Source organism: Gambusia affinis, linkage group LG13, assembly GCF_019740435.1.
Source record: "Gambusia affinis linkage group LG13, SWU_Gaff_1.0, whole genome shotgun sequence".
Lineage (NCBI taxonomy): Eukaryota > Metazoa > Chordata > Actinopteri > Cyprinodontiformes > Poeciliidae > Gambusia > Gambusia affinis.
Window position 1 is genome coordinate 22371129 of NC_057880.1, and position 57994 is coordinate 22429122.

General features: G+C 37.1%; 2 protein-coding genes and 1 long non-coding RNA gene across 19 annotated transcripts in view; 2 read left to right on the forward strand and 1 right to left on the reverse strand.

Annotated features, from left to right (window-relative positions):
- LOC122842226 (regulating synaptic membrane exocytosis protein 1-like) overlaps positions 1–26230 on the reverse strand; it is an 81116-nt gene extending 54886 nt beyond the window's left edge. For 15 of the 17 annotated variants that reach the window (XM_044135905.1, XM_044135897.1, XM_044135904.1 and 12 more), the window contains exons 1-2: positions 24941–26230; positions 20463–20537 (exon numbers count right to left, since the gene is read on the reverse strand). In XM_044135905.1, the coding sequence (XP_043991840.1) occupies positions 20463–20537; positions 24941–25101 (236 nt within the window). In that variant the 5' untranslated portion in view covers positions 25102–26230. The remainder of the gene's footprint in view (positions 1–20462; positions 20538–24940) is intronic. The other 2 variants (XM_044135902.1, XM_044135901.1) reach the window with 1 other exon arrangement.
- Positions 26231–29714: 3484 nt separating this feature from the next.
- asrgl1 (asparaginase and isoaspartyl peptidase 1) lies at positions 29715–38061 on the forward strand. Its single transcript, XM_044135906.1, is given in 8 exon segments — positions 29715–31017; positions 31019–31058; positions 32402–32597; positions 33229–33371; positions 33549–33703; positions 34743–34864; positions 35474–35584; positions 36218–38061. Coding segments are annotated over 8 exon segments (1035 nt in total). The 5' UTR covers positions 29715–30964; the 3' UTR covers positions 36433–38061.
- Positions 38062–54738: 16677 nt separating this feature from the next.
- Positions 54739–56580, forward strand: LOC122842427. Its single transcript, XR_006372552.1, has 2 exons — positions 54739–54929; positions 56029–56580. It is a non-coding gene; the product is annotated as an uncharacterized LOC122842427 (long non-coding RNA).
- The last annotated feature ends 1414 nt before the right edge of the window (positions 56581–57994 follow it).

Below are 57994 nucleotides of genomic sequence, written 5' to 3' on the forward strand. Positions count from 1 at the left end.
GTAGTCATAAGAAGCCAAACCCTTCCTGTAAACGCAGCTTTCAGAGACGCCAAGAACCCAACAAGTAAAATACAAGCTACCCGCAGAAGAGTTAACACCTTACATGGACACACACACAAACATTTGTTACACTCTTACACTAATACACACACACACAAAAACAAAATGCAAACCTGTAAAACCCACACAGGGATGCACAGGGATGGGAGAGATAAGGTCATGAAGAGGTGGCCTGCTGCTGCAGCACAGCAGGAATCACTTCCTGATCCCTGACTCTCGCTGAGTATTCCCCAACTACCGGCTCTGCTCTGCTGCTAACAGAGTTAACCCTCAGTAAACTGCAGGCCTGATATTTGGAACCTGTGTGATTGATTATATGTTTACGGCTAAACTGACAAATATTACATGGGTTCTCCTCCTCATGAAAAAGTTTTGACCAGAGCTGAATCTGGTCCGTTGGTTTGTTGCTGTGAAGCCTCGTACCTACTTTGTTGTCTCAGAGGCGCTATGCTGATGCCATGGCTTTAATCCAAAATGGCTTTTTCTAGTATTAGGCCTAATAAATCCACTGCGGCTGGATGTTAAGTAAAGTCAGCCATAGAGGCAGTGAGGCCCTTCCTCAATGTCATTTTCTGCTTGGGTTCATTGAGTACTTTTATTATTTCCAAAACTATTTGTTCCATCTTTGCTGTTACAGTAAAAACTCCTACTGAGCATAGCCATAAAAAATTTCACATTTACCAATAAAAAGTGTGACTGAAAAATGCAAATCGAAGCACATTTGCACCTAAAAGAAGGGAGAACCTCTGCTTTAAGGAGGGAACTTCAAGTATCTTAATGTTTCATTTATAAATGATGGCAGGTTGGAGTGAGAAATGAATAGCTAGCAAACTAGCTAGGAAGCTAGCTAGCTGAATGGATGGATCAATCAATGGATTGATCGATGATTAACAGCTACCTCACAGGTGCCTTTTAACACCTAAATTTTTGATAAAACAACAACTAAACAAATTAAGTTTGGCTTTGGCAAAGTTACGGCTAGAACAAGGATCTAAAACCTGCAGCTCTGGAGCCACAAGTGGCTCTTTGGACCTTTTACAACAGGGTTTAATAGCTCTGGCTTTGGAATCAACTGTTTTAAATGCACACTTATTAACAAATTCTAATTTAAGCTGTTTTTGTTACGTAATAAATTGGTTTTCTACGACATAATGACACTTCAAGATCTATTTTTTGTCATTAAGTTGAAAACAACGCACTTTTTTCATTTCCATTTGCCATAAAATTTCAAAATCCAACAAGAGGGAATGTATCCATTTTCCTTTCTGCAAAAAAATTATGTTTTTCTTAATTTCAAATTCTAAAAACAGAAATAAAATGAGGTTGTTTAAAAATTACACCAAAAAGACGGTAGCGCAGTTAGTGGAACATCAGAACTTGTAAGCATTAACCCTTGGTTTAAATTGATCTAATGATTTTAAAGTAATTAAAATGTTGCGTAAATGATTGTAAATTCATTAAGAATGTTTGGTTGAGAGGCACAAGATGGAATATATGAATGCTGAATGTATTTTATTATTGTGTCTGACCACAGACGGAAGTAGATTTAAGCTAAATCTGGTGTGAAGCACATTAAATAATAAAACAAAAATGATTTGGCGTACCAAAGTTGAAGGAGGGATAGCCTGGTCACCTCAGGCTATCATTAGAACAGCTTTAGAAAGCCTAGGGAGGCTTTACTTTTTAGATTACTTTTATATATTGTTATGCAGAGAGACTTCTGTTTTTGTTACCCAGAAAAGGAATTAGGACGATTGTAGAATCCAGGAAAACTACTTCCAAAACAGGAACATTTGGTTTTTATTACTACTTAGAAACTGTGAAGTACCTTTACAAAATTAGAACATACTTAGAAAGTCCAGACGATACCTACTCACTTGTACTTTAGCAACCCAGAACAGGGATTAGAAGAAACTTAGAATCCAGAAATATTACCCAACCAACTCAGAACAGGAATCAACACTATTATATTCTCTTTCTGTTGCTTTTGCCTTTCGTTTGTTATTTTGTTTGTATTTCCTTATCAATCCATGTACAGCACTTTGAATTGCCTTGTTGCTGAAAATGTTCTATATAAATAAAATTACCTCACGGGTTAGCTGAGGACTCATCTGTAGGCTAATGCTGCCTAGGAGAGTCTATCCTGTCTGCAGCTGGTAAAAGTCAACAAAATAAAACAGACAGAAAAAATTTCCTAATACTGCATCAAGTTCCAGTTAACAATGTTTAGTTGTGTAAAGGCTCTTTCCGATGCTTGCTGTCTAAAGTAACAGAAGCAGGAAGTACGTCAAGTACCTTTCTACAAATTAGTCAACCACAACAAGCCATCAAATCTTCTGCTGCAAGAAGCAGCAGCTTCTAGAAACACATGGTTTGAGGGTGGCTGCAGATTTTAATTAGGATGGAGGGAAGGGAAGGACGCGGAAACGCATGAAGGCCAACATCAGAAAGAAAAATGTACAGAGAAAAAAAAACAGAGCTCATTAAAGAAATTCAGAAATATTATATTCAAATGAAGCCACAAGGTTAAAGCAAAGTGAACATAATTGCTCAGCTTCTTGTACAAGCGCAGAAACAAACCCCATCATTTTTCCCAACAAAATCTTTGATGCTTTCACTTGCTTGGAAAAGCTGTTGTGTGCGTATATCCCAATGCTTTATATACATTTCAGACAAAACCTTCATGATTCAACAACATTTAAAGTGTAAAGAAGCTGGGAAAGTTTGCTCAGTGATGGTGCAAAGTGGCATGTGTTACAATCAGAAGATAAACTTTAACAAGTCTTCTGCATAGAAATTATATTCCATAATTGAGTGTTGTATTCTAGCTGGCATATTTACATTTTTGAATTGCTAAATATGTCTGACAACAGTAATGCTGGATTTCTTTTGGCTTTTTGGAGGAAGTCAATAAATCTCTTATACAAAGAAGAAACAAAATGCGTTTTTTTAGATTGCAGGAATTGGTTTACATTTTGCAACCCCAGCACTACTTAATATCCAACTGAAACCTGAAGTTTACATACACCAAATAAAAAGGCATCCTCACTGATGTCACTTTATATTTACACCCATGGAACAATCTCAACGATTACTAATTAAACACTGATAAATCTAAAGATAAAGGCAACAAAGTGTGTCAGCTGTGATTTTGTTGAAACTATTTCTTAATGCTGGTTGTAAGCAAATATTCTCAAATTGGAGTTTTGCATGTGATTATGCTTCAGCAATAAAACATTAAATAATTGTACCAGGAGTGCAAAAGTGAGGGTGGAGTCTGAGTGTGATGCTTCTATCATTTTCCTTTCAAATAAAAATGCTCAACAAATACTAAACCTGTTGCATAGAGATTTTTCAGAAAGAAATAAAAACCGTTGCATCTATGAGGGACCACCTGAAGTGTGTATTAATACAAGATGCTTTTTCCTGTCACTATTTACAATGGTACAATAGCATGCACAGCGCTGACTCACTATAAACAAGTATATTACCAAGAGAAAAAAAAAGACCATTTACCCACTTTATATCGCTGCGACTCACTAGTGTGTTTTTAATGGTTATTGGATGACAGAGATTATGGCAGAAAAGAAAGAGATATATTGGGTTCTGGATATTAAGTGAGTTTGAGGGAAAAATACTGAAGAAGATGGATGGAGATACTGTGAAGAAGAATGGGAGAGCAGAGGGGAAGACTTTCTGCAGGATGTTTATAGAGCCGTGACAGAAACTGCGAATAGCTGTAACTCAAAGCTGGACAGAACCGAGACCTTTTAGTGGCAAGGAGAGGCCAAGACGACACACAGGGCTTTCACTGTTGTCATTTTATTATTTCAGACTTCCTCTTTCAGTCTTAAGTACTACAAAGAAAAAGATCTGAACTGTTGGACCGTCTACTCTGAACCAATTAGGGAAAAACAGCATTTAGTTTTTAAGGTTCACAAATCTGGAACAAACTTCCGGTAAACTACAAAACTGTTGAAATACTGAATTCATTTAAATCAGGGCTAAAAACTAATTTATTGAGCTTCACCTTTGATTTATAATAAGTGGAACTTAACTTTTCATTACTTCTCATTATTTTCTTTTTGGTTTGTTCTTTGCGTTATGTTTTTATCTTGCAAAGAAAAGCAAACTGTCTCATTCCTAAAATGTATTATACAAATAACACGATTGTTGCCCGTTATGATCGGTCTAAGAGATGGTTTGAACTTCCTCCTTCTCTCCCTGCTCTGCATCCATGGAGCCTCTTTTCCCACTCCTCTGGGATTTAAGGTCATAGTTCAGGTATCATTTGTGCTTCTGAGATGCTGCTGTGAAAACTGTAAAAAAAATGTGTATATATATATATATATATATATATATATATATATATATATATATATATCTTGTTGCCATGGTGATGAATAACAACAACTGTCCGAAAGTGAGAAATTAAGAGCAAAAATTCTTCAAGCTGCAAAGCATCCAAAACCAGAGGGAATAATTGTCCAAACATGAAATTCCTCAATCAAAGATGTTATGAACAAACTTCAGGATGCAAAAGAATTTAAATTTGGGAGGACAATACAATGCAATTTCACACCAGACTAGAGATTTGTATTTGTTAAAAAAATTGGGGGAAATGATCTAATTTGTGTTGACGCGTCAACTGAGTGTAAATATGGTCAGACACAAATATAAATGTTCCTCAGGTGTGAACATTGTGTAAATCACTATTTCTCACATTTGTGAAACTACAACAACAACAAAAAAAATCATTCAAGTAATGATGACTTTACTTCAGCTGGTGATCCCAGTTTGATGGAGATTAAACTTTGCAACGATATGTCAAACAACCAGAAGCAACAGTTCAGTTTGGACAGATTTTCCAACACAAACCAAAATAACCAGCTGTTTATCCTTTACAAGCTATGTGTGAAATATTTCAAAGATTCAAAGAACATAGCTAATCTTTATCAGCCACTGCAGAGTTTTAAAAAAACTTTGCACATTTATTTAACCCAAGAAAGGTGCCAGCAAACCTTTCCTCCTTAGCTGCCAATTTACTTAAGTCTTAAGAACTGGATTTGATGATCACACAAGGACGCTGCTTCGGGCAGAGAAAAGACAATGATCTCACAATGAGAACATATTTTATACAATAGCCAAAAGCCATTTTTCACATTTATAAGACATCATTTAAGCTTCTATATTCCAGAACTAGCACTGGGTAACTCATTTCTAAGCAAGAACAGTATTTGAAACATTAAAGACGGAAGCAGCAAACAATTTATTCACTCAGCCAGAATTTAGCCTAAGTTAGTATGTTTTGTATGAACTAATATGACACAATTTGACACAGTAAGTTGTGTCAAATTATATCATATCTTTAATGGTCATTATGGGATGGATTTGAACCAAAGACCTTCTTGCTGCAAGGCAACAGTGATGCAAACTGTGCCACCATGCAGCCCAGTTTGCAAAAATACTGCTATTCTTGTCAACATAATCATTGTAAAAATCTTTATTACTGGCTTGGAGCAATCAAACTGCTCTTACTGCATGTTTCTACAGGTTGGAAGGACAACCAACCATCACCTTAATCTTTAGAGATCATCTTAATAAATTAATATTACAGGAAAAGTGGTTCACATCAACTCAATTTGTCTATGAATGAGTTAAAATGATCTTCTGGCAATCAGCATTAGTTTTATAGACTTCAGAAAGTAGATTCTGACATTTGCAGATCTGTTTTTGTTCTCTCCTTGTTGGGCTTAGTAGAGCACACCCATTTTCCTAATGTCTGGCTAACACAGCGCATCAAAGATACCGCAGAGAAATGTTTCCCAGAGCAGCAATCAATCAATTTTTTGAGAAAATTTAAGTTCAGCCGATGACTAAAAGTGATCAGCAGTTGATTTGATTTGAGGCATGTGTCTATGTGTTTAGGCCCATGTTTTAATCTTAAGAACACAGAGATCACAAAAAGGATTGGTGATCACTCTGGCATCCCCAGGAGAAGAAAGAACTTCCCTCAAAATGAAAACCCAAATGCAGATTAATTTACAGCTGAAACTAAATCCACAATAACTACATTTCTTCTCACTTCCTCAGTCATTTATGAGGTAAATTAATTTGCAATAAAGCTTTTCTATGCAGCACAGGATGCAGTATTACTTATTGTAAAAGATTTTAAGCAGATTTTCCAGTTTAATGAAGACACTGTTAGTTTGAGCCAATAATTGTTACTGTGTGTCCACTCCATCTCACCACTTTCTAACAGGCTCACAATTAATTTGCTCTCCAATCTCCCAAAATAGTTTTGGACCCTCCTCCGCCACAGCTTGTCTCCTGCATTAAAGTGTGCACTTATGCTTAAAACACCTCCAAAACATTAAAGATCCCCCTTACTTGACATGACAGTTAATGGGCCTAAAAATAAGGCAGATAAAATAGCTGAGTCCTGAAGTCCTTGAGCGTCGTTGTTGTTTTCGGGCCAAATGTTGGCGCTGCCTCTTCCGGTCCCGGCCACTCGTGAAGCAGAGCGGCAGCGGGTTGGGAACGGGAGCCAGCTCCCTCTCTTTCCCTGTGGTGACTCAGGCCTCTTTGGCCGAGTATGAGTCACTCCTCCAGTTCCGGGATCGATATTCAAAAAGGCAGGCAGACATGAATCAAATAGCAATGAGCAGTTTCAGAGAAAATCACCTCACAGCCATTAAGAAATTAGGAGCTCCAACTTTTCAGTCTCATTAGCAAGCAGCAAGTTCACTTTTGTCCCCCTGCCATGAACTTCACCACGTCCAATTTTCAAACTTATAGTGTCAGCATTGTATGTTTCTTCCTACAACCTCATTTTACTCCTTTTTCCAATTTAGCACACGCACACACATACACAAACGCACACATAATGCGGACAGGTCATCTTGGAGATTGATTGCGACTCGTCGAGTGTCCCATAATAGACGAGTATTAAAAAAGTTTCCTCGCTCTCGTGCTGTCTGTGAAATTGAATGGAAAGTAAAATGTGAGCCAGAATTAGAAACAGGGATCTGGTCTGCAGCAGCTGTGTGTGTGTACAGAAAAGGTGTTTGTGGAAATGCAATGCAGAGCCTCCTCAACTCTTTTTAACACCTCATTATTTGCAGAAAACAGTTTGCCGCCTCTGCAGGCTGATAGAAATCTTTGATGACTCGGATTGTTATTAAAACTGGACAGTTATTGATAAATGCATACCACAATCAGAAGAAAAAACTGCTTCTGTCTCTTAGAGGCAGGACAAAATGAGTTTCTGAAGTAAAAAAAAGTACAGTGCATTCGAAATATTATAAGGATAAACCTACTTATGGTCACATAGTTTGGAAAGAAAATAAAAATAGATATTTTTAACATACTTTTGAAAGAATGGACAAAAGGCCCTGGAATGTGTGTGATAAATTAATAGAACTAAAAAATTAATTTCAAAGAAACAAGTTAAATCCCTGAAAAATATACCTAATATACAACAACATAACAAAATAAAATAACGTTTCACCAAAATGTAGCCATGACTCAACAAAGATAAAGCTCCCCAATCCTTCTTGTCAGTGAATGCACCATCTGACTGTGTGGAAAAGCACAGAATCTCTCTGATCTAACCAAGCTAAACAGCTGTTTATGGGAAACAGGGCTCTCCACCCAGGGTGTCTGACGGTCTGAGAGTGGTTACCAAAACAACAGACAGCACAAAGTGTTCTGTGGTGCAAAATGGCCAAAACTACAGAAGCACAAGAGGGAAGAGAAACCAAATGACCATCATGTCAGGACAATTCCAGTTGCCAGAACTGTGCAACATCCAGAACCATGAAAATGATCAACCTTTCATAATGGCAATGAGTTTAACAATGAATTAAGAAGAAGCACAAAAGGAACATGTAGGTTCCTTCGCTTGTGCTATGAGGTAGCACAAGCCAACACTGACTGTTACACTTCCGGGATACAGTCACAGAAGCCAAAGTACGGTGTCCATTAAGGGACATACCACACCAACTGCCAGAACCCAAAGAACAAGTGTCTGCTGACATATTGAAGCCACTGCCCTATACTCTCTGCACACTAATAAATATGTTATAAATATGTTAATAAATATGTTTAAAATGGAAAAGGTGAAATTCAGAGCTTTAAAAACATTGTGGAAATCGATTTGCAGACACCCCCCGAAATAAAATGCTTCTCTTATTACTGACTTTGGACAAATGTTGCTCTTTTCATGTGCATGTTTTTGGTCGCTCCATTCAAATGTGCAAACCTCATTTGACATGAACGGCTCGATGCAATCAACTTCCCACCTCCACCACATGCTTACTCTGCTGCTGAAAAATCAATGACTGTGTGCAGTGGATGTGCTTCCTTTTTACCAGTTGGCAATCTAAACTCAATTTGACACATTTGGATTATAACTAGGATCAAAGTGCTTCTTTAATTGGACTGTACTGATTTGATCCTACATTTCTGGACATGAATTGGATCTGTTTATCTTTTAAACCGTCTTCAGATGATTCTTGCTGTGATTTGGGGCTGGATAAATAAACTGAATTGCATAACATGAATTGGGTGTGGGAATTTATTGTATCGTTTATCATTTATTGTGAAAAAAATTCCTTATCATGATAAGGCATTTGATTTGTCATAACATTGTCATGATACATTTATGTTATTGTTGGTAAGTTAAAACATTATGACTGGAAATGTTATTTTTGCTATTTTCTCCACTGCTTGTTCCATGAGAGTATCAATAAATATCAGCATATTTGAAAGCAGGATTAAATATTGTGATATAAATCAGTTTTTCACAGTTTTTCAAATAAGTGGGTTATTGAAGTAGCTTATTGTAAGAGGAAATATCATATTTATAGTTCTCACAATAATACCACAAAATATTGCGATAAAATTCTAACTCCTTATCGCCCGCTCCTAACATAAATTAATCAATGAATCAAATTTATTTGTACAGAACATCTCAGCACCACTAGCTGAAACCACCAGCAGATGCTACATCTTCTCAAGTGCCATCTTTAAAATCATTAAATATATTTGTCAGTGTTCCAGTTATTATGGACCAAAAGCTTTTTAAAATTACACAGTAAAAAATTAACAATATTTTGGTTTATTTAACATCTCATAGAAAAAAAAGTTTTTAAAAGTGATATTTTCACCATGTCATTAATACATTTATAAATTCAGAGTTCCAAACTAAATATGTAATTAAAAATGTTTAGCTCTTGAATTGAAAATTTATCTGAAAAGATAAATATTTAAGTTTAGGTTTAATATTTAGCTTTCAAACTAAATATTTAGTTAGCAAGCTAACTAAAAATAAATATAAAAGTTTAGCTTGAAAATCAAATGTCTAGTTTGAAAACTAAATATTTAGCTCAGAATTAAACATTTAGTTAGCAAATTAAATATTTAGCTTCCAAATTTGAAAGCGAAACATATAGTTTGTAAACTAAATATTTAGTTAGGAACTCTGACATTTATAAATGTATGAATAACATGAATGCCCACATCTTTTTTCCTATAACAGGCTAAATATTATATGACAAATAAATATGATTGCTGTTAATTTTTGCACTGTGTAACTTTTCAAATTGCACTCTGAACCGGTGGATTTTTAGTCTTCATTTAAATGAAATCATTGTTTCAGGCATCTTGCAGTTTTCTGGAAGTTTATTCCAGATTTCTTGAACATACAGTACAGACCAAAAGTTTGGTCAAAGTAACTATGTTACAGTTACAGTAATTTGAGTATTCAGTATTCTGCTTACGCTTTTTTGCTTATTGATGCACAGCTCCAGTATAATGAAACCCAAATATTTATTTAGACACAGATTTCTGAATTAATATATTTCTTTTTCTTTCCTACAAGCTGTTCTTTGCTGCTTGCATACCTCTCCGTTTGTGCCTGCATGTGCTGCGATGTGGCCTGGCTGCTCACCATATGGGTACGGGGACATGCAGCATCTCTCACTCTCTAGTCGTCTCTCACTGTGCCAGAGCTCTGCTGCGTCTCCCTCATGTCACCACGCTGAACCGCCGGGGTGTGCTCTCACCTCCCCTCTCTCTCTGCCTCCATCCCACCAGTACTACCTCTTCCTCATACATCACGCTCCGTCTGACAGGTGCTACAGGTTACTGGAGAGGGGAGATTTGCAGTGTTGAAAGCACTGAGAGCTTTTCGCCTAGAAATCCAGCGCAGAAGAGCACATGCAGGATTCGGGGGAACCCCATTAGAAAAGAAACGTGATGATTCATCCCCAAACTGACAGCAGTAATTTCATACACAATAGCACAAGTGTACAGTGTGCTTCTTAGCTAACCATCTCTGTCATGTAGACTTTGCTTTTCTCCTCATTTCTCCCTCCCCTCTTCTCACCTCCCCCTTCCTCCCTTTCCTCTTGGTATACTTCTCTGACTGCCTTTCCACCCACTCACTGCTCATCCTTGCTTTTTCTCTTCATTTCTCACTTCTTCCTCTCTCTCTCCGGCTCTCTCTTTCCCTGAACTCTCTCTTTTGTAGCCATTTCAATCCTAACATGTACAAGTAGATGCTATTGTTAATAAATATTGAATTACATTAAATTAAATCAACCTTCTTTGTCACCAGCATTAGGATTAATATCACATAAACAACAATAAAGAAAAGCCCTTCATATGGAGGAAAGTCCAGGTAAAATATATGATTTCATGTGATGAAGTGAAAGGCATTTCAGTCAGTTTCATTTTAGCTTTTTTTCTAGATATCATAATTTTATAATCAATATCTGCTGGGAGATCATCTGTGTTGAAACTTTCTTTTAAGTCAATACCAAAAGTGCCAAAGTAGAGAAGGTTTAAAAACTTCTTTAGATGCATAAATTGAAATATAATTAAAATTGGAGTAGATTTTAACCTCCGCCAACATATTTTTAATAGATTAGAGCTGCAGCTCTAAAACTCTAACTTTGTTGAGTTCACGCTACTTTGTAACCAGAGGTGGACAGAGAACACAAAAATTATAAAATAAAAGCAGTACTACTTCCACATATTTCTACTCAAGTAAAAGTAAAAAAGTATTTGGTAAAAAGTCTATTCGAGTACAGAGTAACTGATCAAATTATCAATCATTTAATATTTTAAAATTACATAATAAGACAGACCAAAATATAAAGGTAAATGGAAATGTTGGATTTTTAAGGATGAAAATTACAGTAATTCATATAAATAGCAAAAAACAAAATCATGCAAAAGAAAAAAAACTTTAACAGAAACCGCAGGTGTGTCTTTTTGTCTGGTGAATTTCTGGTTAAAACATGTTTGTTTTTCATTCAGTGGGTAGAAATGCCCCAAATTTTACTCAAGTAAGAGTAAAAATACGTCATAATAAAATTACTCAAGTAAAAGTCACAAGTAAAAATCCTCCTAAAAGTAAGTTTATTCAAAAAAGTTAAATGTAATTGATAAATGTAACTAGTTGCTATGTTTGTAATTAATTTGGCTAAATGCCTATGATTCGTGTCCATGTGGAAATGAAATTTAAATTCATGTTTTCATTTCTGGACTGCTGTCTTGAGAAGTTTCTTTGTATCCCCACATGATACGACAACAGGCTTAAATCAAAGGTAACCGGACCTTTGCTCAGTTTTACCCCAAAGACATTTTGATGCCTATCCAGGAGTTTAGTCAGTTCTGGAGGATCGCAGTTGAGATACTCACACTTGGTAGCTACATCTGGATTTCCCCCAAAACAATATGTGGAATCCAGAAAACCGCCGGTCATATGATTTAATAGTCACATGAGTATTTTGGTTAACAAATTTTGCTGGATGATAAATTGTCCCAAAAGTAATTGAGATAAATGACAATATTGTTGTTCAGAGACAATTTTCAAGTAATATGATGGTAACAGAATAAAAATGCAAATGCACCCTCCCAAAGATCTATAAAATTTTATTTCTAATGAACATTTAACTCTGGAACTGTTAAATATCCAAATTAATAAACAAAACAACAAATAAAGTCTTTGTCAATAACATAACTGAACCAAACTGAAGACTTCTGTCATCCAGGTTTTGGTAGAAACAAAAAAACAGTCATGCAAATGGAAATTATTGACCTTGTTTTAATTTAATACGTGATTAATTGATTTATTGCTTATTGCAAGAGACTAGTATGGAGGAAGCTCATTTCAGCCGCTTGTATCTGTGATCTATTCTTCCATTTATGATCTATATGCTATGGATTTAGGTGAGAGAAGAACATGTATAAACTTGTAAACTGTAATCATTACTGCTATTCCTTTTAATGAAAGTTGAGCTTCATACATTATGTCTTGCTTGATCAAGGAGAGGGTTAGACCTTCAATGCCAGAGATTTGGAGATCCACAGGCACTGTGCGAAAGTCGCTGAGACAACAATGGATCCCCAACTAGGCTTTTAAGTAATTATTGTCTCCAAACTCCCAATCTGGTCCTCATATAAATAGACCAGCAGCTGTTTAGGGCCAAATTAAATGTGCAGGACCAGATCTGTACCACGGCAGAGCTCAAAATGCACCGGAAACAAGAAATACAAAAAGAACGACAAGGAGATTTCTATGCTAGCATACAAACACAGGCAGTTGTGATCAAACAGAAAACCGAGAGCAGGGTTTTGACGAGTGAGGGTGAGCAAGAGTGAGAAGCAACCAAGCTGCAAGAAATGGAAATAAAAGAAGAGGCGATGGAAGAAGAGATAGGAGAGAGTAGGAACAGACAGATGGAGAGAGCACCAGAGCCAACAGCAGAGCTAAGTGGGTAGTGTGCTCCCCAGACAGCGCTCCATATGGCCTGGCAACGCCACGCAAACACACAGACACAGCATGTATATGCACATACATGGACCCAAATATACCTCCACACAAACAAATGAAATTTTCACAGGTAGTGTGTGTTCACACATTAATTACCATGTACCCACAGCTTAACAGAGTACAGTCTCCCACTCATTACAATTGAGATTGAAACAAATCCTGTTCTGTCTGTGATATCCATCCATTTTCTCACACCCTTGTCCCTAGTGGGGTCGGCAGGGGTGCAGGTACCTATCCCCAGCGAGACCTGTCAGGCGAGAGGCGGGGTTCACCCTGGACAGGTCACCAGTCTGTCACAGGGCAACACAGAGACATACAGGACAAACAACCATTCACACACACACTCACACCTAGGGAGAATTTAGAGACCAATTAACCTGACAGTCATGTTTTTGGACTGTGGGAGGAAGCCGGAGAACCTGGAGAGAACCCACCATGCACAGGGAGAACATAAAACTCCATGCAGAAAGACCCCGGGCCGGGAATCGAACCCAGGACCTTCTTGCTGCATGGCAACAGTGCAGCCCCATCTGTAATAATTATATATAATTTATAATTTTAAATGTATATAAATTTTAAATTTAGAATTTATTATTTGACATTAATATCTGTATTAGTTCCAACATTGAAAAAATTCTAGATCAGTTATCGTGACAATGTCTCCTATTCATAATAATAGATTTATTCGGTTTAATTCTGTGTTATGATATCATGCTTTATTATTTATTCAACATTGTATTTAAAACTCCTAACTGCACTTTCTGAACTGTTTGGAAGAAGGTTTGGTGCAGTTTATTTTTAGATTTGAGCAACATAGTCATTCTTTTGTTTTTGTCAGTTTCAGTTTCTTTATTATTTATTTTACATTGGTTGTTGGATTCATAATTGCACTGACTGAACAAATTAAAGTTGGGTTGTTTTTACATGTTATCAAATATTTGTAATTTGTAATTCAATACATTTATGTCTGTGTTTTAAAAAGAGAAACGCTTTAAGTCAGTTCAGCACTGCTTTTCAGATATTGGATACTAAATCTCAGATAATGGTGTCAGAAGGGAGAAAAGTGGATCTGTGCATTCCTAACTTGAATTAAATAAACTTCACCAAACTACCAAAACTCTCATTTTAGAAATAACAGCAGATTTTAGATTGGAGTGCAGGGGGACTCCTGAAAACCTGTTTGCCCCAGTTCTGCCATCAACCTTTTCTTCATGGGTTAGAAGCAAAAAATGAGAAGAGTTAAACTGATCGAGGAGTCCAGTTGTCTCCTGGGACGCCTCATTGACCCAGAGCAGACAGAAGGCGCAGACACAGGCTGCAAGCCAAGACGTCTTCATCAGCGGTGGACATCTTTCACCCCCATGCTTGACATAATAACCGCACTGGAAAGCTACTCCAGGAACCAACTGCTGCATCTGGAAGGCACTAAGAACGATCATCCAGGGTTCGACCTCCCAGGAGCAAACCGGCTGTACATCTGCAATCCTCTGCCTCCAACAGACAACATGCAAAATGGAAAGTGTGTTCCAATCATTTGAGCAAATACATTTCGTCATACACCATCATAGAAACCTGCTCATGCAATAATCAGTTTTTAGGCACGACATTGATGAAACTATTGCCTCCAAAAAGTGGAGAACTATTTGCAGGTCGCTTCCTTTAAGTCATAATTAAATGTCTCAGATCAACATTTCATCTGGTTTTTCTTGAAGTTCAAGAAAAAGTTGGACATAATCACACATTTTCACCAAAATAATTCAAAAATAAATTACTGAATCATTTTATTAAATAAAAGGGGAGAAAATATGCATAAATGTCCAAAATGTAAATTCTCTTTTTCTATAACGTTTGTGAAATTTATTAAATTAGGATCATTTTTGAACATTTTTATTGAACTACAACTTAAGATGGTAAAAGATCAATTTTAAGAAAATTACACACAGTGAATAAAAAATAAAAAAGGCAATGAGGTGAAAAGTAAAGGAATTTAGCAACAAATAAAAAATACAAATAAAAATAAAATACATGAATAAATAAATTATTGAGTCCTTATTGTATTTTCTGGAATTTTGGTTATTACTATTTTTTACTTTTACAGTTTTGGTAGTTTGTAATTTGTAGCCATCCTGTGTGAAAAAAATAACTTTGTAGGATAATTTTCCGTAATAATATCGATTAGTGGGAGGTTTCTAATATATTTTACTAATTTTACTAGAAGGTTTTGACAACACAGAAACTCGAGCACAGCCTTTCGCTACACTATCTGTTTCAACAATCAATTCATAACGTTTCCTGGAAAAACCATCCAGTATTGGTCAAACACGCCAGGTAATGGTTACAGGCCAAATACGCTTAAAATAACATACGTTTAGATGTTAATAAGATATAATATTCAATCAATGCATCTGTTTTCTACCCAGTGAAACCCAATATCTGTCTCATGTAAAGACTAAATACGAAACTGAACCCTTCAGAAGAATAACTGAGCGTTTGGTCAAGTGTCTTCCAGATACCAGCTGGAGCAGAAACTCGTGGGAAGACCAGGATCGCAGCCAATCCCTGAAGGAAGGCAGGAAGTGACTCCTCGCCAATCCCAAGGCTCATTGAGGTTACTACAGGGCCGCTGGGCTGTCGCCATGGTACCCTGCTAACAGGGGACACCTGGCCAATCACGTTTGTTGATGTGAGGCGTAAACATCCTTCCACCATGCTGCCCTTACATCAGAAGGAAGAAGATCCAAACATATTAACTGACCCATTTAATTATCCGGTTCCAATATGTTTTTAAATGTGATATAAAATAATTGTTTCTGAATGCATTGGCTTACAGCATTTTAGAAAAGCTCCTTTGATTAGTAATTATTAAGGCTGGAATCAGTCAATTAAATTATGTCTTTCAAAGCCTTTGTATGGAGATTAGCTGAAGTAACACTGAAACTTCTGGAAGTTTTGGTCTTATTAAAAGTTGAAACCCCGCTGAGATTAAGTCCTAAAAGTACGCAGGGGTTAAGTTTAAAACAAGCAGTGTTCTCCGGCGGTCCTCTCGGACTGCCAGCAGCTTAGTCAACAGATCAAAAGAGGTCCGCTTCTGTCTGTACTGAGCTGATCAGACGCACAAAAAAACGCTTGGCAGGAAGTGACCGTCGGCATCCAGGTTTCTCTGCCCACATTATTTCTTACACATTACGAAGCTTTTAAGTGAATCATTACCAGACGTTGAGTAATACGCAACATAGAGTGAAGGAAATAACTATTTGATCTCCTCCTGATTCTTTAGGTTCAAAAGAAATATGAGGAAGTTTAGGTAAAACTTTATTTTACAGGGTGTGCATAACAATGGCATGATACTGTTAAACCCCTGGCATGAAGATGAAGAAGTCTTCATGAATATTTACGACTGTTGTCATGAAGTGTCATTCGTTAAACAATGACATTTTAATGAAAAGTTGCATTAAAACTTGTATTAAAAGTCAATTAAAATGGGCAACTTTGCCATAAAAGTGTCATTGTTTAGCTACACTTCCTGACAACAGTTGTAAACATTTATAAAAACTCCTTCATCTTCATGACAGGTGTTATGTCACATTTATGACACTGTCATTAAAGTCTTGTGCACATTAGGTCAAATATAGTGTTACTGAAGTTTACATATCAGCATGTTACAGTGAAATTTGAAGTCCAAATCCAAAAAACTGGGTATGTACCAATGTGCTGCACAGATTTCTGTCATTCAGTTCAAGATATTTCAGAGGTGTGGCAAATTTGATTTTTGAATCAAAATTCAATAATTGGATTCAGGACTATGAGCAAAGTTATACTACTTAAATAACTCCTTATGTTATTCAATTTACATTAAAATCTGGAGAATATTACTATCCAAAATCACACAAACAATAGCTACATTTTCAGATCATTTTTTCATATTGATATTAACTTTGATGATGGTTCTGTAAGCTAAGTGATTTTTAATAGTCACTTTTATTCAGCCAGCGGTCATATTTGTTACTTTAGGATCAATATTTTTGCTGAGCTATTTATAGATGCCCATTAACCAAGCAGTCATGGTTTCGGACTGTGTGAGGAAGCCAGAGTACCCAGAGAGAAGCCATGCATGCACAGGGAGAACATGCAAACTCAGGCTGGGATTTGAACCCAGAACCGTCTTTCTGCACGGCCACAGGGCGACCAGCTACATCCCACCAATAATAACAATAAAAGTTGATCATTATTTATTTTTAAAGTGGAGTTTTAAAGTAAACATTGTAGTGAAATTATGAAAGTTTTTTTTTCATCTGTAGATGAAAAAGAGAGAAAAAATAAAAATGTCAGAGTGCTTCAAAGTTTTATTCAGTCTTTCTGAATAAAAATATCTTAGGATTTGATTTAAAAAGGCTTAGGTCAGCGTTTGAGTGTAAATCCAGAGAAAATTTAGGAATGTAAGATTTTTTTATTAAATGATTAATTAATAAAATAACTTTTAATTTATATTTTAATAAAAATTTCAAGTATCCATTTTCTGAGTAAACTAGACAGATATGGTCTCTTGCCTTTCCCATCATAAACAAGAATTGTTCTGAATTTCTATAAAAAAAGAAAAAGAAAAAGCAGTCAAATAAAAAATTCTAAAATGTCAAATTTGACACTATTCACCTAAAAACGAAAAACTAATTCTAGTTAATGCATGTTAATTAAAACACAATACCCTCATTTTCAGGCTGCAGTTCAGTGAACTGATCTCTTTTTTGTGGAATAATATGGAAAACATTTTTTCTATAAGTAAATAAATACTCTCCATACGACGAGATTCACCACACAAACAGATCATTTACTCTGAAAGACAACTCTTAAAAACAAACTATCAAATAATCTCTTGCATCTCACACAAAAAGAATACAAGAAATATTAATCTTTTATTATTATGGTGTCAAAAAACTAAATTTCCAGCTATAGGAGACACTGAAACAAAAACTAATTCACAGATGAGCCTTCAAACAGACCAACATCAAAGGATAAAAACGATTAGATTCAAGCAACTCTGACAAATCAAGTTTCTATTATTGACCACTGATATAAAAAATGCCTTAATGTAAATATGGTAAAGGACAGAGCATCACTGAGTGGCTCCATAATAAATAATTGCTTCAGAGCACAACATCAAGCTTCTATCTCTGCTAATTGGAGCAAAGATGGAAGCTTTATTCCAGAGAAGGCTAACCTCAAAGCGGCAGAGCATGTTATTAGGAAAGTTCAGCTTAACTCCTAATTGCAAACTTTAAATCAGACATCAGCTTCTAAGAACAGAGTTTACACTGACATGGAGGATTTGACTCCCTGTGACTTCACAGGCAAATAATGAATTTGAAACCTTTTCAGTTCTAGCTGACAACATTTTACTTTTTTGTTTTCTTTGCTGCCCCCTGAATGATGGCGTCCTGGATAGCTGCCTTAGCTGGCTTTGTCAGCTAAAATGGAAAATGTTTCTTTAACTTTCATAATGTTTTATCCAAGTATTGATCAGACTTTTTACAGGTATAGTCTGAGTAAAATGAACATTGTTCTTTTATTTCATGAACTACAGATAACAAGCAAATATTTTGTATTTAATTGCCAAAAAAGAGAAATGGTCAAAATAAAGAAATATGACCAAGTGCTTTCAGACCTCAAATAATGCAAAGAAAACCAGTTCATATTATTTTAGAAACAACAATACTAATGTTTTAACTCAGGAAGAGTTCAGAAATCAATATTTGGTGGAATAAGAAGTTTTCAATGGGGTTCGGTGCATTTTTCCAGAGCTGAATGCAAGATACGTTGAACTATTATTTCATAAAAAAAGGAACAATTTAAACCTCAAACATGAATATTACCATCTAATGCCTTGTAGTAGATCAGTAAAATGCAATATTTACAATCCAGAGAGCCATATTTGCTAAATAAGACTTGTTCAGAGCCACAAACGTTGCATGACTTTAAAAAGAGCAACAGCATAAAATGTTTGATGAATATTTACTTCAGGAAATCTGTTGTCATTTTTAAAGAGTCCTGTTGTATTTCTGTTCTTAGGTTTTCTTTTCTGTTCTGTCTTTTCATTAATTAAAATGTCAAAAAGAACGTAACTTTCAACATAATGACAAAAATATTAAATCTAAGACAATATAACTGATATTTTTAGTGTTATGAATACCAGTAATACATTTACCACAGGAAAAAAACTGCTTGGACCAGCATTTGTTGTTAAATTTATATTTAAAGCATTATATTTAAAGCTTTTTATTAGAGTTAACAATCATTGTTGCAAATCCTAGTACTATATAAATATAGCATTTATATGGATCAAACATGCTATAATCTATGAATTATAACATTTAGCTTATTCACATTTACAGCCCCCAAATTTTAACATTTATTAGAGAGAGAGGAGAGGACAAGTTTAAAAAGTTTCAGCATTATTATTACAACAGCAGCATTATAAAAACTGCTGGAATTCAGTTATTTTGTTGTCCAGGCCGCCCCAGTTTTTGCAACTTTTCTTTTTACAACTTTGTTGAGGCACTGCTGGTGCTGTAGAGAACTGTAAGGAAAACATCTCCATATCAGTTTCTTTCTATATAAAACTTATTAAACTTTAGCAAAAACTGTGGGGTTGTGTGTAATTTTTGGCAAAAAGTTAATCAAAGTGAGTAGAGTAACCAGACATTTTTATCAAGTAAAAGTAACAATAATAAAAATAATTTAATAATAATAAATATTATTAATATGTTATATATTATTAATATGTTATTTATTAATTAATAATTATTATTTAATAAAATCATAGTAGTAAAATTATTCAAGCAAAAGTACGACGTAGCAAAAATACTCCTAAAATTACATGTTTTCCAAAAGATTACTCAAGTAAATGTAACTGAGTAAATGTAACTAGTTCCTGTCCACCTAGCAGTAAAAACTCTAAGTCCTGCTTGCCTGGGAATCTAAAAGGCCCAATCAAAGTCTGCTCACCAGGTACGTAAATGGAAACCCCTCGTTTGAGATAAGAAAGGCTAAATATGGGAGGAAAAGAAGATATTACCAGCATTTAAAAGTTTAAAATTGTTGTTCGAAAGAATACCCCCACATTCACTGGATCTACTGAGAATTTAAAGAAACCCTAAAACTGGATGTGAAACAAGTTTCCAGCCAAAACCAAACTGAGTTCTCAGCCAGCGACTTCACAGCACATGAAGGCATCGGACGTTTTGTTGATGACTCAGCAGTACCAGGACTAGACTAATCTCACTGACCGTGTCCGTCTCCATATGGACTCTGTGGCTGCAGAGTAACAGATGACAGACAGCAACCTGAACAGGGAAGTACTCACAGGGGGAGAAGCCAATCAAATGGCACACCAGAGCAGCTTTCAGTGGATCTTTATCAGTAAGTCTCCTTTTTAAACGCCGGGGGTGAAAATATTCAAACCGAACCGTCACATTACAGGCCTCGTGTTGCGCTCATCGGAGGTGTAAAGTAGATTTCACAGCAAAGCTTCAGGTGGGTGGGGATGAAGAAGTTTTCCACTCACCGGACGTCATTTTGCGGTGGAGGCTTCATCTGTCGGACCAGGTTCACTGTCCTCGCTTGAATCGGCTTCTCCTCTCTGAAACACACAAATTTTGGTAAAATGGTTAGAGAGCTGATGTAAAATATGCAACATTTGGTAAAGAACCTAAGCTTTAAAAGAAAACAAATGTTTTCCTTAAAAAAACCATCCTAAAGACATGCAGGGTTCTTCTGATTGCCCATAAATGTCCAAGTTAAAACTTTTTGACACCTGCAAGCATTATTTTATACCTATATGTGTTCATATTTTTAAAACTAGCCTTTGCTTAGCCCATATGTTTGCTCCAAATTCAGCTCAAACACGGATATGGAAAGTTTGATTTGATTTCCCCATTTAACATCTTTTCTACTGTGCTGAAATATCAACAGATAACTTTGTGTAAATGTACTTTTTATGTAGTGAGCAAACAGTCTTTTCTATGTTGGTAATAAGCCGTTTTATCTTTATTCACCTCAGTTCTCATCCATATTGATCCATTAACAGCCCGACTCTAAACCCTCTCAATGTGGAAGAACAGCAGCTCTGCTTCAACCTTTCCCAAGCTGATGAAGCTCCTCTATGGAGCTAAATTGGGGCCATAAAGTTTGGGCAAAAAATATTTTTCTGAAACTGAAAAAAAAAAAAAAAAAGAGATTTGAATCTGAAAATAATTAACTGAAAAATAATATTGAAACTGAAAAAAAATCCAAACTTAAATACGATTTTCAACATGAAATTAAAAGTTTGAAATTGAAAAAAAATGAACTGAAAAATAATATCGAAACTGGAAAAAATGTCAAACTAAAAAACTAAATTTCAACCTGAAATAAAAAATGTAAAACGGCAAAAAGATAAAGTTTAAACCTGCTTTTCAGATTCAAATTTTTCATTTTCAGTTTCAAATCTATTTGTTTAAAGTTTGAAAAAAACTTTTTTGAACAAATTTTGTGGCCCCAATTTAGCTCCATGAGCAACAAACTTTTTTCTGTGAAGATATTTTTCTGTTTTTTCTGATCAAACCAGAAAAAGCACACGCAATACCATTTGTATCTTGCTAATAAAGCAGCTCTTCACCTTTAACCTTTCATCCATATTTAGATCCATGTAAACATCATACTTTTTCTATGACATCTTTTTACCTTGCACCTGTTTAAGATTGCACAAAATGCAAGCTTGCCTCTTCCAAGTTTTTCAACAAAGTTTATCTTGCCACTTCTTCAATCAGGGTTCAAATCATGCTTCAAACCTTTATATGAAGAAGCAAATAAAACTGACTCTATTTGATCTCATAGCACAGCTCGGATGCTTTCAGGTGTTGATGACAGGCCTCAGACAACAATCACATGATCTCAATATGTCCAGTGACACATTCACAGCGTGTTTCAAAACTCCCTCATCAATAAACATGAGCAGCTCTGATTAGTCTGATCACAGAGGGAACTCAGGAGAGATTTCCCTGCCAACACCTACGCTGTCTAAAACAGAAGACGTGTCTTTTCATTGTCAGCACTGTGGGTATCCCACTCACTTGTTATGAAACAATCTGAGCAACTTTCGACGTAGCAAAGGATCCTGCTCTGGGATTTTATACGGAGCTAATTAACTACTGACTACAGGTCAGTTTCACTGGTTTGTTCATGAAAAACACTCACTGAGCATCCAATAAAACATCTCTGTTCCTCACAGAGATGAGATGGTCAGCGCAGAGGTTGCTTTGAACAAAGCCATGTGCAGCATGTCCATTAAAGTATTTTACATATGCCATACCATGTGCAATGCTAACACACATATTTGATGCTCATTGTGGGACAGAAGCAGCTACACTGCAAAAACACAAATTCTTACCAAGTATTTTTGGTCTAGTGTATTGTGCAAATATTTTAGCACACTTGAAATTAAGCAAACTGACTTACAAGTAATTTATCATAAATAAATATGAGCTTTTTTCATATTTAGGTAAATCATTTCTTAATATTGATGAAAAAATGCAAGTTCCACTTGCAGATTATTTCACTGATAACGAGGGGAAAATTAAATAATCTTACATTAAAACAAGTATTTTTACATCAGTATGAATGATTGACTTCAAATAAGCTCATATATCTTGCTGAAAAGTTACTTGTAAGTTAGTTTTGAATAATTTTAAGTGGACTAAAACAATTGCACTAGAAGCTAAACAACAATACTTGGAAAATTTTGTGTTTTTGCAGTGTAGAGGATGTGAGAAAATGGAGCTTCCAAACTACAGTTATCCAGTCAAACCTTAAAAAGCAGAGTTTGGTTTTAGCCTGAATGCCACCAGAGAGAACGCCTCTTATCTTCTTTCTATGATTTCACAAATAGTATAAAGATTTAATAAATCTTAAAATCAGGATAAAATATCTGTTTAGGTTTGCCAGTGTAGGTATTTCTGATTTTGAACTAGAGCAGGTAAAACTTAATTTCTCTGTCGTACAGTTACCTACAAAAGAAGTAACAGTTTTTATCGTGACTTTTATCGTTATTGCAGTACTACCACAAGATATTGTGATAAAACTTTAGATGATCCCCACCTAAAGTCCACCCTTACTGGCATCTAACCTACACAAACAGGGGAAAGGTGTTTGCCAGATTATGGTTTGATATATGGACAAATGGAAGGCCAAGCGTGTTGTAATAACGGTTCTTTGTCAGATAATGAAAGACATAAAGGTTGTATCTTTCCCTCGTAAAAAACCCCGGTGAGAGACTGGAAGGCTTTAGAAAACCAGAGATCAATTCAGGAAAGACCATCACCATGAACTGAGCCGAAAGTAAGGCCAGCTGTTCTATTTAAGATGATTTCTCCAGTTCCCTCTATCAACATGAAATTACTTTTTTCTCTCTCTAGAAAGCAAAGTGTGCGCATCGTGTCTGAACTCTGCCAGATGTGTCAGATTCAAGAATCTTGCTAAACCGTCCAGTCAAAAGCAGCACTGGCCAGTGTGTGCAAAAAGACAAACTACAGCATCTTCTTCAGGCTTATCTTTATGTAACTTCACTAGTTATCAAACAGCTAGCCACAGAGATATTTTATGTAGAATGCACCAACTTATATCAGAGAGCACACAGCTGTGTGACGTAGCCGAAGCCCTCAATAGTAAGCTAGCCCCACATTTTATGTAATGAAAACTGACCGAGTGTAGTGTAAACTCTGCCTCTCTGCATCACAGCCCACGCTACCATACAGCTAGTGTATTTGGCATGCATGTATTAGCAAACCAGTGCACCCTTTCTGTTGACACATACATCACTTCCTCTCGATGATCCCCATCTAAAGAGTGGTGACAGCAAACAGTGGAGGCACTAATGTGGGTTAGGACGTGACGGCCTGCCTTATTTTCAGCTGCTGCGCTATGACACGACTACATTTAATGTATTAGTTGCAGTGATGCAGAGCTACTTAGAGCGAGAGCTATGTATTGGACATTTCCTTCTTTAGATGCAATGAATCGATCTTCCGTTCCAGTGCTGGGCCATCAGTCTGTACAGTGGGCTTAAAATAGAACAGGGACGTAGAGCTGGAGGAGCGCCTCACTAAGGTGTGTCGTTCTAGCTTTCTATCTGCTCATCTGTGCATGCAGCTTCTATGCAGACTGTGCAGAAACACTGAGCTTCAAGTTGATGGATTTTCTAATCCTGGAGGAGCCGGTGGTTTGGCTGCATCTCTGCAAGTCAACAGTAAACCCTCAGTCTTCCCTACATGCATTTTGTTTGTAGTGTAAAAAGAAAAGCAGATTCCACTGGTACCTTTTGAACCGCTGCTAACAGCCGACTGCTTCTGTAACAGCCTGTGAGATGTCTATTGCAATAGCATTGGCCTACATACGGTGCACAAGGCTGGGAAAGGCTCAGCCGCACCCCAGAGCTGAGAACAGCAGCTGTTGAGATGGATGCTGCACAGATAAAACCCAGCAGAGGGAAGATTTTACTTTTACTGTTCTTCACTTAGCCGCAGCATCTACTGCTGAGAAATATGTCAGGTTCTGCTCAGTTACTCGCTGCCTGACTTAGGCACAAACTGTGCATGTAGAAGTGAAGATTTGCTCCTCATTTGAAATTTGTGGAGTAGTTACAGAGTGTCAGCCTCTGCTCTGTTTCCCAGCAGTCACTGGGAGTACATGAGGACCTGATTTCATCCTTCTGCCCCATGCACGGTTCCTCCTGCGCAGAGCTCCAGCCTATAAGAGCCTGTGAGTCAGTGAGTTCTGTGTGGAGTTTCCAGCAGGACGCACACACACACACACACACACACGCACACACACCACATGCGTGGAAAGATTCAGTGTGGAAGTCCTAATGAAACATTCAGTACAGAGAGGAGAGCTGAGGTTCTGGACTTCTCCAAAAATGACATTAATGCACACACACACACACACACACACGCACACACGCCTTCACACACTGATTTCTTTCCTCTTTTCCTCTTTTCCCTCCCTTACTTTAACATGGCCTCATCCTTGGCTTCCTCCTCCCGCTGCCGAGCCAGCACAGACATGATGATGTCCCTCTCCTCCGCCGTCAGATGGCTGAGGTCCGGCTCCGGGATGGCCGGAGCGGCGGGTGGGCGCGGGCCGCCCCGAGGGCCCACCGAGGCGAACATCTTCCCTGCCACCACCACCACCTTTCTTCACTCCCGGCTCCTCTTCCTTCTCCTCCTTCCTCTCCTCCCTCCTGTCGGATCACGGATGAAAAACCCGCTGGAGGAGCCCACGGATCACGACATGGCCCACTGATGGAGCGGCGGTCGGAGCGGCTGATGCGGAGTTCCCATGGCGGTGGCGGGGGCGCCCGGGGTGGTGTTAGCTGCGGTGGCTGTGGCCTTAGCGCTTCGGTTCCCGTTGCCGTTTTCAGCCTCTCCTCCCTCTTGCTGCTCCGCTGTCTTCTCCCCCCACCCCCTCCCACCGCCCACCCGCCCGCCTCTCCCCTCCACCACCTCCGTTTTACCGTGAGCCCATATCTCCGGCGGTCAGTCGGGACGCTGACGCACGGGAAAGAGGACCTCGTTTCCGTCCTTGTGGCCAGGCAGAAGGGGAGGAGGGCTCCCTGAAGACGGCTCTCTCCGGTCGGCGCACTCGGCTGGCTCCTGTGGCTGAGGGGTGAGGCGGTAACTTCTTGTTTTCCAGCTCCGCCGCCGCTGCTGCCGCTGCTGATGCTGATGCTGCTGTCAGGGAGACGGAACCGTCAATGGGACCGCAGCCCCTTAAGCGCGCTCACTTGCCGTACCGCGGGAGCGAGCAGCCCTCATTTCAGAATGGGGGCTCCACTCGCCGTTAGGATGCGCGCTCTCGGCGGTCCTTAACGCACACACAGGAAATACGTGGTTCCTCAAGGATGCACTGTGGCTTTACGAGACCACATGATGATGATCATATCGTAAATTACATAAATTAGTATTATTGTTTCTATTTTAAGCAATATATGTAACGGATATTAGATATGTGTGAAATTCTTGCTAAAATATATTTTGTAGATATCTTTGTATGTATGTCGTAATTGCCTTGTGATGAGTGGTGTTTGGCGCCCCCTACTGGTTGCGTATATATACGAGGGGAAACCGGAAATTCCACACAGACTGTTTTGCGCCCTGCTGTGGTAAGTCATCAAATCCGGTTCTCCTCTGACTAGTATTTGTGGTTGTGTTCGGGAACTAAATTGAAGTTTCTTGCGGTACACAGAATGACTGGTTGACCAGTAGGGGGGGTTAACTGCGCCGTTTGTGTGAACGATTCATTACAGGTAAAAACAAAAAAATGTCAGTAATTTAATGTGTCACTTATGTTTGTCAGTTTGTGAGTTATGTTTGTCAGTTTGTCAGTTATGTTTGTCAGTTTGTCAGTTATGTTTGTCAGTTTGTCAGTTTTGTTTGCCAGTCTGTCAGTTTGTTTATTATCTGTTTCCATGACGACGACATGGCCAGCTTTGTTTTCTGCGAAGCACCAGAGGGGGCTATTTCGTAATTTAATAATTAATTTTGATTGCTGTCTATATTTATTTTTCTAAATTATTTCATTTATAAAAGACCAAATTGTATTAAATTTATTTTGAAGATGTATTGTTAATCAATGTACAATCACATGTTAGAGGAAAAAAAATATTGTAATAATTATTTGTAAGACACATACTGTTTTGCGCCCTGCTGTGAATGACTGGTGGACCAGTAGGGGGAGTTAACTGCGCCATTTGTGTAAACTATTCATTACAGAGTAAATAACATAAATACCAACCAACTGGCCTCCGTGTGTGCATGACGGGACGGGTAATAGGGAAGCTGTTACATTGGTGTCGTGACTTTGGACTTCAATCAAGCTCATCGAACCTGTGATCGTCCTGTCTGCCTCATCCGTTTTTGAAGACATCAGTTCACATTGTGTATGGGTTCATGTTCACACACCTGTCCAATAGTCCGGCTACATTCATGAGGATGATGATGTCCATATTCGGTGATGAGAACTTCATAAGCCTATTGTGCTACCTCGATGATTTGATGGTTTTTGCACCTGCAGAGTAAACTGCACTCCATCGCCTACACATGGTATTCTCCCACCTCAAAGAACACAATCTTAAACTCGCACCCAAGAAGTGCTTCTTCTTAAGACGGACTGTGAAGTTTCTTGGGTGTGTCATTAGTGACAATGGTGTCCAAACAGACCCTGAGAAAGCGAAGGCCATAAATGACGTCCAAATCACTGACCTCATGGAGTCTGATGATAAAACACCTTGCCCTAGCAAAATCAGATCTTATCTAGGTATGGTGTTATACTATCAAAGCTTCATTGAGGCATGTTCTGCAAAGGCAAAACCATTGTTTAAGCTCACAGCTGGACTACTCAAAACAAGCACAAAAGAGGTTGCAAACCTGTCAAAAAGAAACTGACACCTGCTGATTGGACAGATGTATGCCAGACTGCTTTGGAGACACTGAAACATGACCTCATGACAAATGTTACTCTAGCCCATCCAGATTTCAAGGCCCCATTCATTTTAGTTGTCGATGCATCCTTTGATGGGATTGGAGCTGTTCTGTCACAACTGCCATATGGTGGAACAGTGGCCAGGATAGTTGCCTTTGCAAGTAAAACTCTTTCATGCTCCCAATCCTGCACACCGGCTTGAATTGCTTGCCTTGAAATGGGCAGTATGTGACAAATTCAGCCATTGGTTGAAGGGCAGACACTTCACCATATGGACTGACAAACCCAGACTTGACGCGTGTGAACAGCAGTGGGTGGTAAAGCTTGCTGCATATGATTTTGACCTGAAATACATCCCTGGCCCAAAGAACATTGTTGCAAATGCCTTGAGCCGTGAGCCGTTTGTCCAGTCATGTGTGGGTCATCGCCTCGTAAGTGAGCCATATACCTTGCTGTTGGACCAGGTCAACAGTGTGAATGACAGACCCGTACAGGATGTCTTCAGAGTGTCCAACAACTGTCAAGGTGTTGTAGATGACGGTGGTGAGATGCCAAAGGAGCCAGTCCAAGATACAGTTCCACCAAACACAAAAGGCTCAGTCTCAGTAGAGGAAGTTGCTGCCATCCTCAATGTTCAGTCCAGCGGAGGTGTGAGCCATATGATGGGAACTGGTGTTGACCCCAATTTTCTGCTGGATGAAAACCAGTTGTCTGCATTCCCACAGAGCCAGCTTGTCAATTGGCAGGAGGCTGACGACACAATGAGCAGAGCCATGTACTATGTACGGAGACATAGGAGACCTACCAAATGTGAACGAGGTAATGAATCACGGAGCGTGATTAAGCTGCTGAAACACTAGACCAAACTCACCATACAGAATGGCATGCTGTACAAGGCAAGGAAAGATCCTCACATGAACAAGAAAATCCTCCAGTTCATAGTACCTGACTCAATGAAGCATAAAGTTCTCCATGGTCTCCATGATGCAGCGGGTCACCAAGGTCAGCACCGTACCTTGTCCCTGGCGAGGCAAAGATTTTTCTGGAGTGGCATGGGCTGTGATGTAATGAACTATGTTCGGTCCTGTCAGCGCTGCATTGTAGGGAAGACACCGGAACCGCACAGCCGTGCGCCACTTCAAAACATAGTCACTACTGAGCCTGTGGAATTAGTCTGCATAGACTTTTGGACTGCTGAGCAAGGGAACAAGTCTGTGGATGTTCTAGTTGTGACTGATCACTTCTCCAAGATGGCACATGCCTTCCCCTGCAAGAATCAGACTGCCAAAGAAGTTGCTCGTCATCTCTGGAACAACTTCTTTCTCATTTATGGGTTTCCTCGCCGTATACATTCTGACCAAGGGGCCAACTTTGAAAGCAAGCTAATCAAAGAGCTTAAAGAGATGGCTGGGAAACAGAAATGGCATAATAATTCAAGAACACATTCTCAAAGATCAATAAACTTTAAATTCTATTGAAGATTTGACACTGGAACTGGAAAACTTTTTAAATATCCAAAATAACATGATAAATAAACAAAACACAAAGAATAAATAAAATGATTTATGAAGTCTCTGTCAACAAAATCTTCAAAAAAGGGCTAGCTTTTCAAAATCATCAGACTGAAGACTTTTGTTATCCAGCTTAAAGAGAGAGAAAGAAAGAAACATTATAAATACAAATTAAAATTATTAAGCTCATTTTATTTTACTATGCGATTAATTGATTTATTGCTGAATGTGCAGGTCTATTTATTCTGTTATTTATAATGATTTTTCCTTTTACAGCTAATACAAACAATACCTTTGACATTATAATATGACATCAGACCAGGAACTAACATTTTTTATGTGTAAATATGGGTTTAATGTCAAGGCTGTTATTTTCAAAAGATACTTTTAATCTGACATACAAGCCACATTGGACCACATATTCTACTTTGTTGAACATGACTATACCTCTCAAACATATTTCAAATTTGTTTGTTTATTTTTCTATTTATTTATTTACTTATCATTTTAACACATTACAACCACAAAACTTTGTGTATTTATGTCATAGACCAACACAAAGTGGGGTGTGATTCAATGTTTTCTTCCAGGATTCCTCTATAATTATCCATTTATCTTCTCATCCACTCTCACCAGCTTTCCTGCATTTGCTGAAGAAGCATTTTTCCAAAGCCTGATGCTGCCACTGCATATTTGTTTTACTATGTGCACCAGGTGATTTGTTACACTACCATCACGCACAATGGTTTGCCTCTAAGCTACAAAAATAAAATAACAATAATAATAATAATAATAATAATAATAATAATAATAATAATAATTTTGTTGTATCTGATAAATGATGCATGGCTTAAGCTGCAATGAAAAATTTCCATCTGAATGAATCATAACAGATGAGACTGTCAGAAAGATATTTGTTATTTGATATTTATAAGTTGTGTCCATTTGGAGGAAATAAAAGGAAGTTTGTTAAATAACGTCATTACTGACAAAGGTGATTCAGAGAGCTAACTAAGCAAAGATAGAAAGTTATAAACTCTGACATGGTACTTTAGGAAAATAGAACATTTAAGGGGAAATTTTTATCATATAGAATTGTATAAATCTAGAAATTGTATAATATTTTCTTTCTTGTTTCATAATCCACTGAGAAACTATTCTGGAGAGAGCCTGAGGTTTCCTATATAATCACACCATACAGCTATATGACATTTACAGTATGTCACTGAGCAATATTATAATTATAGCCCATGATGGGACTGCTCAGTGGTTAGCAGTGGTCAAGTGAGTGTAAACTAAAACATGTAGGCATGCAGATACTTCCACAAACGAGGAGCTGGAGGTTGAATTTATCAGCAAGAGATTTTAGAATCACATCTGGGCCCAATAATTTAAATACTGGCCCCATTAGCTATATTATGAATTTGATGAGCTTGCTTTTAAGAGTCTTTGAGCTACTACTAAAATTACTGGTCATATGATTGGGCAATGCTGTAAATTAAAAGTACAATCAGAAATCTGCCCATTTCAGCACCATGGTCAGCTCACTGTGCAGCCGAGAGGATCCTCCAAAATCCAGCTTTTAACTGCATTTGTAAGACAGATTTCATGAACATTAAACAAATAAACAATACTGGGAAATTCCTAACTTTTTGCACAAGAATACCTTTTGATATTTTACAAACAAATATATTTGTGCTGATATTTAATTCGTCAGCTTTAATTAAATTAAGGCTAACATTTAGAGAAAACCACAAAGTGAAACTAGCTTTTGAAAGGCTGACTGAAAATAATACATATTCTAATTTGTTGATTTGTTCTTGGCAAGTTTGGCTCTGAAGCCAACATAGATATCCTTGGAAATCGTATTTTATTCTATTTTACGCTAATCCAAACCACAAAACTTATTTACTCAAGCTTCAGAAATATGTCAGTAAAACGCTCTGTACCTGTTTCAACTCAACTGATGTTCTCTAAATCACGTATATTCTTCACATTGTTAAGCTAATTCTGTCAGTTAACAAAATAAAAGCTGCGTCAGATGCAAAGGGTTTTTATTTTGAACGGCTCGTTGTGGAGTTCCGGATGCAGTCTTGCTAGCTGCTAGCTTTCCTTCTAGTCACGGGAATATTCTGGTAAGAAAAAATGTATATTATTCCATTTGTGTTAGTGATATTTAAAGGTCGTGTTGATGTAGATGTGAACATTTGGTGAGTTGTAGTTATTACATCGCTCTTCCTGGATTCAGAAAGCTAATAAGGAATTAGGTCAGTCTTTAGGTTTTATTGGATACAGCAGTGTAATGTAAACCTTGCACTGCCCGCTGTTTTTTTCCCGTGTCCTTATTCCTCTGTTTTATTTTTATTTATACATTTTTATTTTTTTACATGATAACTGTTTATTGTTCTTGCCTAAATAATGGTTTTAACGTTAGAAAATTCACTTGTTCTTAATTTGCAAATGTGCGTAAGTGTGGTTTACTTACGGTTTATTGAATGCAAAGGCTTGGTTTGGCACAGCTAGTATAACCGGTGTTACCACTGTGACAAAAACAACATTTCTTCATCTTTGAAATTAAACTTTTTAAGGAAAAAAGCATTTCAAAAAGGAAAACTAATATATGGATTTATATGGAGGACCCACCCTGCCAGAATTAGCAACAAAAAAAAGTAAATATTCCATAAAAAAAATACTTGATAATGTAATTAATGCACTTAATAGTGTATAAAAATTAAAAACTTACCCATTTTATGTGATTATACAGTTACATAGGTTGATATTTGCATATAATTTTCAACAGTCTTAGTTTAACATATTACTTTTTTATTTTATTTTTAACCTGTTAATTTTAGTTTTATTAGATTTGCTTTTTTAATTTCATTTTTTTTTTTTTTTGCATGTGACTTTTATGTCATACATTAATTTTCTCCTGTAGATATTTCCTCTAGCCATTTAATTTTTTGCCTCCTGTTTTCTCATTTGTCTGTTTATTTACAGATTTATTTCTACTTTCTTTGTGTTCTCTTTTGTTTATTTTCTTCTGACTCTTTAGATGTAAAATAACAGTAGGGGAAGGAGCCTGCAGTGGGTCCTGGTGGGTGGGAATTCAGAGCTAGCTTCTCTCCTATTGGTCAACATAAAGATCCAATTTCTGTTAGGAGGAATGGGCCAAAATTCCAGCTAACTACTGTGAGGAAGAAACACAAAACGTTTAGCCCAAGCCATTCAGTTCAAAGTCAATGCTACCTAAAGCTAATTGTATGTAAATACCTAATTTTGAAGACATTAATAAATATTCTCTCTCTCATTATTGTGGTATTTACCAATAATAATAATTTTGCTAATTCCGTCTGATCTAAAACAAGGGCAATTTGCACTGACTCAACTTTAGAGAGTGAGGAAAAAAAGATGTACGTGTGTGTTTTTATTTGGTGTAAATCTGAATAACACATTTGAGATTTGGGATGTATTTTTCCAGGGGACTGCCATGTTGCCAGTCGTGGTGGTCCATGGGGGGGCGGGTCACATACCCAAAGAGCGCTCAGACCTGTCCATCTCAGGAGTGTGCTCTGCAGCGAGGTCAGCGTATGCACTCCTGCAGGGAGGAGGCAGCAGTATGGATGCTGTGGTGGAGGCAGTTCTGCTACTGGAGAATAATCCATCTTTCAATGCAGGTATTGTAAAAATGAGATGGCCACCTAAAACTAGCTCCTGCTACGCAAGAGTTCTTTTAATATATCTATGCAGCAAAAAGCTATGCAGTGGACACCTTCAGCTTTGGATATTGTGGTGAGAATTCTCATTGTCTGTAGATTATTAGAGCTAAAATCAAGTTTAAATAATGACTTGTGTTCTCATGTTCTACTGCTAAGAATATTAAACCTTAAAAAAGCAGTTTTGTGCATTATTAAAAATATCAAGGTGAGAGATTCTAGTGATTGTTGGATTATAGAGTCTACTAGTACAGAGCTAGCCTAAGTTTAGCATCAGATTAATTTGAGTGCATCTGTATGCCCAGATTAAATTGAGTTCTTAAATTTTGCTTCTAACAACACTGCATTGAAGTAAAATTGGGATCAAAGCAAAAATAAGGAATTTTTTGCCAGCAACAAATAGTTTCTAATAATGATTGCTGTTTTTCTAGCATGAAGGGATACCATCTGACAAGCTGAAAGTGTCTTCAAGAACAAAAAAACAAACTAAAATCTCAAAATGTGGAAAAACAAGAAAATGTTGTCCTGTCCTAAGTTTGACGTTTTCCACAAGATTCTTCCACAAACTCAGTCATTTCTCATGTTTTTTAAGGATGTGGCTCAGTGCTGAATATGAAGGGGGAGGTGGAGATGGATGCCCTCGTGATGGACGGGAAAACGCTGAGCAGCGGCGCCGTGTCTGCCGTCCGCAACATAGCTAACCCAATCCAGCTGGCCAGACTTGTCATGGTCAAGGTGATACCATCTGGACGCTTTTGTTTATTTTAAATAGACATTATAAAACTGTTCAAAGTGATTCTGTTACTCATTTTGAAAAGAAAAACATTATAGTTGTAGAAATGTCCTAAAAGTGTTCAGGAAACATTGACTGTGAATGTATGTCACCAATGCGACCTTTGACCCCTCCTTCAGACCAGCCATGCCTGTCTGACGGCGGAGGGTGCCAATCAGTTTGCTCGCTCTGTGGGCGTTCCCGAGGTTCCTCAGGAGTCCCTCATCACAGAGTATTCCCGCATGCGCTGGAAGAAAAACCTGGCCCCGGATGCCAACCCTGTGGAGTGCCAAATGTAAAGCTAATTTCTTCTGGATTTCATTAAAGATTCAACGCAAAAACACAAAATCTTACCAAATAGTTTGGGTCTCGTTTCTACTTCAAATATCTTAGTGCACTTGAAATTAGACAAAACTAACTTAAAAGTACATTTTTAGCAAAATACAGAGGATTGTTTTAAGTAAATGATTTCTTAATTTTAATGAAGAAGTACTTGTTATATTGGCAGATTATTTCACTTGTTAAAAGACATTTTTCCCTTGTGTATAAATTTATTTATTAGCTAATGGAACAAGTATTTTTTCATCAATATTAGCGAAGTATTTACTTTAAACAAGTTTCTATGTTTTGCTGGAAAGGTACTTTTGAGTTAAGTGTGTCTTACTTCAAATTTACTAAGATATTTGCATAGAAAGACGACCAAAAATATTTGGTAAGATTTTGTGTTTTTGCAGTGTAGTAGTAATTGAGATAAATGATGTTGTCTTTTTGTTTATCTTTAGTGAAACTCACAAATAGTCACCCAACTAAAATGAGGAACAGGTCTCCATAGATTTTTTTAAATGGTTTTAATAATAGTAGAAATATGAGGCACACTCATATAACCCAAGTTTGTATGGGTTCCAATTACACGTAAATATGATCCAAACATTTAGATCAGAAATAAATAATTTAACAATTCAAGTGATTTTTTTGCCTAAAACATCTTTATGGAAGAGATGGCAAAAAATATCTTGTGTGCTTTTATATAAGAAATGTTGTTTTTCACCACATTTTTTAGCATTTCCTAACCTGTGCTTGTAGCATGTCATGATAAATTAGGATAATCAGAAACATCTGCTGCTCTTAATCTTTGCCATCATGACAATAATGATGATTAATGAATAGTAGCACTAATACAGAAGTTGGAGCAGATTGTACTCCATAAAAAATGTCTCTTTACACTTTATTTTAAGAATCTATACTAAAAAAAGACTAAATGTTTTTTAAATTATATATAGAAAGCTGTTGTTCATATTTGATGTTAATCTCTGCTGACCTGTTTCCTCGTTTAGGGGGAAGATGGGGACGGTTGGAGCGGTGGCAGTCGACACCGACGGCAACGTAGCGTGTGCGACTTCCACCGGAGGACTGCTGAACAAGATGGAAGGCCGAGTGGGCGACACCCCCTGCATTGGTCAGTCCTCACACCTGCAGCTGATGATGAGGTGACCTGGTTTTGGCCAAGCTTCAGCTGTGAGGCAGATGCACAAACATTCGACTCCAGAATACTTTGAGGAGTTCGTTGTTCGCTTCATTACTGCAGAGTTCTCTAGATACAAAACCTCATATCACTGGCCTTGTGTTAACACACCTTTAGAGGTTATGAAGTATGGATGGGTGATAGCTGGCATTTGAAGAGAGAATGTTAAGCAATAACTAAATGCATCTTTTGTTCTTCCTCTTGTAAAACAATAAATGAAGTCAGCTCAGAAGTTTTTATTGCCAAATGTTCCTCTTTCTCAAGACTCTGTTAAACTTTAACCAGCAGATCTGGACTATTGTTTTATAGGATTAGTTGGTAAACAAAGCAGAGTCAGAGTTCAGCATGTTAAAAACATGTCCTGTAACCTCACACTTATAGAAAAAAAGACACCCCATGTTTCATTTCCTGAACAGAATTACATATTACACTTTTCTTTATGTTAGAAGCAAACGGCTCCAACAGTTCAATAGACTTTTGACTAAACAAAGAGTAAATATGAGTCTTAAACATGCGCCCATGTTGTTGTGATGTTTGTTTCAGGCAGTGGCGGCTATGCTGACAATATGTCAGGAGCCGTGTCGACTACGGGCCACGGAGAGGCCATCATGAAGGTCACGCTGGCGAGACACATCCTGTTCCACATGGAGCAAGGTAACGCTCACGACCACGCTGAACAGGGAGCCAGTTCAAATAAATCAGTTCTGAATGGATGAACTGGGATTTGTGCACTGTGAAAAACACAACAATAAATCAAACTATATTAACAGACTTCATGTCTATAGTTAGATTAAAAAACACAAACATGCAAAACAAGAAATATAAAATCATCTTTAAAATACAAAAACAAAATTAAACATGCATCTACAAACATCTGAGTGGCTCTTCCTCCTCTGAGCATACAATGATTCTCATCACATACAACATGCAGCTTCTTCATGCTATGTTACTTGCAAGATGCCCAGAGGGGGGCAGTATGTAGCAGTGTGCAGTAAACTATTAAGCTGCAGAATGTAACTTTTCTACATATTTGATGAAATTGTCACTATGTTTCGACAGTATGAGACAAAATATGAGAAAATTCCCCCAGAAACAACCAATCTGGTACAAGAGGAGGGTCTTAGCGCTGTCAATCACCCTTGTGTATGTGCTGTTAAGAGGAAGCCTTCCTGTTCCACTAAAACAGACCCCAGACTGGAGAAAACTAAGTATGCGTTTAGCGCTGACTGGTGGAAGCGAACCACAGGGTTGTTGTGTTTTATGTAACGCTCTGTTCTCTCTGCCCAGGCCAGTCAGCTGAGGCTGCCAGTGATCTGGGTCTGGCCCACATGAAGTCCAGAGTCGGGGGACTTGGAGGGGTCGTGACCGTGGATCCGCAGGGCAATTGGGCCGCTCGCTTCTCCAGCCGCCAAATGGCGTGGGCCGCGGCGCAGAAAGACACGCTGCACTACGGTCTGTACACGGGAGAACACTTCACCCAAATCATCGAGGATGCTCACTGACACCAGGCCCAGTCTGTGTCAGTGGAGCTATAAACAAAATAATACAGCTGGAGGTGGGCTTCAGGTGACCAAATAATGATTGATTTGGTTTAATGTTGATGTTTAAAATCAAATAGAAGACAAAAAGAGGAACAAAATTAATTAGTTTTGTCATTAAAATAAACAATCAACTGTGCACATATCTGAGCCGATCCAAAGAAAAGTGAGAAATTTCCAGAAACGCTAATGACACTCTGTGATTCTTTGTAATAATCATTTAAAATGTCATTGCAGAGTTTCTGTCGCTAGAGAAACTAGAGCAAAATAATCAAATTCACAATAGATGTATAACTCGCTGAGCGGGCTGTGGTGGCGTAGGGGATAGCGCGACCCACGTTTGGAGGCCTTGAGTCCTCGTCGCGGTTTCGATTCCCGGACCCGGCGACATTTGCCGCATGTCTTCTCCCCTCTCTCTCCCTTTCCTGTCAGCCTACTGTCATATAAGAGACACTAGAGCCCACAAAAAGACCCCCTGGTGGGAAAAAAAAAAAAAGATGTATAACTCGCTGCTCAGTTTTTAAGCTTCTGAGGAAGCCCTTCAGGTTAAACAGTATTTAATTTTGACCACTGAATCAATGATCTGCACAAAGTGTTTTTTTTCTCTTCACATCAGTACTGGTGAAGTGCTGCTCATCATTTGCTGAATGTTGGTGAAGAAAAACCAAACCAAAAAGGTATTTACTGCAACGTGAGTGATATTTTTATCTTAATTTAGATGATTATAGTTTACTACAACTGAGTTTCTCAGATTGAAGCATTAAAAAGAGCCAATAAAACCATTTTTGTCAGATTGTTGGTGGTACATCTCACCAACAGACTCATTTTACTACTTGGGCTTTTAATTTACTGCAAGCCACAATAATCCAAATTATTGGACATATAAACCTGAAATATATTGCACTGTCTGTAATTAATCTTTATTATTTGTAAATTTCACTTTTTGAACTTAATCACTCAAATAAATTAGTTTTCTGTGATATTCTGATTTATTGAGAAACTCTTATAAGCCAGCATGTGTTAATCTGTTATGAACGCCATTTATGTATTTTGATGAGTAGTGCTAACATGTCCGATCCACTAGGGGGTGCTGTTTCCTCATGCTGACAAAATGAAAAACTTGAGATTTACGTTGTGTAATTGTAATTTTTTTAGATGTTTTATAGGGTACTTTATAATATTTACTTTAATTGTGCAATACAACTCTTAATTTATTTTGTGTCATTTATTTCAAATTGTTATAATCTGTTTGATTTGATAAAGAATGTCCCGTTCATATATCGATTTATTCCTTTGTGCAATTGCGTTGTACAATAAAAACAATGGAGCCCATGACTCAAATCACACTTTTTTGTCTTATTGGTAGTTTTCACGTGGTTGTTGTGAACATTTCTTTGCAAAAAAACAACTTAATGGAACACAAAATCCATTATAGCAGCTTATATGATGCATATGTATTAAAGCTTTGTTTGCGCTGCCAACATATTATTAGCACAGGTGAAGCTGTGAAAACGTTCCTCAGAAATCACTCTTTTAATATCCATCCATCCATCCATTTTCTACACACCCTTTGTCCCTAATGGGGTCGGGAGGGTTGCTGGTGCCAATCCCCAGCTAACGTTCCGGGCGAGAGGCGGGGTCACCCTGGACAGGTCGCCAGTCTGTCGCAGGGCAACACAGAAAACAGACAGGACACACAACCATTCACACACACACTCACACCTAGGGAGAATTTAGAGAGACCAATTAACCTGACAGTCATGTTTTTGGACTGAGCCGGAGAACCCGGAGAGAACCCACCATGCACAGGGAGAACATGCAAACTCCATGCAGAAAGACCCCGGGCCGGGAATTAAACCCAGGACCTTCTTGCTGCAAGACAACAAGTGCGCCACTGTGCAGCCACTCTTTTGATATAATTAGGGATATTGTATATAAGAAAGAAAGAAGAGTCACAACTTTTTGACCTGTTCTCTTCTAGAAAATATGTGACAATTTCTAAACTTGTCTTTTGTCACAAAATTTCCACTACTTGCCTCAAAAACTTTAAAGAAACAGATTTGGAGGGGAAAAAAATTTATTTTTATTATTTTTTTTTGTTACTTATATAATTTATTGTCATTTTTGTCCTTAAAATACCAGAATTTCCTCTTAACTTTACGTTTCGGTCTGTCTGGTTATGTGATTTTTAAATATTAAATGATTGATAATTTGATCAGTTACTCCGTACCATTTAATGTCACTTTGGGGTAAGGAAGTATTTTCTAATTTTTTTGCGTTGCATCAAAATGACCTGAAACACAAGAAATTGCTGGTTGTGATATTGCAGTTGTAGGAAAATCCTCTAATTGAACAAGAAATTCAGCTTCAGGGAGAAAAGCTTCAAGACATTCAAGAGAGTCCTGCATCAGAGTTTTGTTGCCACCAGTACAGACCTTGACCAGCAGAAAAACATCCAGAAGAGACTGAAACTCAAAATCATTCTGATTTTTATATAAATCTGTAGAGAAAAGAGTCTGCATAAATCTTATTTGGAGCCAATAATGGACTTCCTGATGTAATGGATTTGTCTGTTTTCTGTTTTTAGCTTGAAAAATCTCCAGTTAGTCCAGAGTGGGATCATGTAAGCTTGGTGTAAAGTTACAGTATTCAGTATTTAGTGAGGGCAGACAGTAAAATGTGTTCCTTAATAATAAACCTAAGCATGTAATTAATTTCCACTGGCTCTACTGGAAACAGCTCAACATATTGTTAGTGTGCACGTTGTGTAGATCACCTATCTGAACTCTGTTTTGAGTGGTAACTCTCCACTTGTTTCCCACATCCTGATGTGCTTGGAGTGTAAACACTTTCAGGTGTTTTATCTAGACTCGGATCCTGACAATGATGGGTTGCTGCTTAAGTTTGGACTCTAAACACAGCAGCGATGTGGGTGATGGAAAATACCAGGCAGCCAAAATGAGTTCTCTCATTTAAGGCAGAAATCAGCTGCACTGTGTTTCACAGTCAACTCTTTTTAGGTCGGATTGTTTTTGGAAAAAATTCAGTTTGTGTCAACTCATTTCCTCTTATTATTAATGACTGTCTTCACTGTACCATAGTACACATAAGATATTGTCATCTGGATGTTTTGTATTCCTTGAGCATCTTTTGTAACTTTTAATCTTTGCAAATTGCCAAATAAATGATGCTAAAATGAAGTCAAAGAGGTTTTGAGAAGTAATTATAACCAGGTTACTGAATCTTTTCTAAATTTCTGGTAGATTTGTTTTTCAGTTGTAATTGTTACTCTAAAGCATGTGTGTCAAACTCAAGGTCCAGGGGCCAAATCTGGCCGCCTCAGCTCTTCATGTGGTCCTCTAGTCTCCAGAGGAACACATAAATAGAACTGTCAAGACAATAGTTATGTGCTTGTATATTATCTCCTCAATAAAATCAAAGTAGTTTTATGTCTGTATGCCCAAATTACATAAACCAGTTTCTTACAGTTTTTCATGACTCCATGTTTGTGGAAATTCACACAAAATCAACAGATTGATGCTTTTTTTTTTTTTTCACACAAATGCAAAAGTGTAGTGCAAATTTTTGGGAAAAATTTTGTTTGACTTTATTACACAGACTTATTATTCAATCTGTGTAATAAAGGAAGAAAAAAATTTTCAAAAACATTTGGTTTAAAGGTTTATAACTCCTCCCTGAAGGCGGCAGTATTTCTTCTACTGCACTGCTGTCTCAGTCTTACTTCATATCAAAGTAGTTGATTCATTTTAAAGTCACTATGAGCGCAAATGTCGCAAAATTCCTTGCAAGTTTTTCTAAATCAGCAAAAATAATTGGGAAATCCTGGACGCAATGCTGAAAATCCTGGATTTTTAATATTATTTAATTTTAAGAAGTTCTATTACTTACATTTACAGCAATTTATTAATATTTTAACAGTTTGCTAATGGGTTTTTATCAATATATCCTGGCACAACTGGCCCGTGAGAACATTTATGATCTTGATATGGCGTCCCTGCTTTAAGGATCCATTTTTCAGGGATCTGTGCGCTTTCTGAGATTCACTGTGAAACTAAAGAAGTGTCTTTTCATAACTAACTGTGCGCAGAAAATGAGCCAAGCTACTGAATCACTGTAAGCTGATCGGTGCAGAGTGAAAAGGACATCGGTGCGCAGCTGATCTCCCAACAGTCAGCAGAGTGAAGGACGAACTGATGAAGGCTCCAAGGTGACATAATCTGCTCCGTATTCCTTCCTCTGGACCCGATCCTGATCATTTGTTTATTTGTTTATTTATTTTTTTGTTTCCTGTGTCTGAAATTGTTGCATGAAAAGCACAATTTGCATAAGAAAAAGAAGCATCAGGCCTGTGGGTTGAGTGGACGTGGGTGACCCGGAGCGGACTCTTTCACGGGAAAAAAAAGTCATTATTCTTGTCGATTGACGTCACATTGGAGTCGCATGCGTGTGCTTTGCGCGCGTGGGTGCTTTATCCTTTGGGTCCCCAAGGTGAGAATCCAAGGTGCTCCAAGTTAGACGCATCACATTTAGCGGTCCCGGAAGTACAGCGTTTTCTTTCAAAATAAAACGAACAGCACCGTCAGTTAAAGAAAACAAACAAACAAACAAAAAAGTTAAAGATTTATAAACTCGTGTTTTTTAGATGCATTAAATGTTAGCTCTGTTTCTAATCACTTCTAGATTTAACTTTGGATAAGTTGTTTGGTCATCTGCCAGGCGCGTTCGGAAAGCTGTTGTTGCGTAAAAGTAACTTTACGGATTCAGAGAGGAAATAAAAAGGGGCTGGACTCTGTCCAGCGTTCTTCCTACAAAAACCTCGACAGCTGACAGAGAGCAGAACAGGACAGGAGACTCGCTTCTACGCTGAATACAAGAAAACTTAAAGAGGTAACAGCTTTCACATATATTTATTTTATTAACAACTTTATTGTCTCTTTCTTAATCCCGCTGCTTCACAGAGATGTGCTGTGTGAGATTATCACCTGACCCTCAGCAGATCTCTTTACATTTATGCCACAGTTTGGTAAAAAAGCAGAAGTAAAAGGTGTTGCTTAAAGGTTTAAATCCATCCAGAAACCCAAACATGTGCAGAATAAAAGCTAAGTTAATTTATTCAGCTTTAATGCCGAACTCTAGGGAAACAAAGGTTTATGCATATTTGCATTCGTCATAGAATAAATGCGTTAAATTATAAATATAACTGCGAGTTTTACTTATACCCAATTGTTGAGACAGATCGGTTAGGAGGAACAGAGAAAAACGAGAGTAGACTTAAAGCTGAACTGGAACCCTCAGGAAATAAAGAGTTCAGGAACTACCACAATGACAGATTGCTTTTGTTTTGTGTCATATAAATTAAAAATTGACAAAAATCGTACATGTTTGTAATTTTCTTTTGATGGATTGCATATCAAAACAAATGGCTTCATTTCAGAGAGTAAAAGATCCCTTTCTTTAAGATAAGATTATCTGAAATCCTGTATAAATGCATAAATCTCAATCTGAAAAGTTGTGGCACAAAATTGTTGCAAAAAATTGTTTATTTTCAAGTTGGCTTGATGTCACAAAAATAGCTGCATGTTTGGCTAATAGAGTGAAAATTGTTGAGCTTAAAGATGGAATAATGACCTGAAAGTTTCCATAAAGTCAGATTTTCTAGTAAATAGAGATTTCTCACCAACAGTAATAACACACAAAAAAACACTGATTTACGGATTTACTTATGCAACATACAGTTTCTGGAATTTAAAAGAAAAATATTTTAAAATAAATACGATGATTTCAAAATAACAAAATCAGGCTGATGAGGCACATACATATATTATTTTTTAACAACATAAGGATTTTGATACCAATACTTATGTTTTAACATTGCAAAGTATATATACGGCTTATTATGTAATCATCTGACCTCCAAATGTCTCAGCAGAAACAAATCATCAGAATAATGATGATTTGATCAAACAAAAACTTTCACCTTAACACAAACTCTGAATTCATGTCTGGTGTAAATTTTTTTTATTATTATTAGTATTCAAATATGTTTGTTTTTCTTTCAATGAAGTAAGCAGAGGAGGTATTTAGTGATACTTCAAAACAAGATTTAAAACCTTCTCAATAACTGCAGTAAAAATTGTTTTATTAAGGTTTAATGATTACTTATAACATTAAATTGTTCACACACATAGTACTGAAGCACCTTGTGGTACATCTCTCCCCAACCTCTTACATCCATATTTTTTTATTTTCAGTGACCAGTAGGTTACACTTTGTAGTTGGTTAGTTTTTTTTAAAGGCATCAAACAAAAGTCCATAGAAATCTATTTTAAACTGTTGTTGGTTCGTGTTGTAGGCTACATTCAGGTTGGCCAGTTATTGTCCCAACTTGGACGAAAAGTATTGATGTGTTTTATTTTTACTTTAAAGTTTTACGTTGGAGAAATCAACTGGAAGTCAAAATGTGACAAATCCCCAATCAACCCCAACCTCAAAAGCCAAGATGGCCGACAGACCGCTGAACTCAAGCTGCACCAAATTTAGCTTCATCTCATAAATTATTTACACACACACACACTTATCTATATATCACATAAATAACCTTGTTATTTTTTTTTGTGTGTTATTGGTGTATTAAATTTATTAATCTGGGACCTGAGTCCAAATTTCTCACCACAAACAAGTAAAGGTGGATTGACAATAAAAAAATCCTTAAATCCTTGAACTTTTTAGTAATAGTTGCAGACGCGATATGTTCCTTTGGTGCTTAAAATATAGAAGAATACACTGTTGTTGCGTTGTTGCTCATTATAGAAAGCATAAAAGGCCATTTTAAGCCAATTACTGTTAGCATAAAAGGCTAATAGTAGCTCGTTTGGTCACTTTGCACAGGAATCCCACTTCTTTTGACTTGCAGATGTGATATGTTTACGTCTACGTCACGGGTCGGTGAGGTTCGATTCATTATTTTTCTGTTTCCATTGTAAAAGTTGAATCATATCACATGTTTGTCACAATGTTGGGCGCTTAGGTTAAACCCAACGGCCCAGTGAGAACACAACTGGTGGCGGAAACAGTCTCCTGACCGGTAGGAACGAGGCATTAATGTGTCATATTTATCATATCCAACTTCCATAGTAATAGGTACATAAATTTCCTGCTCTCTTTCTTGTTCATCGACAATGAAAGGAATTCTAATTCTGATTTTGGTGTACATCAAAAATGACATCTTGTTCAAATTTGGTCCAAAGTTTTAGAAAGTCAGGCTCAGTCTAATCATCAGGAAAAAAAATAATTCTATTTTCTCAAATTTCTAACTTTAGTATTAAAATTCTGACATTAAAGTAATTGTGTGTTAATTTATTCAGCGGCCGGACTGAGTGTTTTCTGTATTTATGCACAGCAAAAGATTACAATTTAGTGTAAACTTGTAAGATTTTCCACAGATCTCAATGAATTTGGATTGCATTCCATCATTTATAGCTCAAAATCTAAAATAGTTTGACTAATCGTACTTGAATACTCTGAGCAGATATTTAGTAAAACACAATTTGAGATTTATTTATTTACTTTATTGTTTACCAAAACATAAGAAAATCATCTTTTCAGTAATTTACACTTCAGGGAATTGTTGAATCTATATGATCTGTTTACGTTTAAGAAAATGGAAGCGTAGTCATATGAGGACATCATATTAAATGCATGGGTTTCATTTATCCTAGTTTTTGTCGTAAAAACATCTACCCAGAAGTAAAACTTCAACGTTCCGGTTCTTCAGTAGATCACTTATTAAAAGTAATCTGTAATGGGTGTGTAAAACATAAGCTTTCTGCCTATTTGTGTCTTTCCTCCCCTGGGATGAAGGTCGCTTTGGTTCCCAGGCGGAGATGTGTGTGGCTGAGGAAAAGCTCCCGCTCCGAGGAGAAGATTCACTCTGGCAGTGAAAGTTCAAAAGTTGGTGCAACAGATCCAGCAGCCGATCGAAACTTCTGATTAATTACAAGCTAATTGAATCCAGACACAGCTGTTTGGGGTGAACTGGTCCCAGTTAGCAGAGCTTTGAGAAGCTGGTGGAGCACCAGGCCGATTATCAGATCAGATCCCATACATTCCAACTGTGCATCTTCATGCAGCACTTTGAAAATATGTGGTTGCTATAGCGATTGTGCAGGAAATGCTTTCGTACGCGGAGTGGAGTGCAGCTCATGTCTTGTGACTGTGCTTGCTGTTGAGTGTGTGTGTGTGTGTGTGCATTAGCCTGGTTGTTTGTGTTGATCTAGGCCTCTGAGCTCTTTGTGTTTGAGGAAGGGTCTCCGGCCTCTCTGGGCTGACCTCAGGGTTGCCATGGAGACGGCAGGAGCCACTTCCTGAATTCTCGGCCCATCCTGCAAGCTGGGCAGGGGACACGGAGTCAAACTCATGACCGGAGTGGAAACAAGGCAGGAAAGGCAAGCCCCCGCGTTATTTTAACCGACCCATTCTAAGAAATCTAAAGTTGCAGTTAGTTTGCATCAAACTGAAGCAAAAGGGAAAATATTAGTTGTGTGGACACAACCAATATTTAATATTGTGTAAGGATTGTAAAAGCTTCAATTTGCTCATTGCAAAATGTCTACAATCAACACACACTGAACAGGGAACCACAGACGCAACGGGACAGACTCCTCTGTTCCCCAACGTCCTGATCCGGTTGGCAGTACAGTTACTCTGTGTGCTGAGAAAGTTTACTTACTGGGAGAAAATGGTACAAAGTGTCCTTCCATTGTGATTTAAAAAGCCATTAATGTCATCATTAGTGTCTCTGTAGTCATTTTTCACAGATCATTTATATTTTATCTGCATTTGATTCAACATAATGCCAAACTTTGACAGAACCTCAGCTTTTCCAAGATATTTTTCACTATGAAAGAGACAGGAGCTCATCAGACACACTTTGGCATTATTTCTCTCCTGGTCTCCCAAAAGAGAAAGTTTGCTGTGTCCTCTTTTTATTGAATCGGGTAAAAGTCCCAGCACACACAGTAATGCATGAGGCTTTATCTGCTACCGCCTGCCAAAACCGTTGAATCTGAAACTGAGTTTAGTTTTTATTTATAATATTCAACATTAAAGCATTCAATCTAAAGTCCAACCTGACTAAAATACTAAGTCTGTAGAAAATTTTATTTAATTATGAATTTAATTTCCACGAAAGAACTCTAATCTAAAAACTTTTCTAGAAAACAAAAAACACAGAAACGTCTGAGCTTCAAATGTGAAAAACCTGAGAAAATTTTTAGATAAATCTCAGAAATTTCTAGAAAAAAATCTTGGAAATTTTTGAAGCTCAAAAATAAATTAAAATACTTGAAAAAATTTTACCATTTTCAACTTTTGAAACAGAAATTTTCAACTTCAACATTTTTTTATAGGAAATTTACAACTTTTCAAACTCCAAAATTTCCAAGCTTTCTCTAGAAAATTTCTAAAATTAATCTTCAAATGTAGGAGTTTTTTCTTGCAAATCTCAGACTTTTGAAGCTCATAACCCAGTTTTTTTTTCTAGAAAATGTTGACATTTTTGACAAAAATGTGCTCCTTTTTGTCTATCTAGAATGGCCCCAATACGCCATTGTACTGCTTTACAAATAAGCTTTGAAGAAAATTAATGGCATTTCTATATTGGCTACCCAGCAAACATTAGCCGTTAGCAAGTCAAACACCACTGCGCCTAGGTAGGCATTTTCTTTATAATATTTTAGGTACACATTACAAAAATACTTACAAATAGTTTAATCTGCAAATATTGGACAACTAATAGACAGGTAACACTTTATTCATGACTAAATTCTAACATTAGATTTCACCTTTTTTCTCCACTTGTACTTTAAATTTAATGGGGTTAAAAAAGTCAGACAGATGAAAAACATCCAAAAATGTTTGTGGTTGTTACTGATTAGGTTTTAGCTTAGCTGGTCACAGGTAGGATACAGAGGTTTGCTGCCAAACAGCACTTGGTGCAGGGATCTTGTACTCAACACCCCCAGGACTCGGGGAACATTAACCCACAGATTTCATCCTTAGTGAGTCAACAGGGTTAATAAAAGGAGTCCTGGTTTCACGACCCATGGACTCTGTAAGTATTCAGGACTCCAGCTGGAATATCTGCTGGTTTGTTAAGATGTTAAGGAGACAGTATCTCTGAGATACAGGGAAACTGCTGCTGCATACTGCTTATGAATATCAGAAGCTTGAAGAATGCATGACAAGTATGTCTGAAAATGTTGCACATCTGAAATAATCTGACCTTAGGAGAGACCAAAGAGAGCATGTCAATGTTAAACCCTGCAAGCTGAGCACTAACCTCCTGAGTTCATCTCGACAGTTCAGGAAGGTAGTTACTCAGTCACCAATCTGTGTGGAGTTGGAGGTCCTCAGTGTCCACTCTGGTTGCTGTGGAAGCTAGCAATGCGAGCTAGCATGTCTCTGTCTGTATGTGTTAAATTTTACAAAGAAGGTTTTGATGTGCTGTAATGTTATTCATCTTTATGATAAATTTTTGACACTTCCATTGTGATTTATAGTTGTAGGAAAATCAAATTTTTGTTGCTATGTGGCATTGAAGTTCTGCTAATCTAATGTACTTGATCATGTTGTCACCAGTAAGTGTTAGCATCTCAATAAAAGCAGAGATTTTTCCACTTTGCTGCTCTGAAGCACAATTGCAGAAGGAATTTTAATCCATTCTTCTTTACATCATTGCTTCAGTTCATTTTCACTTATATTTCAGTCAAGTTGATGTCTGAACTTTGACTATGCCATTCAACATCTTGATTCTTTTCTATTTCAGCCATTCTTTGTTAGTTTCCTTGAGGTGTTTGTTGTCTTATAGGGGGCGCGCCCCACACTTTGGGAACCACTGCAGTAACATAACACAAACACAGGGACTCATATTAGCTTGCTGTACATTTAGATGAAATGTAATTTTGGCTCATGTAGAACATATAACTTCTATATAATAACATAAGAAAAAGACACAACCCTTCAATCACTGGAATGAATATATTAACCAAGAAAAATGTTTTACATCTGGACAGATAGTGCTGCACATCCTATCTCCTGCTAGCCCAGCGCGGCATTTTACGTCCTCCACACGCATCCGGCTACGCGATTACGATACTGAGGTGCGTTCACGTGCAATAGGAAAAACTAACTCCTCGCTTCAAATAAGTACTAATAAAAATAAATAACTATTTTACATAATGACTGGTTTGCTTGGAATTCGAAGCTTAACTTAAAAGTAATATAATTAACTTGTTACATTAGTAATGTCAGTTCCTTGGCAAACAATAACATTATATTTTTTTTTATGGAACTAAAAGGAATGTTTTGTTAAATAAAGAGCAGCCTCAAACAATGCTCTGGAGAAAACAAATGCCTTTAGCCGTTTGCTAATCAAACTTCAATTGTTCACCCTTTTGATGCTTTGTAAAACTTGACTTGACTTTTTAATCATGCTGGTAAATTTGCGGTGTGAGTCAAGTGCCTCTTGAGATGGTTAAAAAAAAAAAAAACACACACAAACACTGAGACGACCAATCATTTTCAAAGCTTGCTTTGTAGTAATTGTAGTCATCTGTATATCGGCTTTGACCTCTACGTCACCTCTGTTACCACACCGATCTGACAATAGCCTTTTTATGCACTGACGGATTTAATGGAGAATGAACAAATTGCTCCAGATGTTTTTTTATGGTTTGTGGTGGAGACACATATTGAAGCAGGAGAGTGTAAGAGAGTCAGGACATTGTGCTACAATACATGCTTACAATACGTTTTGTACAAATACTCTATGAAGTGTATTATCCCAAGAGTGAAAAAGAAAAATATTAGCTTTTCTGAAAAAGGCTTAAAGCTACCAATATTTCTTTTCTCTATGTTGATGGACTCTTTAAATGATATCAAAAGCTAATTTTTCACTCAGCATCTTTAGTGATGCCATAATCACAAAGTTTCACCTCAAGCTTGTTGAGATTTTAGAATAAATAACATGTAGTAGACAGTTGTGAAGTGGTGTAGATATGTTTTCATTTCCCTTTGCTGGTACTCTTAAAAAAGAACTACCGATTGAAGAAGTCACCTTAGTAAATAAATAATAATAATAAGTAGAAGATTAAATAATTTTAGTATTTAAAAAAATCATGCAGCGCTATGCAGCCTTTCATCTACACATAAACTTCCACCTGAAGGGGCAGTATTATGTAAACTTTACTTTTTTGGAAGTAACCATGTTATAATTTTATTCCTTAGTAAAAAAAAAACAAAAACAAAAAAAAAAACATACCTGGAGTTTTGCTTTCATTCTTTCATGCATGTTTGAGAAACCATTTAATCTCTATGGCAACCAGCTGTGCAAAACGCCTAGTTGGACGTAGCTCCGCCTTCGAAATGCAGCTCCTCCTCAGAGATGCAGTTTCCAAGCTTCTGCATCACAGATCAGCTCTTCTCTGCAAATCCCCCACTAGGCTCCTTCAGACTAGCCAGGACTAATTAGGAAACACCTGGTGAAACTGTTCATCTTCTGAGCTCATTATATTAGTGTAACGCTGGTAAAAATGTTTTTAAAGGGTTATAGTAGAGGAGCCATTTTGTGATAATTTCCTGAAGGCAGAGTTTCAGAAAGCACAGGAGTTTTTAAAGAGACAGAGGCCCAATTTCAAGACGTCAAATTACTAACTAAAATTTCTTTTAAGTCATATTTTATATGTACAACATTTCTATAACAACTAAAGTTACCTTAGTGACTTGATTGTGATATAAAATTGAACTATGTGCCTGGAAAATCAGAAGAACTGCTGCACAATTTCTTGAAAATGTGACGTTCACAGACTTTCGTCATCCACTCTAACTGAGCTTGAGCTATCCTGCAAACAATGAGGTAAATTTCAGCCTCTTCAAAGCTGATAAAGACAGCATCAACTTCACAATTATCCACTAATTTCCTGGAATTTATTGGTACCACTTCAGTAAAAATACACTGAAGTTTCTGGTTGTAATGTGACAAACTGTGTACTCCTATAAATGCTTCTTCCTGTTCAAATCCTGGACAGAGTTCAGGTAGACGGAGCCTGTGAAGCTTGAGAAACTTATTGTGCATCGTGTGTAAAGTTTCTGCTTCTTTAGTGGTCCTGGAAAAAACAAAATGGGTTCAGTTCTGGGTTTTTTTGCCTTTGACAGTTTAAAGATATTTTAACATAATCAAAGAATTTAAGAGCTGAAGTCGTTTTACCGTAAGTACATCACTGAGAGAAATTGAACAATGTAATTTTTCTCACACTCTGTCCCTAATTTCTATTCACCGCCTTGTGAAAAACCCTTCAAATGTTCCCTTCAGTCAATCAAAGCTGTCAGTTTAAAATTTCCAGCTTCCTCGTTGAGAGTTTATGCTGATATCTTCGATTTCTCCAGTTTGTCTGAAACAATTCAATTCTTAAAAATAACCTAATTCTCCAACACTTTGCTACTTGAAGATTTGTTCCCACCAGACTGCCAGTCGTTTTGTCAGCCAGTTGAAATCTTATGAAATCAGAGTTATGCATGTGAAGGTGAACACTTTTTCTGATAAGCTTGAAGATCTTGTACAGATTTTCAATTATTTTACCTTTTGAGACTTTGAACATTTCCTTTAAAAAAATGCATTTTTTCTCATTTTGACAAGCATTTCATTACCACCTTTATAATTATTTATTAATAAAAGTTTTTGCCTCTTATGATTAACTGCATATTGTTCCAAATTAGTTGTCGGGGTTTTAACCTTGAGATTTTTCCATTTGTTTTTGGTTTTTCTCAAACACAGAAAATTGCAAAGGAGCCAACACTTTATTGTTCAGATGTTCTGGGGCAAAACAACCGAATGTAAATACAGGAAAAGGGTGTTGATCAGAACTTTATCACTTTTCTGGGAACGTTTTCAGGCCAAAATGTCTAAATAATAAAATAAATAGATTATGAGAAGACGCTTTGACATTCTAAAAAAAAAGGAAAGCTTTTCTGACCAATCAGAAGAAAGAAATAACTACTGAGACGGTACAACAGTTTGTTGAGTTTCACTTTAAACCAAAGACAGCTTCGGTAAATTCATTATGTTAATCTTCAAACAATAAAGCGCCCACTGCACTGAACCTCTTTGAAAACCTCCTGGTTATTCCACCAAATATTGATTTCTGAACTCTTACTGAGTTAAAACATTAATATTGTTGTTTCTAAATGAATATTAACTTGTTTTCTTTGCATTATTTGAGGTCTGAAAGCACAGCCACCATTTCTCATTTTCTGCAAATAAATACTAAATTTTTGCTGTAGAATGTCGGTAGTTCATAGAATAAAAGAACAATGTTCATTCTACACAAACGTATACCTATAAAGAGCAAAATCAGATAAACTGATCTTTTTAAGTGGTCTCTTAATGTTTTCCAGAGTATATGGGAGACTTCATCATCATTTGATAATTTAGCATCGAGTCACATAGTGAGTGCAAACAGCTGAATTCCTGAAAACTTGAGACTCCCTTTAATTTAAAACACTTTTAACTCTCAATTTTACTAGTTCAACAAGACGCATGAGAGGACAGAAGAGGATGCTTTTTGTTTCATGATTCCTTTTCTTTCTTCCTGAACATTGAGTATTTCCAGAAATTTTTCCCGCTAGATCTGAAAAAAAATATGAGGTATTAATTGCAACATTGTCGCCTTTTTCTGTTTTACAAAAACCAGAATGTTCAGCAGAGCTAACACTGCAAAAACATAAAATCTTACCAAATATTTTTGGTTTAGTTTCTTGTCTAAATGTCTTAGTTTTGTCTTATTTAAAGAGTGCTAACTTAAAAGTAACTTTGTTGCTAGATATAGGCACTTGTATTGTAAATCATTCCTTAATATTGATGAAAAAGTACCAGTTCAATTGTCAGATAATTTCACTTGAGACATTTTTCCCATGTTGTAGTTAATTTATCTGTTAGTGGAACAAGTACTTTATCATCAATATGTATTGTTCCAAGGTTACTTGTAAGTTAGTTTTATTATTATTTCAAGTGTAATAAGATATTTGCAATAGGAACTAGACCAAAAATACTTGGTAAGACTTTTTTGTTTTTTGCAGGCTGACTAAACTTTTGGACCGCCCAGAAAGAAATGCACACATTTTTTACAAAACACACTGGCAAACTGTTATCTCAGAGGATGCTTTTGTTTCCTCTCACATGCTGCCTGGCTTTTTAGGCAACGCTGCAGATTCCTTTCAGACAGTATGAGGAAAGAGTAAAAGCGAGTATGTACACCTGCTTTTATTTGCCCTCTCTTTCTCCTCCCTCCGCTGTCTTCCGCTTGCCTTCCTCCTCCTCTTTCTCTGTACGCTCTGTGTTAGCCGGTTGCCAAGTGCTAGGAATCTGAGGAATGCAGGATTGCAATGTCCTGATAAAGTTTGCTTTGTTCCCTAAGTGACCTGGAAGAGAATAGTGCCCAGAAGTCTACATATGATACACAGCACACGAGTGTACATTTCTTTTTTAAAATAAAAACTCACAATGTGGGTGGACGCCGAGAGGAGATTCACAGTAAGTTAATAAGTGTTTGAGGGAATTTCTCGTTAATCAACAATTGAAAGAGTGAGCGGGAAGTTGGTTGATTATTTGGAGTAAAACAAAACTTGATGAAGGTTTTAGGTTTATTCGTACAAGGGAGAATTTACCAAACACTAAGGAACTGGAGATTATTTGTTTGCTTGGTTTTTTGTAAGTGGGGTTCTGTGTGGAGTTTATTAGCCGTTAGTATCTTCTCTGCAGTAGAAAGCTCTCAGCAGCTTCAGTTTGTTTAAATATAAAGAAATTTTGACCAAACAGATGAGCTAACAGCCGTGTAGCCACCCTAGATCAACTCCACTCCACCACCAAGCTTGACAGTTTGAATTGGGCTTCTGTGAGGTTCTGCTGAGACCGTATGGGCAGATAGTATCTTCCTTACAGTATTTAACTCTCTGAATAACCTCAGTTTTTAATAATATGAAGATATTTGAACATCTGAATCAACGACTTAACTCATCACTATGAGTTAACATCACTATGCTGCCATGACTGACAACTAATAATAATAATAATAATAATAACAATAAGAATAATCAAAGAGGAGAAAGTATTTTTGGCTGCCTAAAATTATGGATTATTTTAGAGTGGGGATCTGTGGTAAACATACAAGCAGTTAGCATCTTTTCTTCAGTTTAGAGAAAGTTCAGCAAGAAACAAATTAACAAGATTTTCTTATTTACTCATAATAATAAAAATGTTTTGAAGGCTCAGGTACTGGCTTTAATTTAAGAAAGAGAATTACGGAATAACTTTTTATGTTCATTAGTGTGTTAATGTATCAATAAGAGTTTTCTTTTTACTCGTTGCTGTTTTCCACTCTGATTCACAAGTTATTTTTGCTACGAGTAACCCTGTCCTAGACGAATCTCTTTCTTAATTTCAAAACTTGTCATCTTGCTTCGTACACGGTGTCCTGCTGGAAACACTTTCAGACTGAAGTCATTTTTCTGGCTCAGCGGCTGCTTCATACTCAAGTTCTTTTCTGCCGCAAAGCAGAAAAGAAATTCCTAACTTTCTCTCAGCACAGAACGCACATGTGATTACATGCTCTTTATCAGTCACAGACGCATTTTTTCTCTCACTTCTGCTATCTCACACGTTCTGAAAGCTCACACAGCTGATTATAAATCTGCGCCTTTTTGCTTTAGAGGAGAGAAGAAGAAGAAGAAACAGGAAGCAGGCGTTTAACTTTTGGGAGGAGGGTCAGGCAGGGCAAAATGGGAGACCTCCACACTCATTTGCGTGTGAAGAAGTGATTATGTGTGTGTGTGTACATATGCTGAGCTGTGGGAGTGTGTATGAGGGCTAAACAGAAGGGCCAACTTGTGTTTACATGGTAAATGAGTGTATGTGTGCGTGTGTGTGTGTGTTGAGGGAGTTAAGGTTGTGGAATGTCACATGCTGACACGATGCTTACGAGACAACAAAAACGGTTAAAGGAAACATGGTGGAAGTCATTAACGATGCGGGTGGCTGCTCAGCACTTAGCTGTATGTACGGTGAGGTTGCATTCACAACAGCCACGTTTAGTCCGCTTTGATCAAACTCTGGTCCGTTTGTCTTAAAAGTCCCTTCATTTGGGGAGGTGTGAATGCGTAATCAAACCGCCTAAAAACCTCGGTCACAGTTCGATTGGAGTGAACTCTGGTTCGAATGTCTATGTGAATGCCAAGCAGACCGAAGACTGCTCCAAAGGCGGAAAATAGACTATGGTGTAGGGCATTCTGGGTAAATGGGAACTAAACAAACACAAAAGTCTAACGCTAAATTTTAGTATTTTTAATAAAGACAGAATCGCTAAAGTCTGACGCCACTCCATTTTCGTTGGCAAAAGAAAGTTGTGCTCATGTCTTCTTCAGAGGTTGCCGTTTCCTTCAGTCGTTCTTAGTGCAGCGCCACCACAGGTCAGGAGAGGAACAGGTGTTTTAAAGAGTGAGTCGGTTAACACAATGAGGTATAAAAGCAAAATGCACCAGCTGAAAATGTATAAATATGTTGAACTGAGTGGTTACTAAAAGGAGATCATTCCCAGAGTGAAAAATGGCAGTGGCAGCATCATGTGATGACATTATTTCTCAGATGGAGCTGAGATTTTTTTGTCAAGGTGGAAGAAATCATGAACCTTTCCTAAGTTAGTTAGTAGATGTCTAGTAGAAAGGTGACGAGTGATTTCAACTAAAGAGACTTGATGAGAATAAAACAAAAGCAGAAGACGTGTCCCATTTTTGTACTGACAGCATTGATTTTTAAGTTTTATTTTAATACTTATTAAATTTATTGGCACTATTGTCTGCAAATAGTGCTGGTTTTTGACTTTTCCTTGATCATTTATCAAATGTTTACCCCAAACACAAGAGAGGCGCCACCATTTCCTGTAAGTAATTACAGGAGCAACATGAGCGGCGTCACCGAATAACTAATTTCTCCGTCAGCAGGAGACACAGTCATTCATTCATTCGTTCGTTCACTTATCTCAAGGAAGAATGACACAGTTTGATTTCAGGCCAACTATGAAAATGAACAACATTTTTTAAAAGAATCAGTTTGTTTCCTCCTGTTTCTCTTATGCGCCACATGTTTGCAACTTTGATAAATAAGAGCTAACAGAACTGTGTGTTCACAGGTGCTGCGTCGCCTCCGGCCCGTTTGGCAGTCAGGGCTACTGTAAACATCCTTGACTGGAAGCTGGTGTTAGGTTTTTGGGCTTTCAGTCGGATGTTTGCAGCAGCCAACTGCCCTTACCATCTCAGGAAGGTTTCCACATTCTAGTGCTATCCGACTTTACAAACAGAGATATAAACCTGTAAACTCCTCAGACCTGAATAAGGTAACTGTTATGCTAACAATCTTTCCCCTAAAACTTGTTTTCCATGAATTGTTCTTGTTCATTTTCAGTCTGCAAAACCAGTTTTGTGCAATGAACGAGGCCTGGCGCCATGACAGTTATGCATGTAAACAGGAGCTGTGTTTTTACTGATCATAAAGTGAAAATATGAAAATAAATTCCCCTTAATGGAAACACGACAATTTTGAAAAAAAAAAATCATGTTTTTTTTATGAAGTTTTTGTGCTAGAATGAGGTGGTTTTTCAGCTGTATCGAAATAAAGTTTTACTGCTGGCGGAAAAGAGAAAGAAGATGACAGGAAGTAGTAGGAGGATATTTTTTTATGACTTGTAGCATGAACAAACTTATTCACGAGTGATTTTAATTGTGCTTCTTATTTACTGAAATTTCACAATTTTGTTCTTTTTGACATTGGTGAAGTATCACTAAAGTTTTGCACAGGTTTATAAACAGCTACTGATGCTCCAGAGCTCTAGAAGCTGATCTTTCCTAGCATGCAATGAGATGGATTCAAGTGTTTTCCTAAAAAATGTCTCTCTATCTTTCCAGTTGTAGCTTCAGTCTAGGTTTGACCAGTCTATGTAATATGGTTTTCTTGCTTGTTTCAATCTAATGTGGCTCCCATTTTCAAGAGAATTGATAAAAACGGTATTTAAAGGCCAGTTTACAAAATTTTTCACCTCTGTTCATGCGATTCTGCTACTTCACCTAATGATGTCACTGCCTAAAAATATTTTTTTCTAATACCTTTCCTCAATCAGACCTTTTAAGATTGTAGATATACGCTCATAATATATGCTTTTACTCTTTTTATATTTGTTGTCATTTAAAAAAAATTGGGGCACAACATCTTTAAAAGAATCCGTGTTCAGTTTAAATTTGTTAGCTAGCAGTGCTACATAGCTAAAATGCTTTTAAAGTTCTTATCTTGTGCCCACTACTACACACTAACCGGACATGCAAAGAAGCAACAGAAACTCATTTAAAGTGCAACTGACATCTTTTTATTACTTAAAAGTTTGAGAAGGAGCTGTTAAATGAGTTAAGAATAAGTTTTCTCTCCTTCTCCCTTCAACAAAGAGAGCCAAGAGGAAGCGGGTGTAACACACACCAGAGGACCACAAGGAGACAAGGAAGGAAGGAAGCATTTCAAGATCACTTCCTCCTCCACCCCTACATTTATCATCCTATTAATAAAAACAGGCTTGCTGCCTGAGTTGGGAATTAAATATCAGCTGTGTTCAAGCCATGAGTATAAAACATTCTGATGAAACTAACAGATTAAAACCGGTGAAAAATTCCAGGCATAAATAGTTGATTAATCTGAGTTTATATGCTGATATTTACAAAGGAGGAGACTAAAATTAATTCTTCACATCATGGTTCAGGTTTTTATCTAATGTCGATCTGAGATCCAGGGAATGTAAACACCCTACACTCTCGGCGTGCGCCTCCTGGTGGCCGGGAGTGGGACTGTTTGCACTGCTCGGCTCAGGAGCACATCCCACAAAAACAAACTACAGCATTTGTTAGTTTTTATTCTTCTCAAGCTTATAATTACATAATTTGTCTGAACAGATGAATATAATGTACTTTCTGTTCATTCTGGAAATAAAAATATATTGACTACGGTTGCTTTTTGGGTCATTTTGTTTCAAGATCTATTAAACTTTTTCTGTGGACGGAGGCAGCAGCTGTTATATTTAACTCAGAGTAAATAAAGATCTATTTCCAAGCTGAGAAGTTGTGCTTTTCCTCTGACGTCCTGAACGGGACTGCTGGGGACAGTTGGCCATCCGGGAAGGAAATGAGGAGTGGCTCTATCCTCGGTCATGGTTGTCCCACTGGTGCTCGACCCCACACACACACACCCACCCACACACACACACACACTAATCTACGCTCAGGACAAAAAACTACGCTTTCCTTTCTTTTTAAGGTTTCATCCATCGGAACATGTTAAAAATCTAGTCTGTATTATGTTATGAATTTAAAAATGTATAGTTTTGCTGCTTCTACTCTTCTAGGATTGAGTAGGCAGAATGGTTTCAGAAATTTATGTAAGTTGTTTTATGCGGTTTTCTATTTTCTGCATGATCAGATAACCTATTAATCTAAAGTTAAGAAATAGTTCAAGTTTAAATAAAGTAAATGAGTTACAGATGCAGTAAGATAACTAAACATGCATTGTTTTGAAGCATAAATAACCTAATAAAAAAATCTCCAGCTTCTGACTTACTTTAAACCCATTGTTCATGAATCGAAAGGAAAGCGCCACAAGATGGAGCCAAAGTGTCACTCCTTCATTTACCATTCACTAAGATAACTGCAGCAGAAAGGGACCAGATCCCAGGTTTACCATCCACAACTGTAAAAAAACAAAAAATTTTTTATTTGTTTATGAAACATTCTTTTGGTTCAGTCTTGAATGAAACCAAAAATATAAAAATATTTTTAAAGAAACCAAGCAATTTGTCATGTATTCCATCTAACAGATAAACAAAAGGCGATTGAGAGGACACAAAAACATCTTAAAATTGCAAATAATTCATTTCAACACTACAAAAAACAAACAAATAAGCATACAAAGTCAACATACAATATAGTAGGAAAGCAGATGTGGTGAAATATTGTCTATAAATGAAAAAATGTGAATTAAAGTGATAATTTTACTATACGAGTGTTTAGACTGTTTAGCATCATGTGATCTGTCCAATTTAAAATTTAGGAACTAAGATTTTAAAAAGCCAAATACTCTAAGGCGATCATCTCAAACTTAGTAAAAACATTTAGCAAACTTCCATTGTAATATTACATATCTTGTATAAATATATACAATATACACATTTTCTGACAATATCATAAATTGTTTTATTTTCAGGTTGGATGCAGGACAGTTGCATGTAAAATAAAAATAATAACAGGTTCTGGTTCTGGAAACCACAAAAAGCAGAAGTTCACTTTAATCTCAGCGTGAGTTTCGGCCGCAAACGGGAGTTTACTGGGAAAGCCCCCGAAACCGATACTAAGCCCAGCTGTTGCCTCC